We start from the raw sequence: 72,089 nt of genomic DNA on the forward strand, positions 1-72,089 counted from the left end.
GCGTGCTTTCTTGTGCATCATCTTTAGAAGAGGCTTCCTTCTGAGTACGACAGCCATGCAGACCAATTTGTTGCAGTGTGCGGCATATGGTCTGAGCACTGAGAGGCTGACTCCCCTGCTCCTTCAACCTCTGCAGCAATGCTGGCAGCACTCATACATCTATTTCCCAAAGACAAGCTCTGGATATGACGCTGAGCACGTGCGCTCAACTTCTTTGGTGGACCATGGCGAGGCCTGTTTTGAGTGGAACCTGTATTGTTAAACCACTGTATGGTCTTGGCCCACATCCTGCAGCTCAGTTTCAGGGTCCTGGCAATCTTCTTTTACCATGAGGTGCCATGTGGAACTTCCAGTGACCAGTATGAGAGAGTGAGAGCGATAACACCAAATTTAACACACCTTCTCCCCATTCACACGCAAGATCTTGCAAGACTAATGAGTCACATGACACCGGGGAGGAAAATGGCTAATTGGGCCCAATTTGGACATTTTCACTTAGGGGTGTACTCACTTTTGTTACCAGCGGTTTAGACATTAATGGCTGTGTGTTGAGTTATTTTGAGGGGACAGAAAATTGACACTGTTATACAAGCTGTACACTCACCACTTTACATTGTAGCAAGGTGTCATTTCTTCAGTGTTGTCACATGAAAAGATATAATAAAATATTTACAAAAATGTGAGGGGTGTACTCACTTTTGTGAGACACCCATGTGAGGGCCATGCATTGCCAGGTGTTCTGTGCATCCGCATGCAGGTATGTACAGTGCCTTGAAAAAGTATTCATACCCCTTGAAATTTTCCACATTTAGTTATGTTACAACCAAAAACATAAATGGTAAATGTATTTTATTGGGATTTTATGTGATAGCTAGACCAACACAAAGTGGCACATAATTGTGAAGTGGAAGGAAAATGATAAATAGTTTTCAAAAATGTTTACAAATTAATATGTGAAAAGTGTGGCGTGCATTTGTATTCAGCCCCCCTGAGTCAATACTTTGTAGAATCACCTTTTTGCTGCAATTACAGCTGCAAGTGTTTTTGGGTATGTCTCTACCAGCTTTGCGTATCTATAGAGTGAAATATTTGCCCATTCTTGTTTGCAAAATAGCTCAAGCTCTGTCAGATTGGATGGAGAGCGTCTGTGAACCACAATGTTGAAATCTTGCCACAGATTCTAAATTGGATTTGTCTGGACTTTGACTGGGCCATTCTAAAGCCTCATACACACGGTCGGATTTTGTACAAACTTTTCCGTGGACTTTTGTACAAAGGGCGTGGTCCACAAGTTTGTATTGCATACACACGGTCGGACTTTTTGACAACAAACACAAACGTAATGACGTCACAACGTACTGACGCCGCTTCAAAAGAGGACGTTCAATGACTCCAGCGCCACCTTTGGTGAACTTCTGTATTGTAGTCTGATCTTTTGCATTGGTTCTGAGCATGCGTGTTTGTACCTTGTACAAAAGTCCGATGCTTTTGCGTACACACGGTCGGACTTTGCTCCATCGGACTTTTGTTGCCAGAAAGTTTGTCCGTTCGCACAGCCAACAAAAGTCCGATGAAAACAGAAAAAGTTTGTCCGATGGAGCGTACACACAGTCGGATGTTGCTCCAAAACAGCTAATTTGCATGTTTGTTGTCAAAAAGTCCGAATATGCTTTAATCTAAACCATTCCATTGTAGCTCTGGCTGTATGTCTAAGGTCGTTGCCCTGCTGGAAGGTGAACCTTCACCCCAGTCTCAAGTATTTTGCAGACCCTAAAAGGTTTTCTTCTAAGATTGCCCTGTATTTGGCTCCATCCATCTTCACATCTCTGCTGAAGAAAAGTATCCCCACAACATGATGCTGCCATCACCATGTTTCAAGGTGGGGATGGTGTGTTCAGGGTGATGTGCAGTGTTAGTTTTCCACCACAAGTTAAGCCAAAAAGTTAATTTTTGTTTCATCTGATCAGAGCACCTTCTTCCACATGTTTGCTGTGTCCCCCACATGACTTCTCGCAAACTGTAAACGAGACTTCTTATGGCTTTCTTTCAACAATGGCTTTCTTCTTGGCATCCTTTCATAAAGGCCAGATTAATGGAGTGCACAACTAATGGTTGTCCTGCGGACAGATTCTCCTTCCTGAGCTGTGGATCTCTGCAGCTCCTTTATAGTTACCATGAGTCTCTTACCTGCTTCTCTGATGTTGCTCTCCTTGCCCGACCTGTCAGTTTAGGTGGACAGCCATGTCTTGTTAGGTTTGCCGTTCTGCCATACTCTTGCTATTTTCAGATGATGGATTGAACAGTGCTCCTTGAGATGTTCAAAACTTGGGATATTTTTTTTAATAATTTAACCCTGCTTTAAACTTCTCCACAACTTTATCCCTGACCTATCTGGTGTGTTCCTTGGCCTCATGATGTTGTTTGTTCACTAAGGTTCTCTAACAAACCTCTGAGGGCTTCACAGAACAGCTGTATTTATCCTAAAATGACATTACACACAGGTGGACTCTATTTACTAATTAGGTGACTTCTGAAGGCAATTGGTTCCACTAGATTTTAGTTAGGGGTATCAGAATAAAAGCGGGCGAATACAAATGCACGCCATGCTTTTTAGATATTTATTTGTAAAAAAAAAAAAATTGAAAACCATTTATCATTTTCCTTCCACTTCACAATTATGTGCCACTTTGTGTTGGTCCATCACTTAAAGTCCCAATAAAATACATTTACGTTTTCGGTTGTAACATGACAAAATGTTGAAAATTTCAAGGGGTATGAAGACTTTTTCAAGACATTGTAAATTCAATTGGTACACAGCAACTGCATGAACACAATTGCCGCTCCTAATTTGACACCTGTGTGGGTGCTGGTATGACATGCCTGTCTGCGGATTGCAGGGATCACCTGTGTGCATCAAATGCAGGCAAAACATGGTCCTCACATGGATGTATGCTTAAAGTGGTGTTCCGTCCAAAAAAAAAATTATTAAAAGCCAGCAGCTACACATACTGCAACTGCTGGCTTCTAACAATAGGACACTTACCTGTCCTGGAGTCCAGCGATGTCGGCAATGCAGCTGATGTTTTCATCCGCTGACGGGTGCTGCCGCTGCCATTGTGGGTAAGGGTACCCAGCAGTTTAGCCTTACGGCTTCACACCAGGAACCCTACTGCGCATGCGCGAGGCCCCCGCTCCTCTCTCCTACTGGCCCGGCGACAGGGAGAGGAGGAAGGAGCCCCGCGGTGATGTCATGGGCTGCGGCTTGGACTCCTGGAAGTGGGAACAGGATTCCTGTCAAAGAAAGGTGCCAATTGTGGCACCGAAGGGGGAGAGGGGACAAATGAGCGGAAGTTGAACTTTTGGGTGGAACTCCACTTTAAGTATGACTGTGTGCATGAGGCCTAAAGCTTGCGCTGTGCAATCACTTTCCCATAATTGCTTACCCTAGTTAAGCTGGCCATACATGGATCAAATTTCGGATGACTCCTGCTGAAGCATCCAAAATTCTTTCCATGGTTGAAAAGCTCAGCTAATGTTGATTAATGATGGGTTTTGGCATATTCGGATTGAACCCACCAGGAAGCTGGCACTGCACACCGCCAATCACAGGCAGCGTATGTATGTGCAGCTGCCGGTGGGAAAATGCCTCACTGCCTATGATTGTCAGAGTGCAGTGACAGCTTCTTGGCGGGTTCAATCCAAACATGTCTGAGCCCATCACTAATGTTGGTTATTCATCAACTTTTGTTGAAGGAAGCGGGTATAAAATCATCCGCTGAGCAGTGAGTGTGTCCAATCAGATGCAGTCTCTGTTCAGATATTCAGACAGCCACAGGCACCGGCTGTCACAGTATTATAGCTGGTACTGCAGATTCCTCCATCTGTACGGTTTAACATGGAAGGGGAATTGAGTGATTGACAGAACTGAATGAGATAAAATAAAATAAAAAAGTTTGTATGAATTAGAACCTGCCAGGTGTTTATTTGTTGTCCTCTTTGGTTTGTTTTATGTCCCTGTTGGGGAGATTCACCTTTCCTATTTGTCATATTTACCATTATAACAGAAAGTGAAGGTAACCTTACATTTTGGGTAGTCCCCAGAACAGTAAAAGAGGGGAAATCTTCCAATGGGAACACTAGTCCTGGTGACCCTGGTAGCAGCCTGGGATTTCCTCACTTTAAAGGGATCTCCTCTCACTTCCTGTTTTGGCTATTTGACAGGAAGTGAAGAAAAATCTCCCCAGTGGGACAAAGATGTAAAAAGAAACTAAAAGCCCTCACTTACTCTAGCCAAAATGAACAAAAATGTTGCCTTCAGTTTTACTTTAACAAGTAAGGCTAGCTTTTCTTATAAAGACTTCCAACCTGATAAAAAGCACTGACACCTCCCACTAGAAGACTTGCTAAGTTTTATTATTACAACGCAGGCATTTATTAGCTTTCTAACAATTATTAACACCTCCAAACTCAGGAACCGTTTGGGTTATAAAACGTAAAGTCTTCAACATTATCTCTCAATTATAGTGTCATTCCATAGTCCTGAGAAGCCCGTACTGCGCATGCGGCATCGCCGGCCTGTTCCCATCCATTGCGGAGGCTTCCTGCTACCCCTTCCATCTCTGCGCTTGTGCAGTAATCAGCAGCTGGTACGCCTGCGCAGTTCAACGGAGGTGTGCTGTGTGGTATAGGAAGGATGGCTGCTACCGTCAGTATGGACGAAGAGGATATGGGAAAAAAACGGAAAGCTCACGGAATGTTGAAGCTTTATTATGGTATAACGGAGGAGGGAAAGAGCGGCGAGAGGTTGTTGGATCCCACCGATATTGATGGCGTTCACTTCAACCCAGACATGTATCTGACTAAGGTGACGTCATATCCGGCTGAGTGTGAGGCAGTACTATGTATACAGTGCAGTGTACAGAATAGACTTCATCCTTATATATCACACTCAGTACATCTCAGTGGAGATCATGGTCTGTGTGAATTGATCTAGTGTTGGAGAGAACAGGAAGTAGGAGACACCTGTCAGGTTTCTTTTTGATTGTGTCCTTTTCCTGTACTTCCTGCTTAGAGACACGGAGCAGGAAGTGAGGAGAGAGCTCTCCAGGGAGAAGGAAGTCTTAAATAGTAGTTCAAGGAGTAAGTGTCCCAAATAAGAGGCTTCCCTCTCTGAACCTTTAGGCTGTGCTCACACACGTGTACTAAAGCCTGAGCCTACACCCATGTGAGAGCTGTGTGTGCCCCCATGGTAGAGTTGCCACCTCATCCCTTTAAACCCAAACACCTTTGAATTACACAGGTTCCGAGGCTAATTAAATGCAGATAAGGCACCGAGTGAGTTTAAACACCACCTTAATCGGCCACAGAACCTGTGTAATTAATGTGTGTTCGGGTTTAAAGGGATGAGGTGGCAACCATACCCCATGGGGATGTACAAGGTGTTCTTTACATCCCTGGGCAGGCAAGCTTATTCATGCCAATAGGGTCACAGTGACTGCAAGGGCACAGCTGCTGCTGGCTAGGGGTGCATTCCGGCGTGTTCTCACAGCTCATGTGCAGGGCCCGCCAGGAAGTCGGCGCTGCGCTAATCACACGCTGGAGCTCATCCCTACTGCTAGCTATGTGACATCCATATGTGCATGACTCCGAATACACGCTAGCTAGGACCATGTGCCTGTACAGCTGTCAGATTGGGAGTAGAGATGGGCTCGGGCGTGTTCGGGTTCTTAGTCCCAACCCACATGCCCAATCCTGCCAGGAAGCTTACATTGCACACTGCTAATGACAGTCAGTGAGACAATTCCCGACCTGCGGACCAGGAAATGTCTCACTCCCTTTGATTAACGGTGTACAGTGTCGGCTTCCTGGCAGGATCGGCATGTGGGTTGGGACTAAGGATGAGCTCAGGCGTGTTCATAAGCCGCACGTGCAGAGCCCGCCAGGAAGTCGGCACTTCACAGCGCTAATCACAGGCAGTGAGACATTCCTCAATCTCTGCAGCCGCGGATTGGGAAAATGTCTCACTGCCTGTGATTAGCGCTGTGTAGTGCCGACTTCCTGGCGGGCTCTGCACATGTGGCTTACGAACACGCCTGAGCTCATCCTTAGTTTGGACAAGAACCAGAACACGCGCAAGCCTATTCCTAAGAGCCTTTTCACACTGAAACACTGCTAAAGCGCCAATTGTTTTTGCAGTGCTTTAGTGGCGCATTTTTGGGCGCTAGCGAGGCGATTTTTTTTACAATGTGACTTGGAAATAAAAAGACCCTCTTTGCAGCATTTGTAAGCCTTGCCCTAATCAATTCAATAGGCAGGGGAGTTTTGGGAGTGTATTTTATAGCGCTCCCAAACCGCCCCATAGATGCTGCTTACAGGACCTTTTCTAACGTCCTGCAAGTGCACCGCCCCAGTGTGAAAGCACACATTGAAGTGAATAGGAAGCAGTTTTCAGAGGCTATTTCTATGCCTCAGTGTGGAAGGGGTGTAATTGGGAGCGATGGCTGTGTCCGTATTGATATAAATGGGGTTGCCTGCACAGGGATGCATGGAACGCCGATACAGCCGCACGTGGGCACACACAGTACACTGTAGTACACCTGTGTGAATGAGGCATAATTCAGTCGTCTCATTTTCCTCCTCGGGGCTGCATTGCGACAGACGCTGGCTACATGTTGCTGGGTTTTGAACAGTGCTGGCCATGTAATACTTACATGCAGTGACAGGAAAAGTTGACTAAAGCATAACTGAAGGCAAAACTTTTTTAATTTTATTGGAGTGCAGAGGGATTAGAACACCTGTCAGTTTTTATTGCCATCTGTGCCCCTCTTAGGGAAATTCATCCTCTCTAAGGTTTCATGTACACGGGACATTTTTACAACTTCTCCTGTACAATTTAACTTGACAGATGGTAACCGACATTTGAAACGTCCGTTTTGCCGCGTTTACATGCCGCGTTTAGTGGCTAGGGCCGTTTAAAAAAAAAAAAAAAGTTTTTCAAATAGCCAAAAATTAAAAATGAATGTAAAGAAATGCGGCTAAGCATGAGTTATCACGTTTACAAGCTGTTACAGGCATTTGGAATTTCAAATGTGTCTGAACATCTGTCCTGAACTAATTTTTTTCGTGTTCTAAAAAACGTTTCTAAGCTCAACTGCCTAGAAACGACTATAAACGACCCTGTGTACATGGACAGATAAGATAACATTGATGAGGGTCCAGGGGCAGCTGGAAAAAATGCCTAACTGCTCCTAAACGTCCGTTTACCACCAGCAGCAGTGTACATGAGGCCTAGTGGTCCTGTTTATCATTTTTACTGAAAGAGAAAGTAAATCCCACGTTTAGGGTTGTCCCCAGAACAGTAATAGAGGGAATATCTTACAATGAAGACTCAATGTTCTGGTGACATTGCAGACATGATTTGTGGTTTTGATTTAAATCATAATGTTTAAAGAGCAGCTCTTATCTCTGTCCTGCAGCGGCTCCTCCTTCTCTGACCTGTTATTAACTCACTGGCAGTCCCATTCCCTTTAATGGGACGGCTGGGGATGCAGCAGTGACATAACAAGGTGAGAGACGTTGCAGCAGCAGGTGAGTGGATGCCCTGCCACTCACCTGCCATGATGGATCTGAAATGACAGGTGCTCTTTTAATGATAGGATCTATTCTTGCTGGTAGTTTGCAAACAAAATTAAGGTTTCCTATTTAGAATAGCTGCGCTTTAGAATATTACACAATAAATGCGTGCTGAAAATGAAAACAAACACATTTAGTGTTAATGTGACATAAATGTGATATGACAAAAATAAAACAATAAATGTCAGTTAAAACATTAATAATTTAGTGCTCATGGGCATCCAAGTGCTTTGGAACACAGATATAAGCCTCTGGTGGTATATAGGGAACAACACTAGTCCCACTTTAAATAGCAAAAAGTGCTATTGTGCAAAAAACAAGTCTTTTTTTATAAACAATGCTGTGACAGTCCTGTTGAAAAAAAGTGCATATGTGTGGTATCCAGTAATAGCACTGCTGAGATGCTTATAAATGCGGGGAGGGGCCAGGATGGTACAAAAGGCAGTTTATATTCCTAGGAGGAAGCATATACCATTCCAAAACCAGCCACTGTAATATTTCATGCCATACACAGAGTGGTGCACTGACGCACCTGGTACATGTGAGTACCCCATTGGGGGATTGTTCTTTGTTTAAAGCCAAGGTTCACACAAAAATTGAATCTCCACTTTTCAGAACTCTTTTCCCCCCCTCCGGTGTCACATTTGGCACCTTTAAGGGGAGAGGGCGGTGCAGATACCTGTCTAAGACAGGTATTTGCACCCAGTTCCGGGCATAGACTCCCACGGGAGTCTATGCCTCTTCCTGTCCCACCGCGCTGCCTGCTGGGACACACATGGGTCCCAGAGACAGCATGGACCATTTAGATTGCGCTGCGCGACTCACGCATGCGCATTAAGGACCCGGGAAGTGAAGCCGCAAGGTGTCATTTCCTGATTCATATAGCAAAGATGGCGGCGGCAGCATCCGAGGACCAAGGGATGGTTTGGCCTTGGGTACCGACATCGCTGGACCCTGGGACAGGCGAGTGTCCTTATTTTAAAAGGCAGCAGCTGCAGTTAAACCTATACGGTTTAGGAGATATTTGCCTGAAGGCAGGCGCACTGAGCGTGGCTCCGTCAACGAGCGGGTCGGCTCCCGTGGGCATGCGCGGGAGTGACGTAATCGCGGCTTCGCCGAATGACAGCGGCGGAGCTGCGAGACCCCACCGAGAAGATGGATGCGCCGGACTACAGGGGACAGCGGTGACTTCGCTGGCTCCTGTGTCAGGTAAGTGACACATAATGGACTACTATGCGATGCATAGTAGTCTATTATGCTTTACCTTTGCAGTGAATGAAAGAGGAAGTAAACTCATCAGGGTTTACTTCCTCTTTAAGTAATTTTCCCAAGTGTTCTTCCAGGACAGCCCTTGAGAGATGGAGCTCCTCCCATCGACACAGGAAACACATTGCCACAGTTCAAAAGGCGGTCCCTCAGGTCCCTGGTCAGTCATTTGTGTTTCCTCCGTCGGAGGAACATGTTGCCAGGAACCTGGAGGCCCCTCTCAGGGGCTGCCTGAGAATCTGCAAGCCTAAGGGACCGGGTCCTGGTTTATGGCTGCAGTTTGGGTCCATACCTTTTTTCTTTGGCTCGGGTACCGTCCAGCTGAACCGGAGCAGACCCGTTACCCTCCTCCTTCCAGTGCCGAGGTGGCCAGGGGCAGAATGACGCCGGTTTCCCCCAGGAGTGGTGAGTGGAACCTTCCATCTTCCCTCCTCGTTGCAGGGGGTCGGAGACGCCGAGCGTTCACTTCCGGCGGAACCGCGTCATCACTGCGTGCCGAGACTTCCGGTTCCGGGTCTCTAAGGGTACAAGGAGGAGAGGGAGAGCCAGCGCTGTGCCTGTGAAGCCCGACCAGCGTCCAGCTATACCGGATTAGCGGCGGGATTCGGAGCGTCAGAGGGGGACCATGGAGGCTATTCCCCAGGATACTCCGGCGGAGACAGGCACCAGCCAAACCCAGGTAGGCTGCTGGGCATGCTATTACTCTGGTGGAGTGGTGGTGTTTGTAGGCTGGGCCCTGTAGTACCCCACGGTGGTGGTTTACTCACAGTGAGGTTGTTTGTTAGTGGTGATTCTAAGAGGGACATGGTGCTGACGCTAAGAAATCCTTTTGTCTTCTTATTTTCAGGCTAAAGAGATGCCAAGGGAAGACAAGACAGGCCGCAAAAAGTGCCCTAATTGTGGGAATAGGTTGTCCTCGGGCTCTAACAAAGCCCTATGCAAGCAATGCATTGCAAGCTTGCTTAAATCTGAGGCAGATTCCCCTTTAGCAAAGTTTTTGGGCTCCTTTAAAGAGGAAATGGCGTCGACCTTTAAGTCCCTCCGGGAGTTAATCACTGACGTGGGATCAGCTGCAGCTGCCTCCACGAGTAAAACAACTATAATCTCATCCTCACCATGCCTTACAACACCCAGCTCAGGGGAGCCCCGTATGGTCAGGGAGCCTAGCCCCACGTTGATTAGTCCCGAATCCTCTGACACTGACTCGGGTCAGGAAGAGGATCAAGCAGCATCTAAAGCCTCAAAATATAGATTATCTCTCGAGGAAGTAGATGAGCTAATGGGGGCTATCTATGATACGCTGGAAATTGAGGAGGAAGAAACTCAGTTATCCAGACATGATCAAATGTATGAGGCTCTGGGGAAAAAGAAAGCAAGGGTTTTTCCTATACATAAGGTGCTTTCTGACCTTGTCCTTAAGGAGTGGTCTGAACCAGACAAGAAGGTTTTCTTTCCTAAATCCCTTAAGAGAAGGTTCCCTTTTGATGAGAGCCCAGAGGCGGTCTGGAATAAAAATCCAAAACTAGACGCCCCTCTGTCCAAAATCTCAAAGCAGGCTGATCTGGCCTTTGAGGATATGGGCCACCTGAAAGATCCCATGGACAGGAGAACAGACATTGTCTTAAAGAGGGCCTGGGATGCCTCTATGGCAGGCTTAAAACCAGCTCTAGCCACTTCCTGTGTAGCTAGAAACCTGGAGTTCTGGTTATCGCAACTACAAGAACACTTAAAGGCAGGCACTCCTAGGGGGGAGCTTTTGAAATCCTTCCCTATGCTTTTTAAGGCCACCAGTTTCATCTCTGACGCCTCCACGGACTCCGTTAAATTTACGGCTAAATCTGCAGCACTTTCAGTGGCAGCAAGGAGGTCAGTATGGATGAAAACCTGGGGGGGAGACACGGCGTCTAAAACCCGCCTGTGCAGCGTCCCTTTTACAGGAGACTTAGTCTTCGGGCCTGAATTAGACTCCGCCTTAGAAAGGACGGCGGACAAAAAGAAAACCTTTCCCGCAAAAAAGAAAAATTTTCAAAGAAAAATTTTTCGTCCCTTTAAGGAACCCTCTAAATCAGAGAAGAGTTCAACCCCCAAAAAGCATTGGTCGGGACATAAAGGGAAAGGAAAAGGGGGCATACTGTTTAGCCGCCCCAATCAGGATCCCAAACCCCAGTGACGTCAGGGTTCCTGTGGGAGGAAGATTAAGCAAATTTCTTCCTCAATGGGAAGAGACAACCTCGAACGAGTTTGTCTTAAATATAATAAAAAGGGGTCATGCGCTGGAATTTCACAGCAACCCTCCTTCCAAGTTTCTGGTGACAAAGCTTCCAAGTCACTCAGAAAAGGCCAGGGCCTTACCTTTACTAATAGGGGAAATGGTAGATCAAGAAGTATTGACACCAGTCCCTATTCAGGAACAAGGGGACGGTTTTTACTCGCACATCTTTGTGGTAAGAAAACCGTCAGGGAGATTCAGACTAATTATGAACCTCCGTCCACTGAATCGCTCCATCCGTTACAAGAGATTTCGGATGGAGTCCATTTATTCCATAAAGAATCTCCTGCAGAAAGAGACATTTATGGCAACCCTGGACCTAAGGGATGCTTATCTGCACATTCCAATAAGGGAGGAATGCCAGAAATTTCTTCGAATGGCAGTGCAGATAGACACAAAGGTTTACCACTTTCAGTGCAGAGCACTTCCCTTCGGTCTATCATCCTCTCCGAGAATCTTTACCAAGGTTCTCGGAGAGGCTTTAGTTCCTCTGAGGCTTCAATCAGTCTCAATTATCCCCTACCTAGACGATCTGCTCCTAACAGCCCACTCAGAGAGTCGTCTTTCTCAGGACCTAGAATTGACTCAACTCAGTCTGAGTCGATTAGGGTGGATTGTCAGTCAGGAGAAATCCAAGACAACCCCAACACAGGAGATCCTGTATCTGGGGTACTGGATCAAGTCTGTAGATCAGAAAATTATACTGCCGGAAGAAAAGATTTTGAATCTGTGGCAGAGAATATCTTTTCTTCAATGCAGCCCCAAGTGTACGGTGAGGGAAGTAATGTCGGTCTTAGGTCTTATGACGGCAGCCATTCCAGCCGTACAATGGGCCAGGTTCCATCAAAGAGAACTTCAGGGTTTTCTGTTAGAACAATTAAAAGGCAGAGATCTGGAGGAGGAGGTATCGATCCCCTCAAGGGTAAAACGCTCCCTCTGGTGGTGGAAGGACAGGGAGAACCTAAACAAAGGGGTTCATTGGGTCCTTCCTATCACTTCAACACTAACAACGGATGCGAGCAGTTGGGGCTGGGGAGCCCACCTAGGCTCAAGCTGGGTCCAGGACAAGTGGACCCCAGAGGAGAAATGTTTCTCTTCCAATTGGAAAGAACTAACAGCAATCCTGAGAGCTGTTCTAGCTTTCCACCCCGCAATACAGGGTCACCATCTACAAGTCCGTTCAGACAATACGACGGCTGTAGCATACATAAACAAACAAGGAGGAACCAGAAGTCCTCGTTTGATGGTGGTAGCCAGACGCATTCTCCAGTGGGCAGAAGCCAATCTGGAATCCATTTCTGCAGTTCACCTGAAAGGGGAGCTGAACAACAAGGCGGACTTCTTGAGTCGACAAAAGATTTCGAACCAAGAATGGTCCTTACACCCAGAGGCATTCAATCTCATAACAGCTCACTGGGGAGAACCAGAGGTAGACCTTTTTGCGAGCAAGAAAAATGCAAAGGTTCCCAATTTTTTCTCGCTAAACCCAGGAGATCAACCCCTGGCGGTAGATGCCTTGCAAACTCCATGGACTTTCAGTCTGGCGTATGCATTTCCCCCTCTTCATCTCATTCCGAGGGTCCTAGCAAGATTCCTCAAGGAGAAAACCTGTTTGATTCTAGTAGCACCTTTTTGGCCCAGGAGACCGTGGTTCACAACGTTGCTACAATTGACAGACTGTCCGCCTCTAAGACTTCCCTACAGACAGGACCTCCTGTCGCAGGGACCTCTTTACCATCCGCAGGTCGCCACACTGAAGCTGTCAGCGTGGTTACTGAGGAGGAAATCTTAAGGAGTAAGGGCCTGTCAGACGAGGTAATTGCGACCTTACTACAGAGTCGCAAACCAGTCACGAGAGCTATTTACAAAAAAGTCTGGAAAAAATTCAATAGCTGGCTGAATAGCCGGGACATAAATACGGCTAATATTCTACAGTTTTTACAGGAAGGTGTAAACAAGGGTTTAACCCTAAGTACTATTAAAGTACAGATAGCTGCCTTAAGTGTATACCTAGATGAACGCTTACAGGAAAATCCTTTTGTCGCTAGATTCTGTAAGGCAGTCGCTAGACGCAAGCCAGTCAGAATCACAAAAGTCCCATCCTGGGATTTAGCAGTTGTGCTAAAGGCTTTCTTGGGGTCACCCTTTGAGCCTATCTCAGAGGCCTCCCTAAGGCTTATTACCTTTAAGACAGTTCTCCTGGTGGCAATCACTTCAGCCCGTAGGGTCAGTGAAATCCAAGCACTTTCCATCAGGGAACCATTCCTACAGATCCTAGAAGACAGAGTCATTCTAAAGACAGACCCTGGGTTCTTACCAAAGGTAGCATCTAGCTTCCATAGGTCCCAAGATATTGTCCTCCCTTCATTTTGTCAAAATGCAGCAAATGAGAAAGAGGAACGTTTTCATTTATTGGATGTGAGGAGGTGTATTCTAGAATATCTTAAAATAACAAATCCATTCAGAATCTCCGACTCCCTTTTTGTCCTTTTTTCCGGACAGCGTAGGGGACAGAAAGCTTCAAAAGTAACCATAGCTAGATGGATTAGGCTAGCTATAGCAGAGGGGTATAAGGCCTTGAATAGAGATCCTCCTGAGGGTGTTAAAGCTCACTCCACAAGAGCGTTGTCTGCATCCTGGGCAGAAAGAGCTGGTGCCACCCCGGAGCAGGTATGTAAAGCAGCCACATGGTCAAGCTTTTCCACCTTTACAAGGCATTACCGACTGGACTTAATGTCTAGTCAGGATCAGGCCTTTGGGAGGAAAGTCCTCCAGGCCGTGGTCCCCCCCTAATCTGGTAAGTACTTGGGGATCCTCTCAAGGGCTGTCCTGGAAGAACACTTGGGAAAACTGGAGTTAGTACTTACCGGTAACTCCTTTTCCGGTGGTCTTCCAGGACAGCACGATCCCACCCTTTATTTGATTATAGTGATGTACTAATGTTATTACCTGTTATGGTTTATATGTTTTTCAGTTCCATCCTTCGGTTCTTGGTGAATGACTGACCAGGGACCTGAGGGACCGCCTTTTGAACTGTGGCAATGTGTTTCCTGTGTCGATGGGAGGAGCTCCATCTCTCAAGGGCTGTCCTGGAAGACCACCGGAAAAGGAGTTACCGGTAAGTACTAACTCCAGTTTTCCTGAACTTTATCTAATATTGTGGTTACTGTGTGAATGCATCAGTGCAATGCATGTTATCTCAGCTTGCCGAGATTTCATTCATTAAATGAGTTTGACAAAAATGTAAATATTGCAGAATATAAAGCCTCATGCTACATACCTAAGCTCCATTTCATGCGGAATAAAATTATTAATGTATCTTAACCCCATTGCGCCAACCGTACTCAAATTTGCGTTCCTGGCTTGAAGGGGTTAAACCTGGGGTGATGCCTGAGCTGCTGGCATTACCCCGGTACTGTTTTTTTAGGGCCAGCAGTTGGCTTTTTAGTGATAGCCGATGTGGCTAAAAAGCCGCTTGGCTGTTATCTTAAGGAGCAGGAGGGTACTGGGTGACCCGAGCCACCGGTCTAGGCGTCCGCTGCCTAGGCTGAGACTCAAACAAAGTTGAATTTGGCTTTTATTGGGCCTTGAATGTAAAATTCCGGAAGCAACGTCACTTACGGTTTACTCGGCTGCCAATGGCGCCGATTTAAAAATAATTATTTTGGCGATCTGAATACTTTTAAGGGCAGGAGGGATTTGGGTACCTGTCACCACCTATTACTGTCACAAGGGATGTTTACATTCCTTGTGACAGCAACAAAAGTGATCGGAATAATTTTTTTAAGGGACAATGTAAAAAATAAAATAAGAAACAATATTTTTTTAACCACTTCCGGGCCGCCACGCGCTGCTTCAGATACACAAGAGATAACTAAGAGATTTCAGTAGGGTGTCTACGCAGCATAGTAGGAAGTATAGCCATTTAAAGCGGAGTTCCACCCAAAAGTGGAACTTCCGCTCATTTGTCTCATCTCCCCCTCCTGTGCCACAATTGCCACCTTTCAGGGGGGGAAGGGGGACAGGATACCTGTCTTTGACAGGTATCCTGTGCCCAATTCCACGAGTCCATGCTGCGACCCATGATGTCACCGCGAGCCTCCCTCCTCCCCTGTAGCCGGGCCAGTAGGAGAGAGGAGCGGGGCCTCGTGCAAAATGGTGCCTGTGCTGAGTGGCCGACTGTGGCTCACTGTGTTCACAATGCAGCAGGGCAGCCGCTCGGCATTGGATCCAGAAGCTTGTGGATCAATGTAACACTATAAAAAAAATCCACACCTGGAATAATTTAGTTTTTTTCCGTTTTTATTGCACAAAAGAATGGCAAAGTGTGGATGAAGAATGGATGGTGGTTGTTAGCACTTCCGCCTGGCAGCACTAGGGTTGTCTGTTCAAATCCCTGTGCCTGTGTGGGTTTCCTCCCACACTCTAAAGATATGTTGGTAAGCTTATTGGCTCCTGTCTAAGTTGGCCCTACTCTATGAATGTATGAGTGTGAATTAGGGGCCTTAGATTGTAAGCTTCTTGAGGGCAAAGACTGATGTGAATGGACTATATATGTAAAGTGCTGCGTAAATTAATGGCAATATAAAAGTACCTGTAATAAATAAGCATCCTATTTTCTAGTATCTGCCTCAATCTATTGTCTAGCGTGATATGTCTCTACAGTACATTTACTCTGATGTTTTTGTATTCTTGCAATTATATTTCTTAGTTCAGTTATATAAAAATGTATTTAATTTCCATTTTTGTGTTTGCAGTTAAGAAAAGAAAGTTCTCTGGCAGAGTTGATGGACATTGAAGCTGATATGGTTCGCCAGATACGTGCTTTGGACAGTGACATGCAGACCTTGGTGTACGAGAACTATAATAAGTTCATATCCGCTACAGGTAAACGATAGGATGGCATAAATGGATAGCAGGTTGTGTTTATATTTCTGACTTTACTGATTTGGCTAGCCTATTTGTTCTCTAATTGATTTGCATAACAAAGATTCCTAAGATTTACTGAACAGATGTTATCATCCAATCCTTCAGATACCATTCGTAAAATGAAAAATGATTTTAAAAAGATGGAGGATGAGATGGATGGACTGGCAGCTAACATGGCAGTAATCACCGAATTTAGTGCCAGCATCAGCAGTACCTTGCAGGAGAGACACCAACATATTACCAAGCTTAGTGGTGAGTGATGTCAATGATGTTTTATTCTTGCTGTGTATCACTGTACCAAGAGGAAATGTATGATTATCAGTAGGGTTGTCCCGATACCGACACTAGTATCGGTACTGATACCGAGCATTTGACAGAGTACTTGTACTCGAGCAAATGCTCCGATGCTTCACCCGATACCTGGACAGTCAGGGTGATCCGTGCAGAGGGGGATTTACAAGCACCAATCACCCTGTATAGATTTCAATAAAGCCTGACAGCCGTTTCTCCGCTTCTCCCCCCCCCCACCCCTTCAGCTGCTTTAGTGAAATCTACACAGCGATAATCAGTGCTTGTAACTGCCCCCAAAGCCGCACCGATTACCGCTGACTGTCCCTGTATGCTCCTCCAGTCCCCACCTGTTCTGCTGTCCCCCCCTCTGTGCTGCTGTCCCCCTCCATTGTCCTCTGTGCCCCCCTCCGTTCTGCTGTTTTCCTCCTTGTCCCCCTCCGTTCTCCTGTCCCCCTCCATTCTCCTCCTCTTCATTTTCAGTGCAGCTGAGGCTGCAGAGAAGGGGACTGGGAAACATCTGTCCTCAGTCCCTTTCCCTGTCTCAAAGGGGAGATGTCAGGGGTCAGCAATAAATAATAAAAATAAATTAATTGTAAAAAATAACACACTGCCACTCCCCCCCCCCCCCCCCTTTAAAAAAAAAAAGCATTGTAAAAAAAAAAAACACAAAATAAATTGTAAAAAATAATAAAAAAATAAATAATTTGTAAAAACAAAAAACTAAAAAAACTACTGACACACGTGCCACTGTCACGTGACATAAAAAAAAACCCTGTATTGGAGAGTATTTGAAAAAAAGTATCAGTACCTGTACTCAGTCTTAAAAAAGTGGTATCGGGACAACCCTAATTATCAGGAGGTTAACACAACAGTGTATCTTGTCACAATCTTCCTTTGATTTCATAGACGTTTAAACCAGCTTTCACTCATCCTTGATCTCCCCATTGTGGATCCAGACAGCAGTGAAAACTTGGACTAAAGTTCTGACTATTCCCTACAGTATTAAAATGAGCTTTTATTGCCGTTTGTGTCTCTGGAGAGATTTCACCTCACTTCCTGGAGGACAGAAGGTGCAAAAAAGTTTCCCCGACAACAACAGACAGTGGTAAAAATCTGAGAATGGATATAGCCCTTCTCCACTCCAACCAAAACCTTGTGTTTTCAGTTTTGGATAGAATTGGGCTTTAAGCAGGGAGGCCAAAGGGAAATACAACACAGTGGCTTAGTTGGCTTTAGTCCTGCAGCACTATAGTCCTTGGTTCCAAGGTCTCCCTGTGTGTGCATTGGTTACCTTCTGGTCCTCCTGTTTCCTCCCACACTCCAAAGATATTCTGGTAGGTTAATTGGCTCTAGGATGTTTATGTAGATCTGTCAGGGTAGGGACCAGTGTGAATGCTCAGTATGTAAAGCATTGCATAAACTGTCTGCTTTATATAAATACCTGTAATAAAATGAAAAGCAAGGACATGCAGAACTCCACTAGTTATAAATCACATTTCCAGAAAGTCTCTGCTCTGCTCAGTTAATCCATATTGATGCTGATTTTGTTTTGACCATGGAGGATTTCAGTAATTATTTGCAGTGTCCAAATACAGAGCTATGTTAAAAGCTTCCAGGATTTAAATCTAGTGAGACTTGAAGAAAAGCCGTTTCCCTGCAGATTACTTTACAACCATATTAAAAAAATAATGATAATGAACAGTTATTAAACTATTTCATTCTGCTTGTGGTTCACATGTGTCTTTATTCTGATATTCAGGTGTGCACACCCTCCTGCGTAAACTGCAGTTCCTGTTTGAACTCCCTGCTCGACTGAAGAAGTGCATTGAAATGGGTGCCTTTGCCCAGGCTGTGTCATATCATACTAAAGCTAAAAGTGTGCTCCAGCAATACCAGCACATGCCTTCCTTCCATGGCATCCAAACTGATTGCCAGGCCATCATGGCGGGCTTGGCACATACACTGCGCCAAAGATTCAGGTATTGATTTCTCCTGTTAAGCTATTCTACTAAGACAATGGGTTGTCATATTCTGCTTGGTTTATTGTAATGGGGCTAATAAAGGAAATCTGTGCTAAGGAAATTTGGAGAGGTCCATTTCTGACCTTAAGTATGCAGATCAGGAGCTCCGACATTCCTCATATCCATGTTTGTTATTGCTCGGTAACTTAAAATATTGTAGCCAGAGACAGCTAGCATTTTCGGAAAAATGTCATGCAGTGCCAACCTCTGTATTTCTCCCTGTACAGGTTTCCTTTTTATATAGAATTGCAAAATGTGTTTTGTATAAATTTTATGTACAATGTGCTGGACTAGGAAATGCATTTTTTTTACCATGTACTCAGGTAAACTTTAATGCATGCATATGTATATTTTTATATATGCCACTCGCAGCCATTTTTTTTAGTGCATCGGGGGTTACAGCTGCAGGTTTTTCTTCAAAGTGATTTACTACTATGCTTCGAGTACCCTGTGTAATTTGGTCTCCTGCTAGTCAGGTCTAGTCACGACTGACACCTATATTGGTCTATTTCTTAGTTTAGAATGGTAAGGATTAGACAGAGGCAGTAAATAACCAAAAAGACAGTGCTGAGCTTTATCACTAAAATTCCTCCTCCCTCTTTTCTGCTCAATAAGGTTACACATCACTTTAAGGTACTAGTATAGAGTTAGAAGAGGGTAAAACAGAGCTCAGAGTTTTTTTTATGTCTAATAACAGTAGCTGCTCAACTGTGCACTTGTTGTGGTGTGGGCTTTTTGATGGTTAAAGTGATACTAAAGGTTATTTTTGTTCTTTAAAATAAAAAAGATGTTATACTTACCCGTTCTGTACGATGATATTGCACAGAGCGGCTCTTTACCGCCCCTTCTGGAAGTGCCCCAAAGGCTCTATACACTTTACCCTGCTATGAGTGCCTCTTTAGCAAGCCAGATGCTATAGGGCACCCCTGCCCTGCCCTCATCTCAAGCTGGGCTGTGTGTGTTCATAAACCTACATCGCACCAGGAATCGATGCCCCTGTTTTCCTCCTCACTGGAGTTTAGTATAGCTCCAACTGCTCTCAATGTGTTCTCTGAGAGGAGTGATTCTGCAGCTAAGACTGCACTGGAGCAGTGAGAGCAGTCAGATAAGGCTGTATTCACACAGGAACAGACAGCTGCTGGAGCTCCTTACCCCTCTCATAGCCGTTCCTGACAGCCGTAGTGGGAAGTGTGAGTCAGCATGTCACTTAGTTCTTTTCTACGAACATTATTAAAGTGGAGTTGCGCCTAAAAAAGTCAGCTGCTGACTTTTTAAATAAGAATACTTACCTGTCCAGGGCGCCTGCGATGTCCTCACCCGAAGCCGACCCGTCCCTTGGCTCTGGGTGGAGGCACCAGCATTGCTAGTAAGGGAATCAGGAAGTGAGGCCTTGCGGCTTCGCGGCCTGGTTCCCTACTGCACATATGCAAGTTGCGCTGTCTGTTCTGAGTGGTCCCTGCTGTCTTCTGGGACCTGTGTGTCTCCCAGAAGACAGCAGGGCGGAACAGAGGAGGGGCTGGACATGGCGTAGATTGCCGTGGATACTGCGGCGATCTTTTGCTGGAAGTGGGAGCAAATACCTGTATTAGACAGGTATCCACTCCCCCACTGGGGGGGGGGATCCGGACAGTGGAAGTTCCATTTTTGGGTGGAACTCCACTTTAAGTGTACAGAAGTACACTTCATTCATGGTGCTGTACAGCAGGATGATGCACTGCGCTATTGTACAGTGCCATGCAGTTCCGTACAGTGCGCTAAGATAAAATGCAGCATGTTGCAACACAGCTCCAGGCTGCCTTGCCGTGTGAACGGGACACACAAAATACTATTTATTTTTTCAGTTTTGTTGCAGGGCGTTATAAAATTCAGTAATAAGCTTGTCACAGCACTATGTGTAAATTAGTCCTAAGGGTTTAAGGACAGGGGTGGGTAGAACAATTAGTGGGCCATTTTTTAGCCTAAAGTATATGTAATCCCTTACCTTGTAAAACAACCTATTCAGTTAAAAATAGAAATGAAATGAAGGGCAAACCATTTATGTAAGGATGGATGTATACAGTGCCTTGCGAAAGTATTCGGCCCCCTTGAACTTTTCAACCTTTTGCCACATTTCAGGCTTGAAACATAAAGATATAAAATTTTTATTTTTTGTGAAAAATCACCAACAAGTGGGACACAATTATGAAGTGGAACGAAATCTATTGGATATTTTAAACTTTTTTTAGCAAATAAAAAACGGAAAAGTGGTGCGTTCAAAATTATTCGGCCCCTTTACTTTCAGTGCAGCAAACTCACTCCAGAAGTTCAGCGAGGATCTCTGAATGATCCAATGTTGTCCTAAATGACTGATGGTGATAAATAGAATCCACCTGTGTGTAATCAAGTCTCTGTATAAATGCACCTGCTCTGTGATAGTCTCAGGGTTCTGTTGAAAGCGCAGAGAGCATCATGAAGACCAAGGAACACACCAGGCAGGTCCGTAATACTGTTGTGGAGAAGTTTAAAGCCGGATTTGGATACAAAAAGATTTCCCAAGCTTTAAATATCCCAAGGAGCACTGTGCAAGCGATCATTTTGAAATGGAAGGAGTATCAGACCACTGCAAATCTACCAAGACCTGGCTGTCCCTCTAAACTTTCAGCTCAGACAAGGAGAAGACTGATCAGAGATGCAGCCAAGAGGCCCATGATCACTCTGGATGAACTGCAGAGAACTACAGCTGAGGTGGGGCGAGTCTGTCCATAGGACAACAATCAATCGTACATTGCACAAATCTGGCCTTTATGGAAGAGTGGCAAGAAGAAAGCCATTTCTCAAAGATATCCATAAAAAGTCTCGTCTAAAGTTTGCCACAAGCCACCTGGGAGACACACCAAACATGTGGAAGAAGGTGCTCTGGTCAGATGAAACCAAAATCGAACTTTTTGCCCACAATGCAAAAATGATATGTTTGGCGTAAAAGCAACACAGCTCATCACCCTCAACACACCATCCCCACTGTCAAACGTGGTGGCAGCATCATAGTTTGGGCCTGCTTTTCTTCAGCAGGGACAGGGAAGATGGTTAAAATTGAGGGGAAGATGGATGCAGCCAAATACAGGACCATTCTGGATGAAAACCTGTTGGAGTCTGCAAAAGACCTGAAACTGGGACGGAGATTTATCTTCCAACAAGACAATGATCCCAAACATACAGCAAAATCTACAAAGGAATGGTTCACAAATAAATAAACGTATCCAGGTGTTAGAATGGCCAAGTCAAATTCCAGACCTGAATCCAATCGAGAATCTGTGGAAAGAGCTGAAAACTGCTGTTCACAAACGCTCTCCATCCAACCTCACTGAGCTCGAGCTGTTTTGCAAGGAAGAATGGGCAAGAATTTCAGTCTCTCGATGTGCAAAACTGATAGAGACATACCCCAAGCGACTTGCAGCTGTAATCACAGCAAAAGGTGGCTCTACAAAGTATTAACGCAAGGGGGCCGAATAATTTAGCACGCCCCTCTTTTAATTTTTTTATTAGTTAAAAAAAGTTTCAAAAATCCAATAGATTTCGTTCCACTTCACAATTGTGTCCCACTTGTTGGTGATTCTTCACAAAAAATAAAAATGTTATATCTTTATGTTTGAAGTCTGAAATGTGGCAAAAGGTTGAAACGTTCAAGGGGGCCGAATACTTTCGCAAGGCACTGTAGATACACACTATATTAGCAAAAGTATTGGGACACCTGCCATGAAATTTAATGGCACCCCAGTCCATAAGTTCAATATTGAGTTGGCTCACCCTTTGCAGCTATAACAGCTTCAACTCTTCTGGAAAGGCTGTCCACAAGGTTTAGGAGTATGTGTCTATGGGAATGTTTGACCGTTCTTCCAGAAGCGCATTTGCGAGGTCAGGCACTGATGTGGATGAGACGGTCTCCGCTTGAATTCATCCCAAAGGTGTTCTGTCTGGTTGAAGTCAGGACTCTGTGCAGGCAGTCAAGTTCCTCCACCCCAAACTCGATTATCCATGTCTTTATGGACACTCTGGAAAGCTATTCATTGTAGATCGCTCTTCAGGGGGAAATAGGGGTATAGATAATCCCATACAGTTACAGGAAGGATAGGAACTTCTCTATTTAAATCCTTCACTGTATTATGACTTGCCTTTATCCTGACTGGGAGGTGCAAACGCCATGTCTTGGCACATAACAAGTGCTCACCTCTTCCTTGCTGTGGAAATCGTTTCCTTCCCCTGGGACTGGTATGTTTTAGCCACTTCTCGTAGGAACCAGTCCCATTGCCACTCCCTGTAGTTCTGCTGCTTCTGAAGCCTCTGCAATAGAACCCTCACCACCAGAACGTGTATCCACATCAGACAGGCAGTGATGTGGACACCCGGAAGAAGGACCCACCCGATGTAAACAAAAAAGGGAGAGAGAGCTTGGGAGCTGAACATTACATAACTGATGCTTTAGATAAAAAAACAAAATTCTAAATGCCCAATTTACTTAATGATCAGCTGTAGGAAGAGGGAGGATGTCCTTGCTTTGCTCAGCGTTGGGCTTTAAGGGATGCAGTAGTGATGCAATGGCTTTCAGGTGGAACCACCTTGGAGAGAAACAGGATCCAACACACCTGGAAGTGTTTGCTAAAGATCTTGGCAGTGTCTGGAATAGCATAAAGGTTCCTTTTAACAGAGGCCATCCTGAAAAGGATAATGTATGTATTTCAAAGAAGCACTATGAATAGGGTAGATCTATCCTAGCAGAGTCCTTTTTAACCGAATTATCCTACATATGTTGTACCTGTTTATCTGCAGCCTTCTCTACATCGATTCAAAGTCCAGAACTTTATACAGCTTTCTGAGAGTTCAAAAAAAGGAGAGCGCTGAAATGACACTTTGCAGAGCTCAGAGAGGAGAGCTCTGAGAGCTGATTGGAGTTAAGGGACACACACAGCATACAGGAACGGAGCTAAGGTTTTAAATCTGTTGGAGGTCCCTCCTCTGTCACTTTTTTTCTCTTGGTGTCAGTGACACCAATAGAAAAAACAAAACAAGTGACTCATGCTGGTAACGGAGGAATAAAACAGCAGACAAAAAAATTACACTTAATGCTCTTAATTGAGACAAGTACACACTATAGAGCGATATGCTTTGTTCATATTTCATGTTTTATTTAAAAAAAAAAAAAAAAAATCTGAAAGAGAGGGTGATACATTTTAATGCACATTTGCCAAAGGTAGTGGCTTCAAGTATTACACCAGTCATTTTATATTTTGTTTTTCACATAAGGGGTATGAGAACATAAATGACAATCAATAGTGGTATATAGGGTGTCAAACCTGGTCGTCAGCCGTATACTTAAGTATTTCAGGGACGATTTAGCCCAAGTGAATGGGAAGGCAGTTTGTAACCTGTCAGTCAGAGAGGGTGGCAATTCGATAGGTAATATTTCTGACTTCATATGATTGATTTTGAAGTTAGAAAGTGTCCCAAAGTGTTTGAGTTTCCGCATCAGATTAGGCAGGGAGATCAGGGGTTCCGTTAGGTGGAAAAGCACGTCATTGGCATATGCCGAAAGCTTGTGCTCCGTGTGACCCATCATAAGTCCTTTAATGTCTGTGTTCGCTCTGAGTGCGTAGAAACGGTTCCAGCACCAGAGCGAACAAAAGTGACAAAGGAGGGCATCCCTGTCTATTGCCATTTCTGATTGGGAATCTCGGGGAGAGGAAGCCGTTGACTTTGACCTGAGCACTCGGGTCCTAGTACAGAGCCATGATCCAGGTAAGCATGTGTGAACATAAGCCCAGCGCCTCTAGCACAGCACGTAAATAAGTCCAGTCCACCCGATCAAAGGCTTTCTCCGCATCGGTGGGCAGGATCAGGTAGGGGGGGGATTCAGAGGAGGAACGCGCCCAATGGATATGGTGGATTGCCCTGATAATGTTGTCTCTAGCCTCTTGGCCTGTGACATATTTCATGTTTTTGAGGTTTACAATCACTTTAAAGTGCAGAGACTTGGTCAATACAATTTAATATCAGGTGTCTTACTTACTAATTTTGGCACAGGCGAGGTCCCTATCTTGATCATCATTGATTTTAATTTTATTGTTGACTGTACTTATTGACATATCTGTATCGCTTTCTAATAATATGACCCTCCTCTCCTGCAGGGATCCTTCTTCTTCTCCCCAGGACCTATCTGAATGTATTGAACTGCTCTTGAGTCTAGAGGAGCCAGCTCACCTGCTTTGTGATGAGTTTCTAGCTCATGGACGTGGACGCTTGGCTGCTCACCTCTCTGATCTAGAAGGGGCCAGTGACATTCTAGAATTTGTTGACCAGGGTTGTGGTGGTTTTATTAGTGACACCTGTCTCCTAGCAGCTTCTTACCAGAGTCTGTTCTGTAAAGAAGCGGGAAGCACAGCACAGATGGCTGAGCGGAAGCTTACCACATTCCTGGATGAGCTCAGCGAAGGCTACTTTGAGATAGTTGAGAAGCGGTTGCGAGAGGAAAAGAGTCCAGGAGACAACTCGCTCTTAGTCCGGGCACTGGACAGATTCCATAGACGGCTCCAGGCACCATCCAAATTGGTACCGGGGTGCAGTTTTAATCGGAGAGGAACGGAGATTGTGGTTAGAGCAGCACAGGAGCGGCTGTCTCAATACTTACAGGCTTTAAAAGAATTCTTCCAGGGTTGTATAACGGATGTTCGACAAGCACTTGCAGCTCCAAGAGTTCCTGGGAAAGAGGCTCCAGCATTGGGGGACCTACTAGCCATGCTCTCTGGGTCTGTTTTAAACCAGATTAAATCTGTTTTGGCCTCAGTGCACCTATTCACAGCTAAAGATGTGGCTTTCTCAGACAAACCATACTTTAAGGTAAGCACAATCAGCATTTTAAATGGAACTTCAGCCCACAGGTATTTTTATTTTAAAATGCTTTTTTTATTGAGCTCACATGAGGTAAATACAGGGTGACAATGCTCCCCTAACAACAATGGGGTAAAAAAAAAAAAAAAGAAGCAAACAGTCATAAAAATACAATAGGACTCATGTCAACTATACAAGAAATATAAGGGGATTGATAGTGTAAAGAATATAGAATTGGAACAGAGGGGATCATATGGGATAATTTTATGAAAACAAAGAGAATAAAATAAGTTCAATCAGGTTATACTGATATAGGTTACAAAGGAGTCAGCTCTAGTGTGAGGAGAGGAGGTCCATAACCCTCATGTTTTAACATATCTCAACAGATTTAATCTGATGCGGCCACATAGAAATTGACTGAGAGCAAGAGGCGTTCCAAATTTTTGTCCCAAAATGTATAGAATAAAAGTAAAGTTAAAAAAAAAAAACCCTTTTGTGACATGACGATTGGGGGAAATCCCTAAAAGGCATATTTCGAGTGACAGAATATTTAGTAGTCCAAACAATTTACAAATAAAGTAAAGGACACCAACATTTAAAGACAGAACTGCATTCCAAATGGTATAACAAAACTCGAGGCTTGGTTTAGTTTTTAAATAAGTGGAGAAAGGCTAGAACCTTTGCTGAGTTCTTAATGGCATTTATATCCGTGTTTAAAATTTCCCCTTCTCATTTTGGTGATTGGTATCACTGGGTCATAGAGCGAGATAGCATGCAGTGAAAACTCAGCAGAGCTTACATTTCTTCCTCAGGTCAACACTAAAATAACATTTTGTTCTGGAGCTCTAGTATTTAAGTATATCTATCATATTGTGTTACTCTTTTTCCAGCTTCTCCCTGTCTTGCAGTTCTTTCACTTTTGTCTTGCTAGGGTGAGTTCTGTAGTCAGGGTGTCCGGGAAGGACTGATTGTAGCTTTCATCAAGTCTGTGTGCCAGACGGCGCGGCAGTTCTGTGACTCTCCAGGGGAGAAGAGTGCCAATACACCACCACTGCTCTTGTTGCTTCTCTCTCGGCTCTGCTTGGACTATGAGACCTCAACAATCAGCTACATACTGACCTTGACAGATGAACAGTTTCTGGGCCAGGTAAAAGAAATGCTGCATTATATTGTGTTTTTGCTGAATGTGACCTCCAGTTAGCATTAAAATAGTTAGTAAATATAGATGGGCTCAGGCATGTTCAGATCCTAGTCCAAACCAGCCTGAGCGATCCCGCCAGGAAGCTGTCACTGTACTGGGCCAATCATAATAAGCTGAAGCATTTCCTGCCCTGCAGTCGCACATATACACTGAACTTGTATATGTGCATCTGTGGGCGGGGAATGCTTTTACTGCTTATGGTTTTCCGCAGTACAGATGACAGTATCCTGGTGGGATTGAGTAACGCAAACTAAAGTTCCACCGCTGTTCACTGCAAGCAGGTAGGTTTTTGTTACAGGGGAGAGAGGCAGTGTCTATTCTACAATAAAACACATTTACTTGTCTGTTTGCATCGTCCACTGGCATGTAAACTGGGCTGCCCATGCTCTGCTTGCAACGGCCGGCCCGATCCCTGTGTGCATGAATGACGGCCTGTTATGCATGCGAAGGAGTGATGTCATATCACACCAGCCAATGAGGATGGCCAAAAACCAGTACACAGAAGAGGATGCCAGCGAGGGACATGCCAACCGGACAGGAGCACCCTCAGAATAGGCAAGTATAGACTTTTACAGGGTAGTTGTTGGAGTAGGCTTAGAATGGGTGTGGGAGAAGGTTTAGTTATAGTTAGGATTCAACTGTAATTTTACTTTAAGTAGGTTTGGACTAGGATCCGAACATGCCCAAGCTCATCATGTTGCTGGTCTTTTGTGCCCAGGGTCATTGATCCCTAGATGCCCAAGCTACATTTAGTCAGTATGTGTTGGTAAATTTGACTATATGCTAATGCATGGTTTGCATGAAAATGATTTTTACACCTAAAATGCTTTTTATTTGCTACAATGTTTTTTAATTAAAAAAAAATTCTCTGTTTCTTTACTGTATAAGCTGCCAAATAGAGAACAATGTAAAACTACACATAGCTTTTTAATATTTTTATTTTTATTTTTTATTTTTTTTAATTTTATTTTTTAATTGTGTCTCGTAGTTAAACACATCTTCAAGGTGATCAGGAACCCCTTTGATTCTGTCCCTTTTTAGAGCAATCAGTGAAATCCTTAGCTATAAACAGGATAACTCCAGTCCTCAAGATGTCCATGGTCATGTTTTCAGGCTCTCCATTAATTTGCACAGATGATTTGAACAGTTTCACTGCCTTAGTAATTACCACAGCTGTATCCTCTGAGGAAAATCCTGAAAACATGACTAGTTGGGGCGCCTTGGGGACTGCAGTTGAGAAACACTGGGGTAACTTACACTGAAAACTAAAAGTACCGTAGCAGAGTAACATAGATTAACGTGATATTAAAGCCTTGTGTTTTGTTTTTTTAAATAACAAACATGTTATACTTGCCTGCTCTGTTCAATGGTTTGCACAGAGCAGCCCGGATCCTCCTCGGGTCCCCCGCCAGCGCTCCTGTCTCCTCCCTCAAGCAGTTTGCTGTGGGGGCAGCCAAGCAGGCATGTTACCAAGCTGCAGCATTCACACATGGAGCTGCGGCTTGTCCCTGCTCCCACTGCTGCCAAAAGACATTCAGGAGTGAGAGTCCCCGGAGAGGCAAGGCTATCGTAGGCATCACTGGATCAAGAGGGGTCTCAGGTAAGTATGGGGGGTACTCACATAATGTTTTTTTACCTTCATGCTTACAATGCATGAAGGTTAAAAAAAAACTTGTGCCTTTACAACCATGTTCCCTCAGCACTGGCCATCATGCCAGGGGAAGATAATTTATGGATTGAGGGCAGGAAGTAGTTAATAACATGTGGGTGATTTTCCTTTCCGTTTTAACCATATCCCGCCGAGCGTACGCAGATCTGCGTACTCGGCTTCCGGGGGGTATACCGGGATGATGCCCGCACCTGCAGGCATCATCCCGGTACCGTTTTCTTCAGCAGGCGATTGGCTTTCCAGCCATAACAACCGATGCGGCTAAAAGCTGCTCGGCTGTTATGCCGGAGGAGCGGGAGGGGACGTTCCCGCCGCTGTAACCGGTGCTCCCGTTTGATCGGAAGCACCGATTCAAGTTGCGCTGCCTCCGGCCACTGGGGAGGAACTGGAACGAAGCCGTAATCGGCTTCGTTCCAGTCTCCTCATAGTAAACACGGAAGCGACGTCATGACGTCACTTCCCGTTTACTCGGCTGCCAATGGCGCCGGTTTTAAAAAAAAAATACGGTATTCAGAATCGCCGTTTTCAGCGATCTGAATACATTGAAGTGTAAAGGAGGGGTGGGGGGTCTTTTAGACCCCCGATCCCTCCATAAAGAGTACCTGTCACCACCTATTACTGTCACAAGGGATGTTTACATTCCTTGTGACAGCAATAAAAGTGATCAAAACTTTTTTTTTTTTTTTTTTTTTTAAATAAATAAAATAAATAAAAAAAAAATAATTTTTTTTTAAAGCGCCCGCCGTCCCCACGAGCTCGCGAAGCAAAGAACACACACGGAAGTCGCGCCCGCGTATGTAAACGGTGTTCAAATCACACATGTGAGGTATCGCCGCGATCGTCAGAGCGAGAGCAATAATTCTAGACCTCCTCTGTAACGCTAACCTGGTAACTGTAAACATTTTTTAAAGCGTCGCCTATTGAGATTTTTAGGTACCGTACTTTGTCGTCAATCCACAAGTGCGTGCGATTATAAAGTGTGACATGTTTGGTATCTATTTACTCGGCGTAACATTATCTTTCACATTATGCAAAAAAATTGGGCTAATTTTAGTTTTTTTTTTTTTTTTTTTTTTATTCATGAAAGTGTCCCTTTTCCCAAAAAGTTGCGTTTAAAACACCGCTGCGCAAATACTGTGTGACATAAAATATTGAAACAATAGCCGTTTTATTCTCTAGAGTCTCTGCTAAAAAAATATATATAATGTTTGGGGGTTCCAAGTAATTTTCTAGCAAAAAATATGGATTTTAACTTGTAAACACCAAATGCCGAAAATAGGCTTAGTCATGAAAGGGATAAATAAAGCAGCACCTGCACTGTTAGCGCTGTATCTGTAATTTATATATCACTTCTCTTTTGTGGTAGAGGGCTCTGTTATTTCCCCATTGCAAACAATATCTAGATTATGTCCACAACACACACAATCAGTTTAACATGTAACTGTTCAGCACCATAGACAAGCTTTCTGGAGCAGTAGTATTTACTCATAATTGGCCATATAAAGCAAGAAATGTGTAAATAGTTATTCATATGGCGTAATTAAATCTGTCAGAATTTGCAATTCTTTGGTACAGGGAGGATGTTTTTCCTTTTTAGATGGTATTTACATTAAATACTAGTGACATGCATCTTTTGCATTGTTTCCAGAGTCTTTTTTTTCTGTTCCTATTGTTATAGATGTTGTTTGTTTTGTTAGGACCACTCTCCAGTCACTCCCGTCAGTACGCTGTGCTCAATAGCTCGCTCCACTGCTCAGACCCTGCTCAACCAGTATGTGAAGTCTCAGGGTCTAGTTGTTTCTCAGATGCTGCGCAAGAGTGTTGAGACTCGGGACTGGGTGACGACCATCGAACCACGGAATGTCCGAGCAGTTATGAAGAGAGTAGTGGAAGATATTACCAGTGTTGATGTACAGGTTAGTCTGCTTTTGTTGCCCAGAAATTGATATTGTTCTGCTGTAATGACCCTCTAGTGCTATGCTATCATCTCAAGATAACACTAATACACATAAATGTTTTCATCTTTAAATGGCCATGTTTTTACTTACATTACTTTATTGATCTGCACAGGTTGGTTTACTGTATGAGGAAGGAGTGCGGAAAGCACATAGTAGCGATTCCAGTAAACGCACCTTCTCTGTGTATAGCAGCTCACGTCTACAGGGAAGATATGCACAGAGCTACACTCCCAGGTGAATATATGAGCAGCAAAAATAGAGCTGTGTACCTTGTATAAGTACCTTCTTTAAAGCGGGAGTAAACCCGCTGAAGTTTTTTTTTTTTTTACCTGCAAAGGAAAAGGTATAATGAGCTAGTATGCACCACATACTAGTTCATTATGAAATACTTACCTTGGAACAAGGCCCCGACATCTGGCCCGACCCACGCAGAGGGAGCTGACATGTTCCCTCGGCGTGTCTTCTGGGTATCGTGGCTCCCGCGATGTGAGTGTCCGGAGCAGCGATATCGTCACTCCCGCGCAAGCCAACATTAATGCCTGAACCCAGTATTACAAACTTTGAGATGTAAAACTGTACATCTTTCTTCTTCAATAATTTTTATTAGGTCTCAAAGGAAATGGAACACAATATTAATAACAAACAATAAAAGAAGAATATTGTACAGACAAAAATGAGATTTCAAATGTTTGAGACATTAAGAGCAATTGCCAGCTAGGATACATTAAAGCACATGAGTTCACTGTACTGAGTTTAGGGAAGGTGTTTATAAAGAATACATTAGATTCAGTATAAGAAGGCCTATGGGAATGCTCATATAATTAATGAGAAAGGAGAGTAATGTTAGTGGAGGAGGGGAAAAGCTAGCGATAGGAGGTAGGAGGGGCAGGATAAAAGCAAAACTTTAGGGGACACAGAGAATTAAACGGGAAAAGGGAGGGATCAGCCCGGTGGGGGGTTCAGCATCAAGTATCATAGTGACTGTTAAAGGTCTAATTAGTGATGAGTCCCAGATCTTTTACGAAATTTAGAACTGGACTCTTGAAAACGTGTTTGGTTTTCTTGTTCAAAAATATTATTAAAGGTAACACATCAGTGTACAGGCGTAAGGTAAGCACATACATAATTATAATACAATAAATGTTGCCAAAAGAACACAAATTTTACAAGTTGTATTATATAAACAACCAATGATGGCTAAAAACAAGATATAAGTGTTTGGAGCACATTATAACCACGTGACATATGCAATACCCCCAGCATACAGGCATAGTAATATGCCTAGAAAAGCTCCAAAACTGCCCACTCTGAGGGATTTAGTAGCAAACTTTTCGTAGGAGGCATAACAAGGGGAGAGAAAGATGTGCTGTTAGTTTTTCGTTGATCATGGTCCAATGCGTGCAAGATTTGATCTCTGTGAAGGGTATGCTTCTTGTTAGCCAGGCCTTTGCCTATATTGTATACAGGTGAATTATGCCTTGTTTTTTTCAGAATGAGGCCTTTATTTGTTGGTAAATGGTAATGGATTTCTCTTGAGTTATTTTTTTTATTTTTTTAATCAAAGGTAAACAAGCCCAAAATAGTAAAATTTAGCTGTATATCTCCTGCCTTTTTTATGACCCACCACTAAAAAAAAAAACTCAAAATAAATGATCCTACTCCTCACTTTCACAACGGTATCACATATTTGCACATTATTTGATGTTTGTACCCGTAGTAGGGCCAAGAAATAGTAGTGCACTTTTTTTTTTTTTTTTTTTTTATTAATCCTACCTAAACTTGTTGACACTAAAACTTTTAGGCCGGGTTCTTATTGGTGCGATATCAGACATTGCATGTGATTCGCACTGCACTGCCCACAGATTGGTCCAAATGCGATGCAAACTCAGCCATACAAACTTGCACAGGACTCCTTTTTTTGGTCCGCAAAACACCCATGCATTCCGATTCCTATCCGAATTGACAATTTGCACTGCGATATGGGAAACAATCTGGGACTGTCATTAACTTTGTATTGCCACTCCCAGCGGTTCGCATAGGGCATTGTGAACTGCCTGCAAGTCAGGTGCAACAGACTTTTATTTATTTTTTTCTTTTAGCGAGGAGAAGGAGAAGGTTTAAGGAATTAACGAGGGGTGGTGGCAGCAGAAAGATCAGAGCATGCAGCTTGAGCTTTCTGTTCTCTGACAAATATGGCAGAACAGAGAACTGATTAACAAAGCATCTTCATTTTTTAGGTTTAGAAGAGTGGTGCAGGCTTGCACCCAATGTATATTTTTCTCCATTCAAGAGGCGAAAACTTACAGGGGTAGGTTTTACAGACATGATGGTCACTGTGATAGCCAATCACAGGCTATCACCACAATTGTGTTTGGCAGCCGTTTCTTCTGGTTCCCAATTGTTAGCATGAAACCAGCAGCTGTCGGTGACAGCTTGGTCTTGATGCTGGGCCCATACTATAATGTGCACTTCCAGCACAAACACAGGTGCACATATGTGCAGCGCCTCAGAAGAAGACCCGCTTCTGTGAGGACACATATGTGTAAGGCTGGTGGGAACAGGATAAAATGCAGCATAGAAAAATAGGTTCACTTTAATATTGGCTCCATCAGTAACACATTCTTCCTGTCCTTTTATTATCCAGGGTGTTCCCAGGTAGTGGATTGTGAGTCTCTCACCTCCCTCCCACTTGACAGCCATAGTGCTTGGTGAGGGGCTATTTAAGCACCCAGCACTGTCACATGGGGGTGGAAAGAGGCCCCAGCCCTGTGTAAGCTCCAATTCATAACTTGGAAATTATATGAAGCTAATTCTCCTTACTCACAAATGTCAAATGGAGTGGCAGGGGTTTGAAGGGAAATGTGTACCACAAATCAACTTGCTTTATGTATTTTGTCCTATCTAACTTACTGCCTTAACCTCTTCAATACAGGAGACTTAGACACCTTCCTGCCCAGACCAATTTTCAGCTTTTAGCGCTGTCGCATTTTGAATGACAATTGCGCGGCCATGCTACACTTTACCCGAACAAAACTTTTATCATTTTGTTCCCACAAATAGCGCTTTCTTTGGTGGTAGTTGATCACCACTGGGCTTTTTAGTTTCTGCTAAACAAATAAAAACCGAAGACAAAACTTTGTAAATAAGTAAGTTTTCTCCTTCGCTGGTTGGGCTGCACTGACAAGCACTGATGAGGTGGCACTGATGGGCACTAATATGCAGCATTGATATGCAGCACTGATGGGTACATATAGTTGGCATGGATGGGCACTGATGGGTAGCACAGATGTACACTAATGGATGGTACTGATGGGCATCACTGATTGGCAGGCATCCATTGTAGGCACTGATTGTTATCCCTGGTGGCCATGGGTGGCATACCTGGTGGTGACTAGTGGTGGGCATCCCTGGTGGTCCAGTGTGGGCATCCTCCGGGGGGCTGTGCTGATAATGAGCAAAGACCCCCCCCCCCCCCCCCGTCAGAGCAGCAGCCGATTGGCTCTCCTCTATTTGCGTCTGACAGACACGAGTGAGGAAAAGCCGATTAATGGCTCTTCCTGTTTACACTATGATCAGCCATGATTGGACATGGCTAATCACGTGGTAAAGAGTCTCCGTCAGAGACTCTTTACCTAGATCAGTGTTTTGGTGTGTCAGACTGACACCCCGCAACAACGATCACTGTGATGCGCAGCTTGTTATCCTGGCGACGTCATATGATAGTCTGGTCAGGATAACACAACCACTTTTGCTATATGGTGGGTGGCAAGTGGTTAATTAACTTATCCTTGTCGACATTTCTTCATTGACTTCTTCATTTGTCTGTAAAGACCTTTACAACTCGGCCCTCGCTTGTCATCCTTGCTGCCCATAAATCTACTTGCCGTAGTTTACAGTGACTTATTGTGACTAAATTCTCTTGGCCTCTTGTCTTGTATTTTTTTACTGTAACATTCACCAGTGTTTACTTTTAAGGCATTTCCCAAAAATGTATCTTCTTTGAGAATTTATGGAATGCATAGCATTTTCTTCATTCTTCTATTGTTGTGGTTAGTGTGCCAAAAATTCATACTACGTTATAATACTTAACAATATAAAGAATTTCTTGCTGGCATAGCGGTTTATATACTCCATCAAATTAACTTTACCATTTTGGTAAACTTCTCCCATTCCTTAAAGCGGGGTTCCACCCTAAAGTGGAACTTCCGCTGATCGGAACCCTCCCCCCCCCCCCCCCCCCTCCGGTGTCACAATTGGCACCTTACAGGGGGGAGGGGGGTGGAGATACCTGTCAAAGACAGGTATTTACACCCACTTCCGGGCATAGACTCCCATGGGAGTTTCTGTCATTTCCTGTCCTGCCGCGCTGTCTGCTGGGACACACACGGGTCCCAGTGACAGCGCGGACAATTCCTACTGCGCTGCGTGACTCGCGCATGCGTAGTAGGGAACCGGGAAGTGAAGCCGATTCGCTTCACTTCCTGATTCCCTCACCTAGAATGGTGACGGCAGCAGCCGAGAGTCGAGCGATCGATCGGCCTCGGCTGCCGGCATCGCTGGAACCCGGGACAGGTGAGTGTCCATTTATTAAAAGTCAGCAGCTGTAGTATTTATAGCTGCTGGCTTTTAATATATTTTTTTTTTTTAGGTGGAATCCCTCTTTAATAGATAATTATGGAGAAGTGCAAAATAAAATATGATCTTTGTTCTGGTGCACTTCTGCCTACTGAGTCCACATTGGCTTCTGTACTTCAGATCCATTCAAGTCTATAGGGAAATTCCTACCAGGTAGGTTACAGTCAAAACAATGGCCGTAAGTACTGCAGGAACACAACTTTGAAGCTGTGATCAGAGTACTGGGTTTATTTTACTTAAAACCCAGCAATTTCCTCCACATGGTTTTCAGTCTGCACTTATTAGGTGGTATTATTAAGCTGTTCAAGCAAAGCCATTTTTCCATTTGTTTTGTATCCATGTTGTAATTACATTGTGTAGTTGTATTTGGTTGAATATGTTGATACTTTGTAAATTAAAATATTAATATGTTTATTTCACTTCACTTAGTGCTCCCCTGGACACCAGCCTTCTGAGTAATATCCAGAAGTTATTCTCTGAGAGAATAGACATATTTAGCACTGTGCAGTTTAATAAGGTAAAATGATTTGTCTTGTCAATATTTTTGTGAGTTTGCCTTTCTCTATAGTGTGCCCAGTGGCGGCTGTTGCTCTATTTTGGGGGGGGGGGGGGGTTGCAAACAAAACCCCAACCAACCCCACAGACAGTGGGATAGATGGATGAGTGGATGGTGGGATAGACAGACAGACAGACAGACAGACAGACAGTGGGATAGATGGATGGATGGTGGGATAGACAGACAGTGGGAGGGATAGATGGATGGTAGGACAGACAGACAGACAATGTCTCACTCATGTCTCACTCATGTCTCACTCATGTCTCACTCAGTGAAGCAGGACACCCGTTCATTTCATTTTTTCAGTGCTGATGAGATCGTAGCTGTTATCTGATAAAAATGTAACAACTATTACTAGGCTCTGCTCAGTAAATCCTATACACTCCACTTTGTCAGATGATAGGAATAATCTTACCAATGCAGCGGTGGCCAGTCCATCACTTCCTTGTTTTCATGTGCTAATTGGAGAGGGGAGGGGCCTCCCCTCTTCATTGAACACACCAGGATTAGTCTTCACGGCGGCCATGTTTTTGTAGCCCGCCGGAAATAACTTTGTTCTCACACAGAGAACAAAGCACTCGGCCGGGCGGATGCTTTGTGGAGCGATCAATTGCGCCACAAAGCATCTCCAAACCCCATCAATGAAGCGCCACGTCTGCAATCTCGTGATTGCATTGACATGGCACTTTCCATAGTGCATTGTGTCCGGCGCCCAGACACAGTGCACTTAGTTAAAGGACATTTCTTTTTTTTTTTATTATTCTTATTTTCTTAAAAGGGCCATTTAAAAAAAAATATTTATTTTTTATTTTTCTGACTACAGGGGGACGGCGCCCGGGCGCCCCCTATGGATGGGCCGCCACTGAGTGTGCCCCTTACCTTCCTCGTCTGACTTGCACTTTTCCTGTGTTAGCGGGCTAAAGCCTGCTGTCAGCTGACGTCACAGACCCAGTCCAGGCTCCTAAAAAGATCCCCACTGTATGGTCAGGATTTGCCCAGGAGCTTGGACTGGCAGCTGACTCAGCATCTCAGAGAGCCTGCGCCAGCTGTTCCTGCTGATTGACAGTCACTGGCTCTCTGCAGGTCAAAGACAAAAAGCTAAGCGATAAGCGTTGTTTGATCACTCAGTTCTCAGTCTTAGAGGCAGGGGGACAGCTGCAGCTGGGTTGTGTGCTACAGTTATCTAGCTGAGTATGTGTGTCTAAACTATTATTATTATTATTTTTTATTTTTATTTTTTAAAAGCCCTAATTTCTGTTTTAAATAAGGAGAGAATTCTAGGCTTCTAGTCGGTTCAGTGTATACACCACACTTCAATGTAGAGCTTCAAGAGTAACTCCACTTTTGTTCAGAAAAAAAAAACATTCCCTTCTGGATGTTCTATGTACATTGCAAGGATTTTAACAAACGTTTTGCAGGTTCCTATCTTTTTTATCCTAAAGAAATAGCTGTCAGCTGCTGCACTTGCAGGCTTCTAATGAGGAAAGTGTCTGGTTCTGCATCCCTTTAGATGCAATTTCCCCCTTTGGGATTATCCCACCAAAAATGCAGGGAATGCTGGAAATATGACTTGTATCTTAGTGCAGATTTCTGGGAAAATCAGTAAACCAATCGCGCAAGCAGGAAATAAATTTTTTTGAAGGGGTTCTTTACACCATCTATGTACAAAATGGGTGCCATATTGAATTGCATTTTACAGACAATTCTAGCGCTGGAGATTATTTTTTTGTTTTTTTAACAGCAGTCAATTACAATATAACATGTGTACTATCACTGGTTATTTCTTACCCCTTTTTAAATTTAGTAGATAACCGTACCTTTAATAAGGGGAGGGGGGTGTTAGGGGTTAGTGTGTGCCGGAACTGTATGCTACTTTTTATAATCTTGTCACATGTCTAGTTAGATGCACTGGGAAGTGTTCATTTTTATGATTTGAGCCTCTTGACATTGGATTGTGTTCTAAAAAAAAAATAAAATAAAAAAAAATGTGCGATTGCCAAGTGAACATCTTGTTCTGTTCTATTTGTCTCCTCACAGGTTTCTATTCTGACTGGTATTATAAAAATCAGCCTTAAGACGTTCCTGGAGTGTGTCCGCCTCCGCACATTTGGCCGCTTCGGTCTGCAGCAAATACAAGTTGATTGTCACTACCTGCAGTTGTACCTGTGGCGATTTGTCAGCGATGAAAATCTAGTCCATTGCCTCTTAGATGAAGTGGTGTGTAGTGCAGCTCATCGGTGCCTGGATCCTGCACCCATGGAGCAAAGTGTAATAGAGGTCATATGTGAGCGAGGCTAAGTTATGGACTGAAGATTTGTGTAATGCACTGTACATATATACACATTTGTGTGATCTGTATATACAAGCATGGAATAAACTGATGTAAGAAATAAAATGGTAGAATGTGTAGATCATCAAATGCTTGAGTAATCCCAATAAGGTTTAGGCCTCATTCACACTGACTCTATCAAGGCTGCACTTATTTGTGTTCAGAGGAAATTTGTAAGCATGTAATGTTTATACAATCGTGACATTCACACAGTGTTTAGGTTTGGTCAGTTTAGCTTCCTTTGGAAATAATTGGTTCCTGTGCATCCAGGGTCCAATTATATACTCTAAATGCACCTAAACGCTGCTAAAGCAGGAACATCTAAATGCAGGAAATAGTGATCTGGGAGGCATAAAATTTAGTTTTAAACTTCCCAGATCACTTCTGCATTTAGAAAGGCTTAATGCAAGAGTGGCAGTGTGAATATAGTAAAATATAGAAATGTTGGCACTGTGTAAATATTGCAGAATTATGTGATGCATATTGTTAGGTGTGACCTCAACAAGTCACCTATTTGTCAGGTTATGTTACCGTTTCCCAATTGTTAGTTAGAGTTCTTATCCGAGCAAAGAGACACAGAAGTATTCAGTATTTCTGCTCAGAAGTCCGTCGTTAACTCTGACTGTCTCTGACTGACTGTGGCTCTGAGGCTTGTTTATTACATCTTTTATAGACAGAAAAGGGCAAACATCAGCAAATGTAAAAAAAACAACATTTTCAAAGTAAAGACAATTCTCCGGGTGTTATCAGCTGATAAGACAATCTTCTGGGCGTAGACTGCTTTTTAGGGCTGATGCGGCCTCTCCTTATGCGTACGTGACTAAAGATGACGAATCCTTATTTTACAGAGAAGGATAGAAAAATACATGTATTTAGTATGACATACGGTCAGCCATTTTGTTTCAACATACCTCAATCCTTACATTTCCCCCTTTGACATCACCCCTCCCTCTTGCCCTGGGTCCACCTGAACAAGTTCTAGTCAGCCTATATCCAAAGTACTCTCCCTGACCGCGAGTTGTCAGAGGGGTATACACCCATCCCCCTGGACAGTACCAACATCTAAAATTCAGGAAGAGTGGCTTTTCTGACAGATGGGTGATGTCAAGAAACTAAATCTACCTATCTTCACAAAAGTTCCATCTTTTCCACATCATTTACCTTGGCTTTCTTGCAAAAGCATATGAGCAGTTTAAAGCATGCATAAAAGAAAAATACGAATAAGAGCACCACTATAATCGTCATTGCTGCCTTCTTAACCCAAGAGAATAACCCTGAGAAACTAAAAGTTCCACCAAACGGATCCCAGTCGCGACCAATATTTCGGGCCTTCTCTTGTAAATTCTTTACTTCCGTACGGTGTTGTGCAATGATGTCATAATAGTCAGGTACCTCAATGCTGGTGTTATGTATCCAAGTACAGCACTCATAGTCCTCAGTAGTTTCACAGAGTCCTGTCAGTGCTGCACTCATACTTTCAATTGCTAATTCATGTAATTCTAATTGTTGTCTGATGGCTCTGGTCTCCAGATTTAACTTAGTAATGTCATCAGAGTTTTTCTCCAAAACATCATTAATAATTCCTGTATAGTTATTTAGTCTTTTCATTAAGTCTATACCCCATCCTGTCCAGGACGGGAACCAAGCCCATGCCATGTCCTTCTTCAGGAATATTTCTCTTTTACTACGATACCTGAGGGGATATCTAGGATGCATGCTAGCTTCTAATAGGTGATCACCTCGTTCATCACCTACTACTCCCATTACTGGTACTAAACTTGCGAGGTAGCACCATCCCTGAGCTCTTCTAGGTATCCAAGTATAACATTTATCCTCACAACAGATATATATATTATTTCCTAGAGCTACTGATCTTGAACTGATATCATTTCTATAACGAGAGGTGTATCCATAGAGAGATAAGTTGGATACTAACCACCTAACATTATTATCCACAATGTTAGTGAGGAAGTCAGATAATGTCTGGTGTGTGCTGGAATTACTGGGATAGAAGCTTCCATTTAATATGACAATGGACAAATTAAACTTGCTGTCTTGGCATTCTCCATTTCCTCCCGTTGTGTTCCCTAAGTTGAAACACCAATCAGGGAAAAAGGCGAGACCATTTGACTTAAACATTACTGTCTCACTGGTATTTGTTTTAATTATGTTAATGCTACTGTTAGCAAGATCAGTATAGTTTATAGGAACTGCCATCAGTGGTATACTTGCTGTGCTGGGGTGTAATTTGCTACAAATCCAACATTTCTCATATCCTGACTTCTGGGCATAAGCATATTTAAACTTCAGTAATAACATTTTTTTAGAAAATCCTTCATCCTTGTATATTTTATTCTGTGAGGTAACCAAACTATTAGCCAGAATTACTGAAACAATAAAAAGATACATGTTGTCATTTGCCAACTGGCTCCTTTTTACAATGAGAAGCGTGGATCCAGGTAGGTTTCCCTTCCAATTTCACTGAGGTTGCTGTAATCAATAGCACCTGGAAAGGACCTTCAAACCTTGGTTCCAGTGTCTTTCTGGTATGTTTCTTTACATACACATAGTCTCCTGGTTGTAGATCATGAGTACCTGTGACAGAATTAGGGTCTGGAAGAGAAGAATACACACTCTTGTGGATTTTAGTCAGACGCTGTTGCAACTGTATTACATACGTAGTTAAACTATCACATTGTAATTGCATACTTTGAGGAAAATATAAACCTAATCTAGGTGCACTTCCAAACAGTATTTCATATGGGGATAACCCTGTTTTTCCTGTTGGGGTGTACCTAATAGAGAACAAAGCTAAGGGTAGGCACTCAGGCCATGGTTTGTTCAACTCCTGCATAGCTTTTTGTATTTTCAGCTTGATTGTACCATTTACTCTTTCTACTGATCCTGAACTCTGTGGGTGGTAAGGAGTATGAAAACTTTGTTGAACCCCTAACATTGCCATCACATTTTGCATTATTTCTCCCGTGAAATGTGTCCCCCTATCTGATTCTATTGTTTCTGGGAGACCAAACCTAGGTATCAGCTCAGTAATCAGTTTCTTGGCGGTGGCTTTTGCCGTAGCTGATTTCACAGGATAACTTTCGGGCCAGCCTGAAAAATAGGCAGATGCACACGAGAACAAATTCAAAGGGGCCGCTCTTAGGCATTTGTATGTAGTCAATCTGCAGTCTCTGAAAGGGATATTGGGCCCGGACCTGATGTTTACGTGGGGTTTTCACTCTCTGTCCTGGGTTATTAATCAGACAGATTTGGCATGCAGCACAGTAGTTCCTTGCAGTACTACTGAATCCAGGGGCTAGCCATCCTTGGCTTACAATCCTATACATAGAATTGGAGCTGACATGAGTGGGTAAGTGGACAGCCGCTGCCATTGCTGGGTATAGAGAACCGGGTAGACATATTTTGTCTCCTTCTCTCCATACATTGTCAAGGCCTGGTGCAGCTCCCTCCTTAACCCAACGGTCCTTCTCAATAGCCCCTGCTTGTTCCTGTAGTTCCATTAGCTGCTGCCATGTGGTTTCGGGCATACTCACCTGTACCGTGGCTAAGGTCTCAGGGCTTACTTCCCCTAGAGCTGCCTTCTTTGCAGTTAAATCTGCAAATGCGTTTCCTTTTGCCTCAGTTGTTTTTGCGCTCGTGTGTGCCGCTATCTTCATGATGGCTACTCTTATAACCTTTTGAAGATTGTTCAGGACTCTTTTGATTCCTTCACCATGTTTAACAGGTGTGCCTGCTGCTGTAAGGTAACCTCTAGCTTTCCATATGTGGCCATAATCATGTGCAACACCGTAGGCGTATGCGGAATCAGTGTAAATGTTCCCTTCTTGTCCCTCCAAGTGTTCTAGGGCTTTCTCTAGAGCGGTTAGTTCCGCTTCTTGTGCCGACATGTGTGCTGGTAGTGACTTTGCCTCAATTACCTGTGTGTCCGTTACCACAGCATAACCTGTGTGATATTTACCTTTGTCATCGGCAAATCTACTACCATCTATGTACAGTGTGTGTTCTGCATTTGCAATGGGTATGTCTGTGACATGTGGGAACCCCGTGGTTTCTTGTTCCATAAGTTGAAAACAATCGTGTTCATCAGATGTTATGTCATGAAATGAAAGTGTGTCAGAATCCTGAGTATCTTGTGCTGTATCTACACCATTATCATCATTACTCCCCCCTGTCAAATCTGTCTGTAATGGTAAAAGCTGTGCTAAGTTAAAAGAAGTGCATCGCTGAAAGGTAACATTGGGGGGTAGGAGCAAAGTGCATTGTAGACGCAGCTGCCTTGCCATTGATATGTGTTTTGGTTGGACCTGTGATAAGATGGCGTGTATGTCATGTGTGGTATGTACCACTACAGGATTGTCTAAGACAATTTCTGAGGATTTGTCAATGATAATTGACACTGCTGCAACTGCTCGTACACAGGACGGTGATCCTCTAGAGACAGGATCGAGAGCCGCCGAGAAGTATGCTACCGGCCTTTGTTTGATGTGTTGTTGTGTCAACACCCCTGTTGCGTGTCCCGTGATTTCAGCAATGTACAAATGAAATGTTTTGGTATAATCAGGGATCCCGATCGCAGGTGCCGAAATTAGTAACCTTTTTAAGGTGCTAAAAGATTCATGACCTGCTTCTGTGAGTACATAGGGTACTATTTTCAAGCAATCATATAATGGCTGCATCAGAGAACTGGCATGTGGTATCCATTGTCTACAATATGATACCATTCCCAGAAACATACGAAGTTGCTTAAAGTTGCGTGGGATATTCATTTGTCTTATGGCCTGGACTCGGTCTTCAGTGAGATGTCGAGTACCCTGGGATATACAGTGGCCCAAAAAGACAACCTTTTTCTGACATACCTGTAACTTAGTTCTATTCACCTTGCACCCTTTTTCAGCCAGGAATTGTAACAATGATAGAGTGGCTTTTAAACAAGTATCGTTATCCGGACAACATAACAATAGGTCATCTACATATTGCAACAATACACAAGTGTCAGGCGGTTGCCATTCCCCCTATTTTTACTTTTTAAGGTTTAGTCAGTGGGGCATCAGTCAGGAGTCCGTCATAACCACTTATGGGTATGGTGTCACGGGACGTCATGTGTGGAGGGACTACTGAATCAGACAACAGACTGCGTGACGCTCCTGTGTCAACCAAACAAGGAATATGTTTACCTTCCACCTTCATCAACATGTGGAGCATTTTGTTCTCTGATTCAGCTAGGACTGGGGCAAGTCATGCGGTCGGATCGTCCCTATCATTGGTACGCCTCTGTCTGTAGTCCCTCGTGTCTCTGTCCGTGTTTCCTTCCTGTTCGTCTTTTATCCTTTTCCTACAGTCTCTTTTTATATGTCCCACCTTGTTGCAGTAATAACAGGTAAGAGGTTTACGGGAGGAATTCCCTCCTTCATTGACCCGGGCAACAGTGTTAACTCCCGGTGTCCTTCTGGGTTTAGTTTCTGCTAAATCAGCCTCTATGCCTTGTGCTTTCTGCAACAATGTTCCTCTGTCCCGTATGGCTCTCCATTCGGGAGTACATGCCTTCAGTTTGTCACCTATTTGGGGTGCTAGTCCTTCCATAAACTGTCGATTGAAAGCCCTAATGGTGACGGGTAAGGCTAAATCTAGACCTTCGTCAGCCATCATGCTTTCCATGTTGAGGTAAAATTCTGTAACAGTCTGACCTGGGGCCTGTTTTATGGGCGCTGTCGAACCCCTTTCCTGCTGTTTCCCTTGGCAAAATTCTCGTAACTGAGCAATAAACAGGGGTCTAGAGTCTATATGACGAGGGTGTACTCATGGCGGATCTGCCGCTGGATCCCCATTCGGTCTAAGTGGGGTAATTTCATTCATAAATTGATTAAACATCGTTAGTGTCATTTTATGTCTACACAAATCTTCCCCATCTTGCCAAGTTGCTTCATGTGTGTCTAGTAATTGTGTCACGAATCTACAGAATGCGGCAGGTTTTGCTACGGGATCAGGAGCATTCTGTATTAATGCCATAAGAGTGTCAGCCGACCAAGGTGTCCATGTCCTCAGAACGACTTGTCGGGTCACTGTAGGTGGCTGTCCTGCTTGACCCGCATTTGGATTATTTACTTGTATTACCCTAGTCCGACTATGGACTGGAGCTACGGGCTCTGGTCTTTGAGCGCCGCAATGCACACATTCCTGTGCCCAGTCTGGGTTCTGGGTACCGCATACTCGGCATACCCATCCTCTTCCTCTTAAGGAAGGATAAAGTTTTGGTCTTTCATTACCTGGTGTGGTAGTGTTATAAGGAGGTGGAGTATCTCCCGTATTTACCCTATCGCCGGGAGCAGAAGGAAGACTTTTGTGTCGGACCTTCATATCCCATCCACCCTTTTCCTGACAATACTCCCATCCCTCCTCTTTAGCCCTGTTGGAAACCTTAATTAAACATTGTATTTGTGATACCCATCTGTTCTGCAATATCTCTCCCTGTCTGTCTCTCTTTATTTCTTCCCAACCTTCTACACTTAATCCATTTTCTCCATCCATCCCCAATTTCTTGAGAATCCTATTTGTGCCCTGTGCCTTATCCTTCCCATACAACATTGTAATTATGTCTTTAACAGCATAACATTTCTGAGATTCCTCCTGGGGTTTACCATGTGTCTGGCCCATTTTGACAGTCCTGCCTAGGTGGCGTTTGGATCACTTACTAAGTGTCTCGTTGCCTTCTCCTCCTAGGGTGCCAAAATACTAAAAACCTCTCCTAGATGAGATTTCTGAAATCGAATTACCTTATATGCTAGCCAACTGACAAATATTATGACCAGACTGACGGCTACAACATATACAAGCATTCCCTTTTGGTGGCCAAACACATATGACTAGGTCTCCGGGCTTTGTGGAGACCTTATTTCCCTTCCCATTACCATGGAATCTCTCAGCATTCGTTTCTTATTCCTGCTTTATCGAGGCAGTCAGGACTTATACTTTCAACCCGTTTTTAGGCTCATGAATCAAAAAGCGTATATCAAACTTAAGTGTCGGACCCCCAAAGTACTCTTACGAGTTAAGGGCGCATTCCGTTACCCATTGGGATGATATATGTTTCAATTCACACCATACAAACAGGGCTTATCTCATTCACAACAGACAGATGACAAGTAGACAGACAAGAAACAACGGTAACATAAGCCAAAATATTAAGTTCAAGACCCGCTTACTACAGAGGTTGGTTTTTACCTGAAGAACAATTCAGACAGATCAGGTGGGCACAAATCTAAGAAGCACAGAGTTTATAAGAAAATAAAGCTTTTCTTACCTGCGCAGGATTTGTCTGTGGTTCTTTGATGTGCCCGACCATTTCGTTCCGTCCTTATGTTCGTTCGCCTCTTGTAGTTTCTTCAGCGAGTCCGTGTTCGCGGCGCCAGAAATGTTAGGTGTGACCTCAACAAGTCACCTATTTGTCAGGTTATGTTACCGTTTCCCAATTGTTAGTTAGAGTTCTTATCCGAGCAAAGAGACACAGAAGTATTCAGTATTTCTGCTCAGAAGTCCGTCGTTAACTCTGACTGTCTCTGACTGACTGTGGCTCTGAGGCTTGTTTATTACATCTTTTATAGACAGAAAAGGGCAAACATCAGCAAATGTAAAAAAAACAACATTTTCAAAGTAAAGACAATTCTCCGGGTGTTATCAGCTGATAAGACAATCTTCTGGGCGTAGACTGCTTTTTAGGGCTGATGCGGCCTCTCCTTATGCGTACGTGACTAAAGATGACGAATCCTTATTTTACAGAGAAGGATAGAAAAATACATGTATTTAGTATGACATACGGTCAGCCATTTTGTTTCAACATACCTCAATCCTTACAATATTATGCATAGCTGTAGAATACATTGTGAAAACTGAATCGGAACCAGCAGTGGATGTACAGCAGTTTGATGTTGTTTAAAATAATTTACATATTAAAAAAAACTGTAATAATTGCAATCAACTACTTTTTAATGAAAGTGAAAGGCATTTAGGAGTTTAGTTGTAACCTCCTACAGATTATACTAGATTTGAAGCAGAATCATGTGAAGAGGATGAAAAATAATTTGCCTACTTGTGGAGTTCAGATCATTGTGCTATAAAGCAGTGTATTGAAAATAATAAATGTATCATGTTTTTTCTGCAGTAACACATGGTACAGTAGAAACGAATAGTAACTGAGAACATATAATTATGTATATTTAATAAAGCCCAATGGAGCCCATGGGTTTTTTTTATTATTGGGATGCAATCAGGCTGCCTAAAGAGTATAGCATATGTCATGCCAAGCAGCACTACAAAATTTAAATCCTAATTAAACCCACATTTGTATTACAAGTTTTTTTTAAATTGGTGTAAACCTCTGAAATTCAAAATGAAAAAGCATATTCTTCTATATAGCAGGGCCCTGCAGCTGTTGCAAAACTACACGTCCAATGAGGCATTGTAAAACTCACTAGGCATTATGGGAATTGTAGTTCCTGAACAACAGGAGGGGTTATAGTTTGAAGACCCCTGCTCTATAGAGTGCACTTGTCTCAGTCCAAAGCACCTGTGTGGTTCATTCCTGTCTGCTTTCTTCTCCTGCTATCTGCAATAATCACTTCTGACAGGTTATGTGGACACCACAGAATCCCTGGGAACTGTCCGGGAAGGTGATTTGACAGCCTCAATGGTGCCTGTTTCCCTATGAGATTGTGTATCCATTCCCTTCCATCAGGCCTCACATTTTACTCCACTCTCTGATCAGATCTCAGCCTCTTGGAACTCAGAAATGCTGTGTGTGCTTCAGAGGGCTGCAGATAAAAAGGACAACCTAATGTAGGAGGATTTGTTTAATCTCTGTGTGTAACCTGAAGCTGGTCACTTCAGTGGGTATATGCAAGGGTTTACAACCACTTTTAAATAAGAAAACCAGAAAAAGAAATCTGCTTTAATACAATCGAAACAGGAAAAAAAATACTGTACATTATTGCATGCTTGCAACAACTGGTCCTAAAGCAGATCTAAAGTGATTATTCATATGACCTGTATTGCAGACAAATGGGCAAGAACATACCCAAAGGCAGAATGTTTTTAAAGGGATAGTCTATCCTTTGCAAAAAAAAATAACTCATATTGCAAAAAGAAAAAAATGTGCATGTACACATTTTTTGCATTGGATCCTTTGCAACTACAATCGGTGTATTGGAGGTACAATGTTTGGGCTCCTGCAGACTATCCTCCAACCACAGGTCCATATGGAGGTATAGCCCATTCTCTACGGAGCTAGAGGAAATAATCCAGTGGTCTACCACACTAGCATTCTATTGAAAACCACAGGGCACCCTGCCACGAGGGAAGGTGAGACTTGTAGTCAGCTAATCGCAGATCTTGTAAATGGATGGTGTGGTTGTGCAGCCAGAGCCACACTGAATTGAAAACAAAACAGGCTGTAGCTAGGAGAAGAACCCCACGATGAGTGAGGGGAGCTGCAGGATGGCCCTTTTTATTACATTTTTTTATACAACAGCCTGGATATGGGTGTAACATAATAAGAAAAGTGAAATTAGCCTTTGGTCATTCTACTTTTCAAAATAAACGGCTCAGTTCAATTCCATAACATAAAACACAAATCAGTTTGGCAGGCATCGGAGATGGTCAGGAGGGCAGAAGACGACATTGTTGCAGTGCAATTGGGATGTTCTGTGAAGCCTTCACTTTTATTTTCATTCTTCAATAACAGTGTGAAGCAGAGAAAAGAGCAAAGCAATATTGTACAAAGATGTATTAACCACTTAAGGACCGCCTCACACCGATATACGTCGGCAGAATGGCATGGCTGGGCACAATGGCGTACCGGTATGTGATTCTTTAAGTCCCCAGCCGTGGGTCGGGAGCGCGGCGGCACGCTCCCGACCCGGTCCTGTGCTCCGTGGCCGCGGGACCAGCGGACCCGATCGCTGCTGGAGTCCCGCGATCGGGTCACAGAGCTGAAGAATGAGGAGAGGTCCGTGTAAACAAACCTCTCCCCATGCTTCCCTGTGTGGCTGTCACTGATCGTCTCTTCCCTTTTACAGGAAAGGATGATCAGTGACATCACATGCCAGGCCACACCCCCTACAATAAAAAAAAATATATAACGTCATACATAACCCTACACTGCCCCCTAGTGGTTAACTCCTTCACTGCCAGTGTCATTGAAATAGCACTGATTGCTTTATAAATGACAATGGTGACAAAAATGTCCAATGTGTCTGCCATAATTTCGCAGTTGCAATAAAAATTGCTGATCGCCGCCATTACTAGTAAAAAAAAAAAAAATATTAATAAAAATGCTATAAAACTCCCCTATTTTGTAAACGCTATAACATTTGCGCAAACCAATCAATAATCTCTAATTGTGATTTTTTTTTTTTTACCAAAAATATGTAGAAGAATACGTGTCGGCCTAAACTGAGGAAAAAAATTTTTTTTTGTATATTTTTTGGGGATATTTATTATAGTAAAAAGTATAGAATTTTTTTTCAAAATTGTCGCTCTATTTTTGTTTATAGCGCAAAAAATAAAAACTGCAGAGGGGATCAAATGCCACCAAAAGAAAGCTCCATTTGTGAAAAAAGGATGCCAATTTTGTTTGTGAGCCACGTTGCATGACCGCGCAATTGTCCGTTAAAGCGACGCAGTGCTGAATCGCAAAAAGGGGCCTGGTCCTTTGGCTGCCAATTGGTCCGGGGCTTAAGTGGTTAAAGGATAAGTTCACCTTTTAAAAAAAATTTAATAAATGCACATCTTTTTGCAGGTTTTAGTTTTAGGAACCTGTAAAGCATGGGTAGGCAACTTTAAAGAGGTGGAGATCTACCACATGGGGAAAGCCAAAGATCACTGGGCACAGTGTCGTCTCCTCACACTAATTATAAACCTTTATTTGCTTACTACTGTGTCACAATCCTGTGCAATTGACGGCAATCATAGGTTTAAATCAAGTGGTTAGAAGGCAACACATCATCTCATCACCTGTCAAACACACTCAGATCACTTTTTTTTTTTTTTTTTAGGAGCAGCAGTACCTACAGCACTTGTAAATGAGCTCTTGGTTGCATTTGGCAGCTGCACTCTTAGGACTCGTTCGCACGTAAAAGCCTGTGGTTGAGTTGCAGTTTTACCGTCCCCAGTGCCTACCCCCTTTAGCTGCTGAGGCAGCAGCCAAATGTGTACACAAGCTGCAGCAGGAATTAAGCCCCCTGTTGCTTTTGGTGCATTCAAGTAAATAGGGACGCTCTGCATGGGACAGGAACCAGCAATAAAGCCCAGGCATCAACTCTTGTTCCCTAGTACAGCTCCAAGTAGTCCTGAATTGCACTCTGTTTGATGCTCTAGGATGGTAAATCAGCAAGCCCAGACCGCGATCTACCAGTCACCTGTCCACAATCTACTGGTAGATTGTGATCTACAGGTTGCTGACTCCCGCTGTAAAGCATGGCAACTGTGATCAAGAAGGTGCAATCTTTGGCTCCTGCAGACTGTGTAGCTGTTTGCCCATACCTCATACGGGCAGGCAGTTACTGAATAGCAGGAAGTATCAATTAACTACCAGAGCCCTAGTAGTTAATTGAGAACTAAAAGGCGTCAGTCTCAAAGTCGTCTGCACTTGTAGTTCATTCACAGAACTCAGTAAATGAATGCCGTGTGGGCATTTTAAATTGTGACAGCGGGTGCTGGGAGAAGATCTCCGGGCCACAATTAGCAGGGGGATCGGAGAGAGGCTGCAGGAGTGGCAATATGCTACATGTTCCACCCTAAAAACGGGAGGAACATGTGACATGTTCTCAAAGGTGAACTCGTCTTTTAAGTGAAATCAATGTGACAGGCTTTTTGCATAAAAAGTAATAGCAATGAAAAGTAATTTTTCCCTTCATCAAGTCTTATCAGTTAGTATTCTGTGCTACTTACTGGATATAACCAAACTATAAGGATGTACATGCTTGGTGTACTTTGGAAAGGTATAAATAATTTTCTAAGCTCTATAATCCATTTTTTTTTCAATCGTTTTAGCAACTCATAGATTATATACATTGCAGTTATTTCGTGTTTTTTCCATGTTGTTTACACAGATATCTTTTATGCTTTTAATTGTCCTGACTTTTACATTTTATTTGTACCTACTGAACATTCTCCAAAATCCATCTGCAGAGAATGATTGTTCATATACACTATCTCCGATTTTGACTGCATTTGTACAGGAATGCAGCAGTGTTATTTATGTATCTTAAAGCGGAGTTCCATCCTAAAGTGGAACTTCCGCTCATCGGAACCCTCCCTCCTCCAGTGCCACAATTGTCACCTTTCAGGGGGGTACAGATACCTGTATAGCACAGGTATCTGCACCCACTTCTGGGCATAGATATCCGCAGAATCTGTGGGTATTTACGCCACTTCCTGAGGGGCCCCCGCTGTCTGCTGGGAAACGCATGGATCCCAGAGACAGCAGGGACCATCCTTATTGTGCAGCGTGACTCGCACATGCGCAGTAGGGAACCGGGAAGTGAAGCCGCAAGGATTCACTTCCTGATCCCTATACCCAAGATGGCGGCAGCAGCAGCACCTGAGAGCTGAGCGACAGATTGGCTTCGGGTGCCGACATCATGGGCACGCTGGATGGGTAAGTGTCCATATCTTAACCACTTCGCGCCCGCCCTATAGCCAAAAGACGGCTACAGAGCGGACGCTAACTGCCGGGAGGCCGTCCCTGGACGTCCTCCTGTTTACTTCTCTAATGCACGCGGCCGCACATCGGGGAAGTTCTGTGTGGGCCGTGTCCCTCGGACACAGCCAATCACAGATCGTGCTAAATGGCCAATCACAGCGGCCATTTAGCACTCAATTGGCCTGTCCAATGAGCGGTGATCATCTCTCATCGCCGTCTCCCCTTCTCACACAGAGACAGCGTGTGAGGAGGGAGAGATGAACCGCTGCAGTGACAGTGAGTACACACACAGTAAAAAACACACACGCCCACCTGTCCCCAGTGCCACCTATCAGTGCCACCTGTCCCCAGTGCCACGTGTCCCTAGTGCCATGTGTCACGTGTCATCAGTGCCACGTATTGGTGCCATCTGTCAGTGTCATGTGTCATCAGTGCCACATATTGGTGCCATCTGTCATCAGTGTCAGGTGTCATCAGTGCTACGTATTAGTGCCATCTATCATCAGTGCCACGTATTAGTGCCATCTGTCATCAGTGTCACGTGTCATCAGTGCCACATAGTTCCATCTGTCATCGGTGTCAAGTATCATCAGTGTCACGTCCCATCTGCCGTCAGTGTCACGTGTCATTGTCCTGGTGCTCCAGGGCCTTCAAAAGTGTAATAGGTAGTCAACAAGTTAGATGTGTAATTTATGCTCCTAGAACACTTGATGGTGCTCCCTGCATGTTGGGCCTCTCTAAGTGTCCAGGCTGTGAAAAAGTCCCACACGTGTTATCGTAATACTCAGGAGGAGTAGCAGAATGCATTTTGGGGCATTATTTGTGGTATAAACATGCCACGTGAGAGAAATAACCTATTACAATGACAATTTTGTGGGAAAAAAAATAAAAAAACAAAAAATCTTAATTTTGCAAAGAATTGTGGGAAAAAATGACAACACCAAAAACCTCGCTATGCCTCTTATTAAATACCTTGGAATGTCTACTTTCCAAAAAGGGGTCATTTGGGGGGTATTTGTACTTTCCTGGCTTGTTCGGGTCACAAGAAATGAGATGGGCCTCAGTACATCAGGTGTGATCAATTTTTTATGATTCGCACCACAGCTTATAGACTCTATAACTTTCACAAAGACCAAATAATATCCACCAATTTGGGTTATTTGTACCAAAGATATGTAGCAGTATAAATTGTGGCCAAAATGTATGAAGAAAAATTAATAATTTGCATAATTTTATTACAGAAACAAAGAAAAATTAGTTTTTTTTTCAAAATTTTCTGATTTTTTTCATTTAAAGCGCAAAAAATAAAAAACCCAGAGGTGATCAAATACCACCAAAAGAAAGCTCTATTTGTGGAAAAAAAAAGGACAAAAAATTCATTTGGTTACAGTGTTACATGACTGAGTAATTGTCATTCAAAGTGTGAGAGCACCGAAAGCTGAAAATTGGTCTGGGCAGGAGGGGGGTTTAAGTGCCCAGTAGGCAAATGGTTAAAAATCAGCACCTGCAGTATTTGTAGCTGCTGACTTTTAAAAAGAAAAAAAAAACGGCGGAACTCCCGCTTTAAATATATAAATACAGCGGGTAAATATTGAACAAGTCATAATTTTTCTAGGTAAATATATTTCTAAAGGTGCTATTAAAATGACATTTTTCCCACATGTCAGTAGCAACCCATGCAATCCATACATACAAAGAAACCAAAACAAATAAGTTCAGAAATGAAGTTATGTGTAATAAAATGGAATGACACAGGGAAAAAGTATTGAACTCGCTAACTGAAATATATTTAATATTTCTTACAAAATCTTTTGTTGGTATTGACAAGACGCCTCCTGTATGGAGAAACTAGTCGCATGCATTGCTCAGGTGTGATTTTGGCCCATTCTTCCAGACAGTCTTCAAATCTTGAAGGTTCCGTGGGCCTCTTCTATGAACTCTGATCTTTAGTTCTTTCCATAGATTTTCTATTGGATTCAAGTAAGGTGATTGGCTGGGCCATTCTAGCAGCTTTATAGGTCTTTCTTTGAAGCCAATTGAGAGTTTCATTGGCTTTGTGTTTGGGATCATTGTCTTGCTGAAATGTCCACACTCATTTTATCTTCATCATTCTGGAAGATGGCAGCAGATTTTTATCAAGAATGTCTTGGTACATTTTTCCAACCATCCTTCCTTCAATGTACCATATGCTGAAAAACAGCCAGACAACATGATGTTCCCACCTCCGAACTTTACTGCTGGATGGTGTCTTTGGGGTGATGTGCAGTGCCATTTGACCTCCAAACATGGTGTGTATTATGGCATCCAAAGAGTTCAATTTTGGTCTCATCTGACCAGACTATAATCTCCCGGTATTTCAAAGGCTTGTCTAAATGTTGTGCAGCTAACTTTAAACGAGCTTCAACATGCATTTTCTTCAGCAACGGAGTCTTGTGTGGTGAGCATGCATACAGGGCATGGCGGTTGAGTGCATTACTTATTGTTTGTTTTAACAATTGTACCTGCTAATTCCAGGTCTTTCTGAAGCTCTCCACAAGTGGTCCTGGGGCTGCTTACCGTGCAGGTGTCAGTGCTTTATGTCACGCTGCTGATGTCAGTGTTCTCTATCACGGTGCTGGTGTCAGATCACTCTATCACGGTGCAGGTGTCAGTGCTATATATTACGGTGCTGGTGCTGGTGATCATCTCCTGTACCCTCTTCTTTGCCTACCCTGATCTTCCCTCGCCTCCATTGTCTCAAGAGTCCTGAATTGTCAGAATTTCACATATAAAAAAGAATGCTTGTAGTTGTCGATCCCCGATTCACCTCATACATGTGTTATGTCATTGGCCATGTGGCGGGACTATGTGTGCACAGCTAGTAATTATTTTGTGGCTGCAAATATGACCTGTAGGTTTGTAAAGTTCACCATCCCTGTGCTGTGCTGACTTCCTCCTGGGGCTGCTTATTATGGGGGGTTCCCACCATCCCTGTGCTGTGCTGACTTTATCCTGGGGCTGCTTACGGTGCAGGTGTCAGTGCTGTATATCACGGTGCTGGTGTCAGTGCTTTATGTCATGCTGCTGATGTCAGTGTTCTCTATCACGGTGCTGGTGTCAGATCACTCTATCACTGTGCAGGTGTCAGTGCTCTATATTACGGTGCTGGTGATCATCTCATGTACCCTCTTCTTTGCCTACCCTGATCTTCCCTCGCCTCCATTGTCTCAAGAGTCCTGAATTGTCAGGATTTCACATATAAAAAAAGAATGCTTGTAGTTGTCGATCCCAGATTCACCTCATACATGTGTTATGTCATTGGCCATGTGGTGGGACTATGTGTGCACAGCTAGTAATTATTTTGTGGCTGCAAATATGACCTGTAGGTTTGTAAAGTTCACCATCCCTGTACTGTGCTGACTTGCTCCTGGGGCTGCTTATTATGAGGGGCTCCCACCATCCCTGTGCTGACTTCCTCCTGGGGCTGCTTACGGTGCAGGTGTCAGTGCTGTATATCACGGTGCTGGTGTCAGTGCTTTATGTCACGCTGCTGATGTCAGTGCTCTCTATCACGGTGCTGGTGTCAGATCAATCTATCACGGTGCAGGTGTCAGTGCTCTATATCACGGTGCTGGTGATGATCATCTCCTGCACCCTCTTCTTTGCCTACTTTGACCTTCCCTCGCCTCCATTGTCTCAAGAGTCCTGAATTTTCAGAATGTCACATATAAAAAAAGAATGCTTGTAGTTGTTGATCCCAGATTCACCTCATACATGATTTATGTCATTGGCCATGTGGTGGGACAAGTGGCTGTGGCTGCAAGTCATAATTTTTCTAGGTAAATATATTTCTAAAGGTGCTATTAAAATGACATTTTTCCCACATGTCAGTAGCAACCCATGCAATCCATACATACAAAGAAACCAAAACAAATAAGTTCAGAAATGAAGTTATGTGTAATAAAATGGAATGACACAGGGAAAAAGTATTGAACTCGCTAACTGAAATATATTTAATATTTCTTACAAAATCTTTTGTTGGTATTGACAAGACGCCTCCTGTATGGAGAAACTAGTCGCATGCATTGCTCAGGTGTGATTTTGGCCCATTCTTCCAGACAGTCTTCAAATCTTGAAGGTTCCGTGGGCCTCTTCTATGAACTCTGATCTTTAGTTCTTTCCATAGATTTTCTATTGGATTCAAGTAAGGTGATTGGCTGGGCCATTCTAGCAGCTTTATAGGTCTTTCTTTGAAGCCAATTGAGAGTTTCATTGGCTTTGTGTTTGGGATCATTGTCTTGCTGAAATGTCCACACTCATTTTATCTTCATCATTCTGGAAGATGGCAGCAGATTTTTATCAAGAATGTCTTGGTACATTTTTCCAACCATCCTTCCTTCAATGTACCATATGCTGAAAAACAGCCAGACAACATGATGTTCCCACCTCCGAACTTTACTGCTGGATGGTGTCTTTGGGGTGATGTGCAGTGCCATTTGACCTCCAAACATGGTGTGTATTATGGCATCCAAAGAGTTCAATTTTGGTCTCATCTGACCAGACTATAATCTCCCGGTATTTCAAAGGCTTGTCTAAATGTTGTGCAGCTAACTTTAAACGAGCTTCAACATGCATTTTCTTCAGCAACGGAGTCTTGTGTGGTGAGCATGCATACAGGGCATGGCGGTTGAGTGCATTACTTATTGTTTGTTTTAACAATTGTACCTGCTAATTCCAGGTCTTTCTGAAGCTCTCCACAAGTGGTCCTGGGGCTGCTTACCGTGCAGGTGTCAGTGCTTTATGTCACGCTGCTGATGTCAGTGTTCTCTATCACGGTGCTGGTGTCAGATCACTCTATCACGGTGCAGGTGTCAGTGCTATATATTACGGTGCTGGTGCTGGTGATCATCTCCTGTACCCTCTTCTTTGCCTACCCTGATCTTCCCTCGCCTCCATTGTCTCAAGAGTCCTGAATTGTCAGAATTTCACATATAAAAAAGAATGCTTGTAGTTGTCGATCCCCGATTCACCTCATACATGTGTTATGTCATTGGCCATGTGGCGGGACTATGTGTGCACAGCTAGTAATTATTTTGTGGCTGCAAATATGACCTGTAGGTTTGTAAAGTTCACCATCCCTGTGCTGTGCTGACTTCCTCCTGGGGCTGCTTATTATGGGGGGTTCCCACCATCCCTGTGCTGTGCTGACTTTATCCTGGGGCTGCTTACGGTGCAGGTGTCAGTGCTGTATATCACGGTGCTGGTGTCAGTGCTTTATGTCATGCTGCTGATGTCAGTGTTCTCTATCACGGTGCTGGTGTCAGATCACTCTATCACTGTGCAGGTGTCAGTGCTCTATATTACGGTGCTGGTGATCATCTCATGTACCCTCTTCTTTGCCTACCCTGATCTTCCCTCGCCTCCATTGTCTCAAGAGTCCTGAATTGTCAGGATTTCACATATAAAAAAGAATGCTTGTAGTTGTCGATCCCAGATTCACCTCATACATGTGTTATGTCATTGGCCATGTGGCGGGACTATGTGTGCACAGCTAGTAATTATTTTGTGGCTGCAAATATGACCTGTAGGTTTGTAAAGTTCACCATCCCTGTACTGTGCTGACTTGCTCCTGGGGCTGCTTATTATGAGCGGCTCCCACCATCCCTGTGCTGACTTCCTCCTGGGGCTGCTTACGGTGCAGGTGTCAGTGCTGTATATCACGGTGCTGGTGTCAGTGCTTTATGTCACGCTGCTGATGTCAGTGCTCTCTATCACGGTGCTGGTGTCAGATCAATCTATCACGGTGCAGGTGTCAGTGCTCTATATCACGGTGCTGGTGATGATCATCTCCTGCACCCTCTTCTTTGCCTACTTTGACCTTCCCTCGCCTCCATTGTCTCAAGAGTCCTGAATTTTCAGAATGTCACATATAAAAAAAGAATGCTTGTAGTTGTTGATCCCAGATTCACCTCATACATGATTTATGTCATTGGCCATGTGGTGGGACTATGTGTGCACAGCTAGTAAATATTTTGTGGCTGCAAATATGACCTGTAGGTTTGTAAAGTTCACCATCCCTGTGCTGTGCTGACTTCCTCCTGGGGCTGCTTATTATGAGGGGCTCCCACCATCCCTGTGCTGTGCTGACTTCCTCCTGGGGCTGCCTACGGTGCAGGTGTCAGTGCTGTATATCACAGTGCTGGTGTCAGTGCTTTATGTCACGCTGCTGATGTCAGTGCTCTCTATCACGGTGCTGGTGTCAGATCACTCTATCACGGTGCAGGTGTCAGTGCTATATATTACGGTGCTGGTGCTGGTGATCATCTCCTGTACCCTCTTCTTTGCCTACCCTGATCTTCCCTCGCCTCCATTGTCTCAAGAGTCCTGAATTGTCAGAATTTCACATATAAAAAAAGAATGCTTGTAGTTGTTGATCCCAGATTCACCTCATACATGATTTATGTCATTGGCCATGTGGTGGGACTATGTGTGCACAGCTAGTAAATATTTTGTGGCTGCAAATATGACCTGTAGGTTTGTAAAGTTCACCATCCCTGTGCTGTGCTGAATTCCTCCTGGGGCTGCTTATTATGAGGGGCTCCCACCATCCCTGTGCAGACTTCCTCCTGGGGCTGCTCACGGTGCTGGTGTCAGTGCTTTATGTCACGCTGCTGATGTCAGTGCTCTCTATCATGGTGCTGGTGTCGGATCACTCTATCACGGTGAAGGTGCCAGTGCTCTATATCACGGTGGTGGTGCTGGTGATCATCTCCTGCACCCTCTTCTTTGCCTACCATGACCTTCCCTCGCCTCCATTGTCTCAAGAGTCCTGAATTGTCAGAATTTCACATATAAAAAAAGAATGCTTGTAGTTGTCGATCCCCGATTCACCTCATACATGTGTTATGTCATTGGTCATGTGGTGGGACTATGTGTGCACAGCTAGTAATTATTTTATGGCTGCAAATATGACCTGTATGTTTGTAAAGTTCACCATCCCTGTGCTGTGCTGACTTCCTCCTAGGGCTGCTTTTTATGAGGGGCTCTCACCATCCCTGTGCTATGCTGACTTCCTCCTGGGGCTGCTTATTATGAGGGGCTCCCACCATCCCTGTGCTGTGCTGACTTCCTCCTGGGGCTGCTTACGGTGCAGGTGTCAGTGTTGTATATCACAGTGCTGGTATCAGTGCTTTATGTCATGTTGCTGATGTCAGTGCTCTCTATCACGGTTCTGTTGTCAGATCACTCTATCACGGTGCAGGTGTCAGTGCTCTATATCACGGTGCTGGTGATCATCTCCTGTACCCTCTTCTTTGCCTACCCTGATCTTCCCTCGCCTCCATTGTCTCAAGAGTCCTGAATTGTCAGAATTTCACATATATAAAAAGAATGCTTGTAGTTGTCGATCCCAGATTCACCTCATACATGTGTTATGTCATTGGCCATGTGGTGGGACTATGTGTGCACAGCTAGTAATTATTTTGTGGCTGCAAATATGACCTGTAGGTTTGTAAAGTTCACCATCCCTGTGCTGTGCTGACTTCCTCCTAGGGCTGCTTGTTATGAGGGGCTCTCACCATCCCTGTGCTATGCTGACTTCCTCCTGGGGCTGCTTATTATGAGGGGCTCCCACCATCCCTGTGCTGTGCTGACTTCCTCCTGGGGCTGCTTACGGTGCAGGTGTCAGTGTTGTATATCACAGTGCTGGTGTCAGTGCTTTATGTCATGTTGCTGATGTCAGTGCTCTCTATCACGGTTCTGTTGTCAGATCACTCTATCACGGTGCAGGTGTCAGTGCTCTATATCACGGTGCTGGTGCTGGTGATCATCTCCTGTACCCTCTTCTTTGCCTACCCTGATCTTCCCTCGCCTCCATTGTCTCAAGAGTCCTGAATTGTCAGAATTTCACATATATAAAAAGAATGCTTGTAGTTGTCGATCCCAGATTCACCTCATACATGTGTTATGTCATTGGCCATGTGGTGGGACTATGTGTGCACAGCTAGTAATTATTTTGTGGCTGCAAATATGACCTGTAGGTTTGTAAAAGTTCACCATCCCTGTGCTATGCTGACTTCCTCCTGGGGCTGCATATGATAAGGGGCTCCCACCATCCCTGTGCAGACTTCCTCCTGGGGCTGCTTACGGTGCAGGTGTCAGTGCTGTATATCACGGTGCTGGTATCAGTGCTTTATATCACGGTTCTGGTGCTGGTGATCATCTCCTGTACCCTCTTCTTTGCCTACCCTGATCTTCCCTCGCCTCCATTGTCTCAAGAGTCCTGAATTGTCAGGATTTCACATATAAAAAAAGAATGCTTGTAGTTGTCGATCCCAGATTGACCTCATACATGTGTTATGTCATTGGCCATGTGGTGGGACTATGTGTGCACAGCTAGTAATTATTTTGTGGCTGCAAATATGAACTGTAGGTTTGTAAAGTTCACCATCCCTGTGCTGTGCTGACTTCCTCCTGGGGCTGCTTATTATGAGGGGCTCCCACCATCCCTGTGCTGACTTCCTCCTGGGGCTGCTTACGGTGCAGGTGTCAGTGCTGTATATCACGGTGCTGGTGTCAGTGCTTTATGTCACGCTGCTGATGTCAGTGCTTTCTATCACGGTGCTCGTGTCAGATCATTCTATCACGGTGCAGGTGTCAGTGCTCTATATCACGGTGCTGGTGATGATCATCTCCTGCACCCTCTTCTTTGCCTACCCTGACCTTCCCTCGCCTCCATTGTCTCAAGAGTCCTGAATTTTCAGAATGTCACATATAAAAAAAGAATGCTTGTAGTTGTCGATCCCAGATTCACCTCATACATGATTTATGTCATTGGCCATGTGGTGGGACTATGTGTGCACAGCTAGTAATTATTTTGTGGGTGCAAATATGACCTGTAGGTTTGTAAAGTTCACCATCCCTGTGCTGTGCTGACTTCCTCCTGGGGCTGCTTATTATGAGGGGCTCCCACCATCCCTGTGCTATTCTGACTTCCTCCTGGGGCTGCTTATTATGAGGGGTTCACACCATCCCTATGCTGACTTCCTCCTGGGGCTGCCTATGGTGCAGGTGTCAGTGCTGTATATATCACGGTGCTGGTGTCAGTGCTTTATGTCACGCTGCTGATGTCAGTGTTCTCTATCACGGTGCTGGTGTCAGATCACTCTATCACGGTGCAGGTGTCAGTGCTCTATGTTACGGTGCTGGTGCTGGTGATCATCTCCTGTACCCTCTTCTTTGCCTACCCTGATCTTCCCTCGCCTCCATTGTCTCAAGAGTCCTGAATTGTCAGAATTTCACATATAGAAAAAGAATGCTTGTAGTTGTCGATCCCCGATTCACCTCATACATGTGTTATGTCATTGGCCATGTGGTGGGACTATGTGTGCACAGCTAGTAATTATTTTGTGGCTGCAAATATGACCTGTAGGTTTGTAAAGTTCACCATCCCTGTGCTGTGCTGACTTCCTCCTGGGGCTGCTTATTATGGGGGGTTCCCACCATCCCTGTGCTGTGCTGACTTTATCCTGGGGCTGCTTATGGTGCAGGTGTCAGTGCTGTATATCACGGTGCTGGTGTCAGTGCTTTATGTCATGCTGCTGATGTCAGTGTTCTCTATCACGGTGCTGGTGTCAGATCACTCTATCACTGTGCAGGTGTCAGTGCTCTATATTACGGTGCTGGTGATCATCTCATGTACCCTCTTCTTTGCCTACCCTGATCTTCCCTCGCCTCCATTGTCTCAAGAGTCCTGAATTGTCAGGATTTCACATATAAAAAAAGAATGCTTGTAGTTGTCGATCCCAGATTCACCTCATACATGTGTTATGTCATTGGCCATGTGGTGGGACTATGTGTGCACAGCTAGTAATTATTTTGTGGCTGCAAATATGACCTGTAGGTTTGTAAAGTTCACCATCCCTGTACTGTGCTGACTTGCTCCTGGGGCTGCTTATTATGAGGGGCTCCCACCATCCCTGTGCTGACTTCCTCCTGGGGCTGCTTACGGTGCAGGTGTCAGTGCTGTATATCACGGTGCTGGTGTCAGTGCTTTATGTCACGCTGCTGATGTCAGTGCTCTATATCACGGTGCTGGTGTCAGATCAATCTATCACGGTGCAGGTGTCAGTGCTCTATATCACGGTGCTGGTGATGATCATCTCCTGCACCCTCTTCTTTGCCTACTTTGACCTTCCCTCGCCTCCATTGTCTCAAGAGTCCTGAATTTTCAGAATGTCACATATAAAAAAAGAATGCTTGTAGTTGTTGATCCCAGATTCACCTCATACATGATTTATGTCATTGGCCATGTGGTGGGACTATGTGTGCACAGCTAGTAAATATTTTGTGGCTGCAAATATGACCTGTAGGTTTGTAAAGTTCACCATCCCTGTGCTGTGCTGACTTTCTCCTGGGGCTGCTTATTATGAGGGGCTCCCACCATCCCTGTGCTGTGCTGACTTCCTCCTGGGACTGCCTACGGTGCAGGTGTCAGTGCTGTATATCACAGTGCTGGTGTCAGTGCTTTATGTCACGCTGCTGATGTCAGTGCTCTCTATCACGGTGCTGGTGTCAGATCACTCTATCACGGTGCAGGTGTCAGTGCTATATATTACGGTGCTGGTGCTGGTGATCATCTCCTGTACCCTCTTCTTTGCCTACCCTGATCTTCCCTCGCCTCCATTGTCTCAAGAGTCCTGAATTGTCAGAATTTCACATATAAAAAAAGAATGCTTGTAGTTGTTGATCCCAGATTCACCTCATACATGATTTATGTCATTGGCCATGTGGTGGGACTATGTGTGCACAGCTAGTAAATATTTTGTGGCTGCAAATATGACCTGTAGGTTTGTAAAGTTCACCATCCCTGTGCTGTGCTGAATTCCTCCTGGGGCTGCTTATTATGAGGGGCTCCCACCATCCCTGTGCAGACTTCCTCCTGGGGCTGCTCACGGTGCTGGTGTCAGTGCTTTATGTCACGCTGCTGATGTCAGTGCTCTCTATCATGGTGCTGGTGTCGGATCACTCTATCACGGTGAAGGTGCCAGTGCTCTATATCACGGTGGTGGTGCTGGTGATCATCTCCTGCACCCTCTTCTTTGCCTACCATGACCTTCCCTCGCCTCCATTGTCTCAAGAGTCCTGAATTGTCAGAATTTCACATATAAAAAAAGAATGCTTGTAGTTGTCGATCCCCGATTCACCTCATACATGTGTTATGTCATTGGTCATGTGGTGGGACTATGTGTGCACAGCTAGTAATTATTTTATGGCTGCAAATATGACCTGTATGTTTGTAAAGTTCACCATCCCTGTGCTGTGCTGACTTCCTCCTAGGGCTGCTTTTTATGAGGGGCTCTCACCATCCCTGTGCTATGCTGACTTCCTCCTGGGGCTGCTTATTATGAGGGGCTCCCACCATCCCTGTGCTGTGCTGACTTCCTCCTGGGGCTGCTTACGGTGCAGGTGTCAGTGTTGTATATCACAGTGCTGGTGTCAGTGCTTTATGTCATGTTGCTGATGTCAGTGCTCTCTATCACGGTTCTGTTGTCAGATCACTCTATCACGGTGCAGGTGTCAGTGCTCTATATCACGGTGCTGGTTATCATCTCCTGTACCCTCTTCTTTGCCTACCCTGATCTTCCCTCGCCTCCATTGTCTCAAGAGTCCTGAATTGTCAGAATTTCACATATATAAAAAGAATGCTTGTAGTTGTCGATCCCAGATTCACCTCATACATGTGTTATGTCATTGGCCATGTGGTGGGACTATGTGTGCACAGCTAGTAATTATTTTGTGGCTGCAAATATGACCTGTAGGTTTGTAAAGTTCACCATCCCTGTGCTGTGCTGACTTCCTCCTAGGGCTGCTTGTTATGAGGGGCTCTCACCATCCCTGTGCTATGCTGACTTCCTCCTGGGGCTGCTTATTATGAGGGGCTCCCACCATCCCTGTGCTGTGCTGACTTCCTCCTGGGGCTGCTTACGGTGCAGGTGTCAGTGTTGTATATCACAGTGCTGGTGTCAGTGCTTTATGTCATGTTGCTGATGTCAGTGCTCTCTATCACGGTTCTGTTGTCAGATCACTCTATCACGGTGCAGGTGTCAGTGCTCTATATCACGGTGCTGGTGCTGGTGATCATCTCCTGTACCCTCTTCTTTGCCTACCCTGATCTTCCCTCGCCTCCATTGTCTCAAGAGTCCTGAATTGTCAGAATTTCACATATATAAAAAGAATGCTTGTAGTTGTCGATCCCAGATTCACCTCATACATGTGTTATGTCATTGGCCATGTGGTGGGACTATGTGTGCACAGCTAGTAATTATTTTGTGGCTGCAAATATGACCTGTAGGTTTGTAAAAGTTCACCATCCCTGTGCTATGCTGACTTCCTCCTGGGGCTGCATATGATAAGGGGCTCCCACCATCCCTGTGCAGACTTCCTCCTGGGGCTGCTTACGGTGCAGGTGTCAGTGCTGTATATCACGGTGCTGGTATCAGTGCTTTATATCACGGTTCTGGTGCTGGTGATCATCTCCTGTACCCTCTTCTTTGCCTACCCTGATCTTCCCTCGCCTCCATTGTCTCAAGAGTCCTGAATTGTCAGGATTTCACATATAAAAAAAGAATGCTTGTAGTTGTCGATCCCAGATTGACCTCATACATGTGTTATGTCATTGGCCATGTGGTGGGACTATGTGTGCACAGCTAGTAATTATTTTGTGGCTGCAAATATGAACTGTAGGTTTGTAAAGTTCACCATCCCTGTGCTGTGCTGACTTCCTCCTGGGGCTGCTTATTATGAGGGGCTCCCACCATCCCTGTGCTGACTTCCTCCTGGGGCTGCTTACGGTGCAGGTGTCAGTGCTGTATATCACGGTGCTGGTGTCAGTGCTTTATGTCACGCTGCTGATGTCAGTGCTTTCTATCACGGTGCTCGTGTCAGATCATTCTATCACGGTGCAGGTGTCAGTGCTCTATATCACGGTGCTGGTGATGATCATCTCCTGCACCCTCTTCTTTGCCTACCCTGACCTTCCCTCGCCTCCATTGTCTCAAGAGTCCTGAATTTTCAGAATGTCACATATAAAAAAAGAATGCTTGTAGTTGTCGATCCCAGATTCACCTCATACATGATTTATGTCATTGGCCATGTGGTGGGACTATGTGTGCACAGCTAGTAATTATTTTGTGGGTGCAAATATGACCTGTAGGTTTGTAAAGTTCACCATCCCTGTGCTGTGCTGACTTCCTCCTGGGGCTGCTTATTATGAGGGGCTCCCACCATCCCTGTGCTATTCTGACTTCCTCCTGGGGCTGCTTATTATGAGGGGTTCACACCATCCCTATGCTGACTTCCTCCTGGGGCTGCCTATGGTGCAGGTGTCAGTGCTGTATATATCACGGTGCTGGTGTCAGTGCTTTATGTCACGCTGCTGATGTCAGTGTTCTCTATCACGGTGCTGGTGTCAGATCACTCTATCACGGTGCAGGTGTCAGTGCTCTATGTTACGGTGCTGGTGCTGGTGATCATCTCCTGTACCCTCTTCTTTGCCTACCCTGATCTTCCCTCGCCTCCATTGTCTCAAGAGTCCTGAATTGTCAGAATTTCACATATAGAAAAAGAATGCTTGTAGTTGTCGATCCCCGATTCACCTCATACATGTGTTATGTCATTGGCCATGTGGTGGGACTATGTGTGCACAGCTAGTAATTATTTTGTGGCTGCAAATATGACCTGTAGGTTTGTAAAGTTCACCATCCCTGTGCTGTGCTGACTTCCTCCTGGGGCTGCTTATTATGGGGGGTTCCCACCATCCCTGTGCTGTGCTGACTTTATCCTGGGGCTGCTTATGGTGCAGGTGTCAGTGCTGTATATCACGGTGCTGGTGTCAGTGCTTTATGTCATGCTGCTGATGTCAGTGTTCTCTATCACGGTGCTGGTGTCAGATCACTCTATCACTGTGCAGGTGTCAGTGCTCTATATTACGGTGCTGGTGATCATCTCATGTACCCTCTTCTTTGCCTACCCTGATCTTCCCTCGCCTCCATTGTCTCAAGAGTCCTGAATTGTCAGGATTTCACATATAAAAAAAGAATGCTTGTAGTTGTCGATCCCAGATTCACCTCATACATGTGTTATGTCATTGGCCATGTGGTGGGACTATGTGTGCACAGCTAGTAATTATTTTGTGGCTGCAAATATGACCTGTAGGTTTGTAAAGTTCACCATCCCTGTACTGTGCTGACTTGCTCCTGGGGCTGCTTATTATGAGGGGCTCCCACCATCCCTGTGCTGACTTCCTCCTGGGGCTGCTTACGGTGCAGGTGTCAGTGCTGTATATCACGGTGCTGGTGTCAGTGCTTTATGTCACGCTGCTGATGTCAGTGCTCTATATCACGGTGCTGGTGTCAGATCAATCTATCACGGTGCAGGTGTCAGTGCTCTATATCACGGTGCTGGTGATGATCATCTCCTGCACCCTCTTCTTTGCCTACTTTGACCTTCCCTCGCCTCCATTGTCTCAAGAGTCCTGAATTTTCAGAATGTCACATATAAAAAAAGAATGCTTGTAGTTGTTGATCCCAGATTCACCTCATACATGATTTATGTCATTGGCCATGTGGTGGGACTATGTGTGCACAGCTAGTAAATATTTTGTGGCTGCAAATATGACCTGTAGGTTTGTAAAGTTCACCATCCCTGTGCTGTGCTGACTTTCTCCTGGGGCTGCTTATTATGAGGGGCTCCCACCATCCCTGTGCTGTGCTGACTTCCTCCTGGGACTGCCTACGGTGCAGGTGTCAGTGCTGTATATCACAGTGCTGGTGTCAGTGCTTTATGTCACGCTGCTGATGTCAGTGCTCTCTATCACGGTGCTGGTGTCAGATCACTCTATCACGGTGCAGGTGTCAGTGCTATATATTACGGTGCTGGTGCTGGTGATCATCTCCTGTACCCTCTTCTTTGCCTACCCTGATCTTCCCTCGCCTCCATTGTCTCAAGAGTCCTGAATTGTCAGAATTTCACATATAAAAAAAGAATGCTTGTAGTTGTTGATCCCAGATTCACCTCATACATGATTTATGTCATTGGCCATGTGGTGGGACTATGTGTGCACAGCTAGTAAATATTTTGTGGCTGCAAATATGACCTGTAGGTTTGTAAAGTTCACCATCCCTGTGCTGTGCTGAATTCCTCCTGGGGCTGCTTATTATGAGGGGCTCCCACCATCCCTGTGCAGACTTCCTCCTGGGGCTGCTCACGGTGCTGGTGTCAGTGCTTTATGTCACGCTGCTGATGTCAGTGCTCTCTATCATGGTGCTGGTGTCGGATCACTCTATCACGGTGAAGGTGCCAGTGCTCTATATCACGGTGGTGGTGCTGGTGATCATCTCCTGCACCCTCTTCTTTGCCTACCATGACCTTCCCTCGCCTCCATTGTCTCAAGAGTCCTGAATTGTCAGAATTTCACATATAAAAAAAGAATGCTTGTAGTTGTCGATCCCCGATTCACCTCATACATGTGTTATGTCATTGGTCATGTGGTGGGACTATGTGTGCACAGCTAGTAATTATTTTATGGCTGCAAATATGACCTGTATGTTTGTAAAGTTCACCATCCCTGTGCTGTGCTGACTTCCTCCTAGGGCTGCTTTTTATGAGGGGCTCTCACCATCCCTGTGCTATGCTGACTTCCTCCTGGGGCTGCTTATTATGAGGGGCTCCCACCATCCCTGTGCTGTGCTGACTTCCTCCTGGGGCTGCTTACGGTGCAGGTGTCAGTGTTGTATATCACAGTGCTGGTGTCAGTGCTTTATGTCATGTTGCTGATGTCAGTGCTCTCTATCACGGTTCTGTTGTCAGATCACTCTATCACGGTGCAGGTGTCAGTGCTCTATATCACGGTGCTGGTTATCATCTCCTGTACCCTCTTCTTTGCCTACCCTGATCTTCCCTCGCCTCCATTGTCTCAAGAGTCCTGAATTGTCAGAATTTCACATATATAAAAAGAATGCTTGTAGTTGTCGATCCCAGATTCACCTCATACATGTGTTATGTCATTGGCCATGTGGTGGGACTATGTGTGCACAGCTAGTAATTATTTTGTGGCTGCAAATATGACCTGTAGGTTTGTAAAGTTCACCATCCCTGTGCTGTGCTGACTTCCTCCTAGGGCTGCTTGTTATGAGGGGCTCTCACCATCCCTGTGCTATGCTGACTTCCTCCTGGGGCTGCTTATTATGAGGGGCTCCCACCATCCCTGTGCTGTGCTGACTTCCTCCTGGGGCTGCTTACGGTGCAGGTGTCAGTGTTGTATATCACAGTGCTGGTGTCAGTGCTTTATGTCATGTTGCTGATGTCAGTGCTCTCTATCACGGTTCTGTTGTCAGATCACTCTATCACGGTGCAGGTGTCAGTGCTCTATATCACGGTGCTGGTGCTGGTGATCATCTCCTGTACCCTCTTCTTTGCCTACCCTGATCTTCCCTCGCCTCCATTGTCTCAAGAGTCCTGAATTGTCAGAATTTCACATATATAAAAAGAATGCTTGTAGTTGTCGATCCCAGATTCACCTCATACATGTGTTATGTCATTGGCCATGTGGTGGGACTATGTGTGCACAGCTAGTAATTATTTTGTGGCTGCAAATATGACCTGTAGGTTTGTAAAAGTTCACCATCCCTGTGCTATGCTGACTTCCTCCTGGGGCTGCATATGATAAGGGGCTCCCACCATCCCTGTGCAGACTTCCTCCTGGGGCTGCTTACGGTGCAGGTGTCAGTGCTGTATATCACGGTGCTGGTATCAGTGCTTTATATCACGGTTCTGGTGCTGGTGATCATCTCCTGTACCCTCTTCTTTGCCTACCCTGATCTTCCCTCGCCTCCATTGTCTCAAGAGTCCTGAATTGTCAGGATTTCACATATAAAAAAAGAATGCTTGTAGTTGTCGATCCCAGATTGACCTCATACATGTGTTATGTCATTGGCCATGTGGTGGGACTATGTGTGCACAGCTAGTAATTATTTTGTGGCTGCAAATATGAACTGTAGGTTTGTAAAGTTCACAATCCCTGTGCTGTGCTGACTTCCTCCTGGGGCTGCTTATTATGAGGGGCTCCCACCATCCCTGTGCTGACTTCCTCCTGGGGCTGCTTACGGTGCAGGTGTCAGTGCTGTATATCACGGTGCTGGTGTCAGTGCTTTATGTCACGCTGCTGATGTCAGTGCTTTCTATCACGGTGCTCGTGTCAGATCATTCTATCACGGTGCAGGTGTCAGTGCTCTATATCACGGTGCTGGTGATGATCATCTCCTGCACCCTGTTCTTTGCCTACCCTGACCTTCCCTCGCCTCCATTGTCTCAAGAGTCCTGAATTTTCAGAATGTCACATATAAAAAAAGAATGCTTGTAGTTGTCGATCCCAGATTTACCTCATACATGATTTATGTCATTGGCCATGTGGTGGGACTATGTGTGCACAGCTAGTAATTATTTTGTGGGTGCAAATATGACCTGTAGGTTTGTAAAGTTCACCATCCCTGTGCTGTGCTGACTTCCTCCTGGGGCTGCTTATTATGAGGGGCTCCCACCATCCCTGTGCTATTCTGACTTCCTCCTGGGGCTGCTTATTATGAGGGGTTCACACCATCCCTGTGCTGACTTCCTCCTGGGGCTGCCTATGGTGCAGGTGTCAGTGCTGTATATATCACGGTGCTGGTGTCAGTGCTTTATGTCACGCTGCTGATGTCAGTGTTCTCTATCACGGTGCTGGTGTCAGATCACTCTATCACGGTGCAGGTGTCAGTGCTCTATGTTACGGTGCTGGTGTTGGTGATCATCTCCTGTACCCTCTTCTTTGCCTACCCTGATCTTCCCTCGCCTCCATTGTCTCAAGAGTCCTGAATTGTCAGAATTTCACATATATAAAAAGAATGCTTGTAGTTGTCGATCCCAGATTCACCTCATACATGTGTTATGTCATTGGCCATGTGGTGGGACTATGTGTGCACAGCTAGTAATTATTTTGTGGCTGCAAATATGACCTGTAGGTTTGTAAAGTTCACCATCCCTGTGCTGTGCTGACTTCCTCCTAGGGCTGCTTGTTATGAGGGGCTCTCACCATCCCTGTGCTATGCTGACTTCCTCCTGGGGCTGCTTATTATGAGGGGCTCCCACCATCCCTGTGCTGTGCTGACTTCCTCCTGGGGCTGCTTACGGTGCAGGTGTCAGTGTTGTATATCACAGTGCTGGTGTCAGTGCTTTATGTCATGTTGCTGATGTCAGTGCTCTCTATCACGGTTTTGTTGTCAGATCACTCTATCACGGTGCAGGTGTCAGTGCTCTATATCACGGTGCTGGTGCTGGTGATCATCTACTGTACCCTCTTCTTTGCCTACCCTGATCTTCCCTCGCCTCCATTGTCTCAAGAGTCCTGAATTGTCAGAATTTCACATATATAAAAAGAATGCTTGTAGTTGTCGATCCCAGATTCACCTCATACATGTGTTATGTCATTGGCCATGTGGTGGGACTATGTGTGCACAGCTAGTAATTATTTTGTGGCTGCAAATATGACCTGTAGGTTTGTAAAAGTTCACCATCCCTGTGCTATGCTGACTTCCTCCTGGGGCTGCATATGATAAGGGGCTCCCACCATCCCTGTGCAGACTTCCTCCTGGGGCTGCTTACGGTGCAGGTGTCAGTGCTGTATATCACGGTGCTGGTATCAGTGCTTTATATCACGGTTCTGGTGCTGGTGATCATCTCCTGTACCCTCTTCTTTGCCTACCCTGATCTTCCCTCGCCTCCATTGTCTCAAGAGTCCTGAATTGTCAGGATTTCACATATAAAAAAAGAATGCTTGTAGTTGTCGATCCCAGATTGACCTCATACATGTGTTATGTCATTGGCCATGTGGTGGGACTATGTGTGCACAGCTAGTAATTATTTTGTGGCTGCAAATATGAACTGTAGGTTTGTAAAGTTCACAATCCCTGTGCTGTGCTGACTTCCTCCTGGGGCTGCTTATTATGAGGGGCTCCCACCATCCCTGTGCTGACTTCCTCCTGGGGCTGCTTACGGTGCAGGTGTCAGTGCTGTATATCACGGTGCTGGTGTCAGTGCTTTATGTCACGCTGCTGATGTCAGTGCTTTCTATCACGGTGCTCGTGTCACATCATTCTATCACAGTGCAGGTGTCAGTGCTCTATATCACGGTGCTGGTGATGATCATCTCCTGCACCCTCTTCTTTGCCTACCCTGACCTTCCCTCGCCTCCATTGTCTCAAGAGTCCTGAATTTTCAGAATGTCACATATAAAAAAAGAATGCTTGTAGTTGTCGATCCCAGATTCACCTCATACATGATTTATGTCATTGGCCATGTGGTGGGACTATGTGTGCACAGCTAGTAATTATTTTGTGGGTGCAAATATGACCTGTAGGTTTGTAAAGTTCACCATCCCTGTGCTGTGCTGACTTCCTCCTGGGGCTGCTTATTATGAGGGGCTCCCACCATCCCTGTGCTATTCTGACTTCCTCCTGGGGCTGCTTATTATGAGGGGTTCACACCATCCCTGTGCTGACTTCCTCCTGGGGCTGCCTATGGTGCAGGTGTCAGTGCTGTATATATCACGGTGCTGGTGTCAGTGCTTTATGTCACGCTGCTGATGTCAGTGTTCTCTATCACGGTGCTGGTGTCAGATCACTCTATCACGGTGCAGGTGTCAGTGCTCTATGTTACGGTGCTGGTGCTGGTGATCATCTCCTGTACCCTCTTCTTTGCCTACCCTAATCTTCCCTCGCCTCCATTGTCTCAAGAGTCCTGAATTGTCAGAATTTCACATATAGAAAAAGAATGCTTGTAGATGTCGATCCCCAATTCACCTCATACATGTGTTATGTCATTGGCCATGTGGTGGGACTATGTGTGCACAGCTAGTAATTATTTGGTGGCTGCAAATATGACCTATAGGTTTGTAAAGTTCTCCATCCCTGTGCTGTGCTGACATCCTCCTGGGGCTGCCTGTTATGAGTGGCTCCCACCATCCCTCTGCTATGCTGACTTCCTCCTGGGGCTGCTTATTATGAGGGGCTCATACCATCCCTGTGCTGTGCTGACTTCCTCCTGGGGCTGCTTACGGTGCAGGTGTCAGTGCTGTATATCACGTTCCTGGTGTCAGTGCTTTATGTCACGCTGCTGGTGTCAGTGCTTTCTATCACGGTGCTGGTGTCAGATCATTCTATCACGGTGCAGGTGTCAGTGCTCTATATCACAGTGCTGGTGATGATCATCTCCTGCACCCTCTTTTTTGCCTACCCTGACCTTCCCTCGTCTCCATTGTCTCAAGAGTCTTGAATTGTCAGAATTTCATATATAAAAAAAGAATGCTTGTATTTGTCGTTCCCAGATTCACCTCATACATGTGTTATGTCATTGGCCATGTGGTGGGACTATGTGTGCACAGCTAGTAATTCTTTTGTGGCTGCAAATATGACCTGTAGGTTTATAAAGTTCACCATCCCTGTGCTGTGCTGACTTCCTCCTGGGGCTGCTTATTATGATGGGCTCCCACCATCCCTGTGCTATGCTGACTTCCTCCTGGGGCTGCTTATTATGAGAGGTTCCCACCATCCCTGTGCTGTGCTGACTTCCTCCTGGGGCTGCTTATTATGAGAGGTTCCCACCATCCCTGTGCTGTGCTGACTTCCTCCTGGGGCTGCTTACGGTGTAGGTGTCAGTGCTGTATATCACGGTGCTGGTGTCAGTGCTTTATGTCACGCTGCTGATGTCAGTGTTCTCTATCATGGTGCTGGTGTCAGATCACTCTATCACGGTGCAGGTGTCAGTGCTCTATATCACGGTGCTGGTGCTAGTGATCATCTCCTGCACCCTCTTCTATGCCTACCCTGACCTTCTCTCGCCTCCATTGTCTCAAGAGTCCTGAATTGTCAGAATTTCACATATAAAAAAAGAATGCTTGTAGTTGTCGATCCCCGATTCACCTCATACATGTGTTATGTCATTGGTCATGTGGTGGGACTATGTGTGCACAGCTAGTAATTGTTTTGTGGCTGCAAATATGACCTGTATGTTTGTAAAGTTCACCATCCCTGTGCTGTGCTGACTTCCTCCTAGGGCTGCTTGTTATGAGGGGCTCTCACCATCCCTGTGCTATGCTGACTTCCTCCTGGGACTGCTTATTATGAGGGGCTCCCACCATCCCTGTGCTGTGCTGACTTCCTCCTGGGGCTGCTTACGGTGCAGGTGTCAGTGTTGTATATCACAGTGCTGGTGTTAGTGCTTTATGTCATGTTGCTGATGTCAGTGCTCTCTATCACGGTTCTGTTGTCAGTGTCAGTGCTCTATATCACGGTGCTGGTGCTGGTGATCATCTCCTGTACCCTCTTATTTGCCTACCCTGATCTTCCCTCGCCTCCATTGTCTCAAGAGTCCTGAATTGTCAGAATTTCACATATATAAAAAGAATGCTTGTAGTTGTCGTTCCCAGATTCACCTCATACATTTGTTATGTCATTGGCCATGTGGTGGGACTATGTGTGCACAGCTAGTAATTATTTTGTGGCTGCAAATATGACCTGTAGGTTTGTAAAGTTCACCATCCCTGTGCTATGCTGACTTCCTCCTGGGGCTGCATATTATGAGGGGCTCCCACCATCCCTGTGCAGACTTCCTCCTGGGGCTGCTTACGGTGCAGGTGTCAGTGCTGTATATCACGGTGCTGGTGTCCGTGCTTTATATCACGGTGCTGGTG

General features: G+C 44.7%; 1 protein-coding gene across 2 annotated transcripts; it reads left to right on the plus strand.

Moving 5' to 3' along the window:
• The first annotated feature begins 4,633 nt into the window (after window positions 1-4,633).
• VPS51 (VPS51 subunit of GARP complex) lies at window positions 4,634-37,680 on the plus strand. Of its 2 annotated transcripts, none has more exons than XM_077459592.1 (10): window positions 4,634-4,864; window positions 15,925-16,054; window positions 16,202-16,348; window positions 18,147-18,366; window positions 24,567-25,275; window positions 26,198-26,413; window positions 29,834-30,052; window positions 30,207-30,328; window positions 35,159-35,246; window positions 37,323-37,680. In XM_077459592.1, the coding sequence occupies exons 1-10, from the start codon at window positions 4,694-4,696 to the stop codon at window positions 37,581-37,583; spliced, it is 2,283 nt and encodes a 760-aa protein (XP_077315718.1). In that variant the 5' UTR covers window positions 4,634-4,693; the 3' UTR covers window positions 37,584-37,680. The 2 variants fall into 2 exon arrangements, with proteins under 2 accessions (XP_077315718.1, XP_077315726.1); XM_077459600.1 differs by having other exon boundaries at window positions 4,652-4,772.
• Window positions 37,681-72,089: the final 34,409 nt, after the last annotated feature.

This window comes from Lithobates pipiens, unplaced genomic scaffold, assembly GCF_037356315.1.
Source record: "Lithobates pipiens isolate NorthernLeopardFrog02 unplaced genomic scaffold, aLitPip1_a1.2 Scaffold_10, whole genome shotgun sequence".
Lineage (NCBI taxonomy): Eukaryota > Metazoa > Chordata > Amphibia > Anura > Ranidae > Lithobates > Lithobates pipiens.

Excerpts from the sequence above, each read along its gene's own strand:
- VPS51 (XM_077459592.1), top strand. The coding sequence starts at position 4,694 with ATGGCTGCTACCGTCAGTATGGACGAAGAGGATATGGGAAAAAAACGG. Across the intron at positions 16,349-18,146 it reads ACATATTACCAAGCTTAGTG|GTGTGCACACCCTCCTGCGT; the intron begins GTGAGTGATGTC and ends TCTGATATTCAG. Across the intron at positions 30,053-30,206 it reads TTACCAGTGTTGATGTACAG|GTTGGTTTACTGTATGAGGA; the intron begins GTTAGTCTGCTT and ends TGATCTGCACAG.